Raw genomic sequence first — 54727 nt, 5'->3', positions numbered from 1 at the left:
TGAAAACTAATTTTTTCTGTCAAAGAAGACTTCTCTTCTATCATTATTATTATTAGTGTTATTATTTTGTAATTTTGTTTTTCATGATTTTTTAAGGTGATATCTATTGCAAAATAAAATAACTATTTTCTAAAATTAATTATTTTAAATGATTAACTTTCATTGGATCTATAGGATATCGAGTTTTCTTACAGCCTTGATTGGCTATGGGATATGCAGCTCTCTTCCTTTTTTTTTATTTTTTTTTTTCTTGTTGTTGTTGTTGTTGTTGTTGTTGTTTTTGGGTAAATATGCAACTCTCTTCCTTGCAGAGTCTTTCAATTATGTGGTGTGAACTCAGAGAAGTTGACGAAGCTGGGTTTGTATGTCTCGTCCTTTTGCAAAAAGCTATAGCAGTGTACTTCATTGTTACGTATATCTATTAAAAATGTCTAATGTCATCAAAAATATCTTCTCCAAGAAAATAAATAAATAAAAATATGGTTTTTTTTTTTTTTTTGGCTAAAGTAAATAAACATATGGTTATTTATATATTTTGTTGGATCGAACATAAAATGAAAGGTTATAATAAAAATCAGTCCAGTATTTTGGATTAGGTGGAGAAGTACCATTAAACCAATATACTTTTAGCTTTGGTCTCCGGAAGGATGTCTTCAAAAGACAGTATTTTGATAAAATTGTAAAGGTGACAACCTAATCAATCTGTAATTTATAATTTATTAAAATTTATTCATTTAATTAAACGTGTAAAATAGTGATTAATGAATGATTTAATGGCCGGCTGCTACATGGTAAGATGGGACCCCACAAAAGTTTGGAAAGAAATAAATATTCACCAGAAATGTAAATTGTAATAGTTAAAAGTGTTTTGACTGTTTTACAATTATCAACTTGAAAATCAAGTTGTCTCATGATTTGTTACATGTGTTTCATAATTTATGATTAGCTGGTTTTCAAGCTGCTTCCAGTTGGAAAACTCTTTTCTGTGGATGTTCCCAGTTGTGAATGTAAGTCACCTTTGCTGTCAATGAAGACTTTTTTTTTTTATTATTATTATTATTTTGTTTTTTTTGGTCTTCATAAAACTTTTTTAGATCAGATTAGAAATAGAATATCTATTTTATAGAATCAATTATTTCAAATGATTCCCTTTGATTGAATATTTAGAATATCCACCTTTTCTACTGCCTCAATTGGCTATGGGATATCCAACTCTCTTCTCTATTCTAACACAAAGCCAAGTATGCGCCAGTTCCAGTACACCGATAGACCGCTTTCACCTAGCTATTGATCATTGTATTGGAGACAAGTTAAGATGAAAATCTTTTATTCCTATATATTTGATACATTTTCAAATTCAATCATATTTATTCCATATCAGTATATATTCTTCATTTTAAAGAGTAGTCGTTTTTTTAAAAAAAGTTTAGAAATGATATTAAGATAAATTTACTTACAATATTTAAAATATATTTAATTCTAAATTGTTTAAAAATAATCAAATCTAAATTGATTATCTTTAACACATAAATAATTAAAAAGTTAAACTTTTAATTAATTGTTATCAAATTTGATATTTTTGAAAGGTAAAAAAAAAAAATTATTTGTCAGAGCTCAATATTGAATCTAATTCAATATAATATTCAAATACATCAATAAACATAATTATTTTATTTTATTTTTTAATTCCTATATATATATATATATATATTTTATTAGAAATAATGATTTTGTTTATCAAATATACCTTTAATCGAACAGTAATCATGCATAGGTGAATTATATTTTTAATTGTTAAAAACAAAAGTGTCTTCGGCGGAAGAAATGGTCAATGCCGTGTTCTGTGCTTTTTTCTTTTTCTTTTTTTTTTCTGTACAAATTAATTTCAAAAAGAAGTTTTTGTTTACACTAAATTATTTTGTAAAGTAGGATTTGAATCCTTCCACACTAAAATGTTTTTTAAATTGTATGAGAAATATTTATTATTTTTATCGGAATTAAAACAAAATATTTACTTATTTATTTTGTCAGAAAACTTGTTAAGCGATTATATATATATATATATATATATATATCTTCAATAATTTCTAAATCTTAATGGAATTCAATAAATTAACATCGAATTGATTCATATTTCAAACATGAAATGTCTTTTTTTATACTCTTTATTTATTTTTTCAAATTTTCATTTTAAAAGTATTTATAATATGTTTACCATTTCTTTGGACTAGAAAATTTTTTAAAACGTTGAGCATTTTTCGCAAGTTCCATGAAGAGTTTTCAATTTTCAGGTGTGAACTCTGAGAAGTTGACGAAGCTGGGTTTGTATGTCTCGTCCTTTTGCCAAAAGCTATGGCAGTGTACTTCATTGTTACGTATATCTATTAAAAATATCTTCTCCAAGAAAATAAATAAATAAAAATATGGTTATTTATTTATTTATTGGATCGAACATAAATCGAGGTTATAAAAAAAAACCAGTCCTGTATTTTGGGTTAGATGGTGAAGTACTTTTAAACCAAGATACTTTTTGTGAAAATTTATTACATAAAGAGCAAAATACATGAAATAAATTAACTTTTTTGTTTTAACATCATTTACTTTTCTTTTTTTATTATTATTTTAGAAACTTTATTTATACCTTTTTAATTTTATCATTGTATTATCTAAACTTAATATTTTTAAAAAAATATTATTTATTTTTAATTTTTAAAAAAATTAATCTATTAGTTTTTATCAATTTTTACATGTTAATTCTAATAGTTAAAGGCTACAATTATTTCTTTACAATGGTATTTAATTATAAATGTGGATTTTTAGTTTTTAAAAAATTTTTTAACTGTTAAAATTAATTGGTAAAAACTTATAAATAAATTTGTTTTGATATATCTATATATATATATATATATATAAAATACTAAAAAATTATTAATGACAATTTTTAAATAGTAACAAAATTGAAGATATAAATAAAATTTGCTGTTGTTTTTACGTCATTGTTAATTATTCATTTTCTTAATAAATTAAGGAGAGGACTTTAATACTAGATCTTGATTGGATTATCACTACTGATAATTATTGATTATTTATATGATTTTATTATATTATATATAATGATTGTTCACACACAAGAAAAAGAAAAAAAATGTATTACCCATGGATTTTTCAACTACGGTAATTGTCAAGACTCAAATTACTTTTTAGTGACATTTAGCAACAAAGTTCGTTGCGGTTAAAACTTTTAACCATAAAATTATTAATCATAATATAAAGTGACACCATTTATTATGGTTAAAAATAGTAACCACATAATATAGACTTTTAATCACAAAAATTACCATGGCTAATACCTTATTATTTTACAGTGACATGAATGTTTCGTGGATCAATATGTTTATAGTAGTCAAATTTTTGTAAAAAATTATATGTTTCAATGAGTGATATGTATATATATATATATATATATATATATATATATATATATATATATATATATATATATATATATATGTGATATGTATATATATATATATATATATATATATATTTTTAAAAAATTTCTTTTAATGTTTTTATTTATTTATCATTTATATTAATTTTTTTTTCATTTATTTGGATGTTTCAAACTCATAATTTTTTATTTTTTTTATCTATCAGTGAATACTTTATCAATTGAACTAATTAATCTCATTTTAATTTTTTATTTCTAAATTATATGTCCGTACAATAAATACATCTATCATACATTAAAATATATATATATATATATATATATATATATATATATATATATATATATATATATATATATGTTTATATTATTGTTTTATTCAATGAATCAATGCTCAGCTAAAACTTTGAAAGGAGATCTAATCCACCAGTTTATTTCATATATATTTTGTTAATTTAACCGAGAACGTTAAAAACATGTATGATTAAATAAAACAAATTACCAAATGACATCCAAGAAAGGGACAAAATTCTTGAAATAATTGGATTAATCATGGCTCATAAAAAAAACATTCCTAGGCTGTAACTAACCACTTTGGTAAACAACACCCAGTATATGAATTCTTAGATAAATATTTAAAATCAAATGGAAATGATTGATAGAATAAGACATATTTTTTAGAGTGGTTATTGAAAATTAGTCTGACTCATGTATATTTTTAAAGTGGTCATTGAACATTAGTCTCACTCGTGGTTTTTAATTATAGCCATAAAAACAGGAAAGTCCAATTCCAACCGTTTATTACTATGAAACTCATTGCTTTTTGGCCATTCACAAGCAGAAAAAATGTTTGCGTCAATTCTTTCTCATAAGCCAAGAATGGTATTTATATATATATATATATATTTTCCACTAATTCTTTGGTGTAAAATATACTTGTTTAAGTTGTTTTTGTTGTGTATGCATATATATTCCTATGCTTTTGGGCGACGTAATACAAATATCTTTGACATCTTAATGTCTTGTAACATTTGTAGCATGTTAAGTTGGCACGGATAACAACTCAATCCAATAAAAAAAATTTTTTTTATTATATATATATATATGTATGGGATAATTTTATAGTATTTACTGTCTGCATGTGAATTTGAATCAAAATTGATATTTTAAAATAAAAAAATATTAATTTTGTTCTGGATATGCAGTAGTAAAATCGATATTTTTTTTTTTTAAATTATTAGTTTTTATATAAATTCGCATACAGATGTCCACATCATAGTTTCATCTGTGTATAAATATTAGTTTTCCAATGGAATTTTCTATTAATATTTATTTATTTATTTTTTGGTAATAATATTCTGTTTGTTGTATGTAGCTGTAAACATCTTTTTCAAAGTGGCTTTGCCAAGATACGCATGAATCTTAATCTTAATAAATAATGTTTTTGATTATTAGTTTATATATATACTATTATATTCTTATTAATATATATGCTTTTAGTTCTCGATCAGATCTAATGTCGCCATTAACTTACGTGTTTGAGTTTAATACTTTTATTTATTTATTAATTAACAAAAACGTATCGTGGATGTAATTGGTCGAGCTCATGTCAATGCCACAACAGTGTGTACCATGCAAGTATCGCACAAGTTGGGTGGAGTGTCCTACTATTAATTATTTATGTTTTATTATAGAAAATTTTGGCAACAAATGTCAATTTTCAATATGTTCATCGAATTAAGAAAGACTTTTTTTTTTCTTTTTTTTTTCTTTTTGGGTGAATTGAATTAAGAAAGGCTTATGGATTAGTAGAACCTTTCATTTTGATTGTATTGATAATTTGTATTAGTTATTAGATATTTAAGAATAATTTAAGGTTTTTTTAATTTATTTATATTAATTTTTTAAATAGAAGAAAACACTTTATTCTCAAGAGCAATCAGAAAGTAACAAAAAATTCACCCTGGATGAGATAAAGGGTTTTCATTCAAAGGTAATGAATTTGTAAAAGTTCTTTTAATCATCCAATTAACACATCTATTACATGATCTCGTGACTAATGAAGAAGAGCATTCCAAAAATTCAACATCAAAAGCCCATCCACAATCTGACATTCCATATAATAATAATTATTACGATCACAGCATATATTATAATACAGGCCAACCCAATATTGTACTCTAAACTGACTTTTAGAATTTAGTCCAATCCAATAGTGTACTCTAGACTGACTTTTCAAATTTTGAAAGGGTAGTAGTGGTATTTACCCAAAAATAAATAAAAAAAATAAAAAAATAGAAAAAGTAGTAGTGGTGAGATTAATGGATGATGTAGGATAAGACGTATGCAGATATCGGTAATTTTGTCTTACAATTTTGTTACAATTAGTACCAACTTGGACCATATTTGCCAATATAATAAGGGCAAATTTGGCTTCTCTCATTGGGTCCCAATTAACTTGCTTTCCAAGTTAAACCACCTTCAAAATTGATTAATGCTTTGTTTGGGGATGGAAAAAAAATTTGTTTTGGAAACATAATTTAAATATCTAATCACGCATGAAGCTCATCGTCATAGGCTCAACTAATTAGCAAGAAACAGCAGCAAAGAGCTCCTTATTTATTTATTTATTTATTTTCTTTTATCTCCATTATCAAATGTCTAAAACTATAATTAGACATATATGTATCAAATAAACAACTTGTCACATTCTTTGAACCTGATATTTTCTTTGTGATAGGATTTGTACAGCTTAAATAATTATTATTATGATTATTGTTATTATATATTGACAACCAATAAAAACAAACACAAAAGGGTGATATTTTTTCATACCATTAATTACTTTGTAATAAATTAACTTCTAATTATTTTACAATAAAAAAAGAATTACTTTCTGTAAATCGATTTCAACTTCGAATTTGTAGTCTTTTGATGATCTTTTTTTTTTTTTTTTTTTTTTTTTGTTGGCAAACGAATTTTGATAGCTGATTAATGAAAAAAGAATATTAAAAATAAGAACAAAGAAAAACACATGTTAAAGGTTAAGAGCACCTTACTTATAACAGGAGTCCATGTTTCACAGAAAAAAAAAATTCCATTACTTTTAATATTTCTTCTCAAAAAAAAAAAAGAAAGAAATTTTACCATTGGAATTCAAACACCCTCATGGATAAAAGCTGATTCTTTGTCCTAACCAAACCCTTCCCAAGCCCATGTATATATATATATATATATATATATATTAGACAAGTATAATATAATATATAAGTCCGCCTCATTATATGTTATCTCTAAACACAAACACAGTCCACAAAAGCTTTCTCATTTCCCTGAATTTTTAATTTTCCTGATTACCCAAAAAAAAAAAAAAAGAAAAAAAAAAAGGGGTCAAATTCTCTTTCAATTTTGATTTTTCTTTTCCATGTCTAAATAAAATTTAGAACTTTGAAGAACCCAAATCAAATTTTAGAGAGAGAGAGAGAGAGAGAGAGATGCGAAGCCACGGATTAACGATGTCAGGAAGCGATTCCCGCTTCTTCTCCTTCCCAGTGAAACCCGTTAACAAATCGATACCCGACCCGAATCACAACGTCCTTTTCTTTCCGGCCCACCACCACAGACCCATCATCTTCACCACCACCACCACCCGGGATTCAATCGGAACCGTCAGAGTCAAAGCCACAGTCAACGATGGGTTCGTATTCTCCGAGGCTGCCGAGCTGAGCTTCTACGAGCTTCTGGGTATTCCTGAATGGGGATCTTTGGTAGATATCAAGCAGGCCTATAAACAGCTCGCGAGGAAGTACCACCCGGATGTTTCTCCTCCGGGTCGGGTCGAGGAGTATACCCAGAGGTTCATTCGTGTTCAGGAGGCGTATGAGACTCTCTCTGATCCCAGGAGGAGAGCTTTGTATGATAGGGACATGGCTAAGGGTATTCACCTCGCTTTCTCTGCCAGAAAACGATACCAAAAAGATGAGGTATAATTTTTTTTTTAACTTTTAATTAAAAATGTGATTTTTGTTGATTAATGTGTTTGTCTGATTGTTTGTTGTGGATTAATTTATCTGGGTTTTGGGTATTCATCAATTTCTTGGAGGGGATTGATTGTTTGGAAAATCTGAGTATTTTCTTCAAGAAACTATTATTTTTTTGAATTATTATTTTAAATTTAAAAATTGGGTTTGAAAAAATTGTTTCATTTTGTTGTGTTTTTCTTTTGGGCTGTTTTGTTTGAATTTCTTGGTCAGGAAATGGTTGCTTTTTCTTTTTTAAGTTTATGGTTGGTTTGAATACGCAACTAGTTTTTTTACTAGAAAAAGTAAAGGACGATTTAGAAAAAGCAAGAAATTATAACATTCTTTAATTAAAAAATAGGTTGAAAGGAAGCAGATGGGGCAGTAGAGAACCCAGCTTGTATTTTTTGTTTTGGTCGTCCAGGTAGAGAAAGAGAACCCACCTTGACTTGGCAAGGTATTGTAGAAATTCAGCTGGCGGCTTTAGTATTGTCAGTCGTACTGTGGAATATATAAGATTGAATATTATAAACAGTGTTTGAATTCCTTTAACAATTTTCATCATTCTTAAGTCTTTTTTTTTAATTATTTTTGTTTGGTAAAGCCTTAGATCTTGATTATTGTGTATGAATTAAATAATGCCTCAACAACTTTATTTTTGTTTCAACATGTTCTCAAACCTTGTCCCAAGTCCTAACCATTTATTTTAGTTCTTTCAAGTTGTTGTCTAATCTGGTTTTCATATGAATTAAAAATATTCATATGTGACTTAATATCCTTGAATGAGGGATATAAGCTTCCTATTTTTCCATCTACCTATTTATGTTGTTAAGAAAGTTTATCAAAATATATCATGAGGTATAAACCTGCCTTTTGTTTTTAGTCTAGAAGATAGGTTGAAGTAAGTGCTTCCTTTTCTGGGTGATTTTAACACTTTCTGCTTTGGTTTCTTGTGTTATTCTATATTTTGGCTTGTATTTGGAGATTTTATCTCAAGAGTTATAGAACTTTCATATTTTTATTTTTATTGTTCATTATGTTTGAAGTTACTTGCTCTTCAATTCATCAATCTCTCACGTGTTCATGAGTGTTTCAATCTTTTCACTAAAGAAAGCTACTTCCTCCATGCTATTACAACTGGCTGAACATTTCAAGTATGGCTGTGCTTCTGGTTGCTAGAAATTGGGGGGTCATTTGTATAGTTATATAATCATTTGCACTTCGTTTTGTAGATTTGTGTCTTCTCTTTTTTTGTTCTGTATTGACAAAAGAAATTTGTGATTTATTTGGTACAAGACTCTTTTAGTCGTGGTATCAAATGGTGAACCAGCTTATATTCATCTGTGCTGTTCTTTGTACTCAGGGCATGGAGGAGAAGAGTGAATGGAAATATCGTTGGCAATCTCAGCTGTCAGAGCTTAAAAGAAGAAGCACGAACAAGGATATGACGGGAAACATGTCATGGGGAGCTCGAATGCGGCGCCGTAGGGAAGAATCCTACAATGGATTATAGATAGGTCCTCTTTTCATCTTTGTATATACCCATTCAGTCCACGTATCTTCCTACCTCTGCATATATAATCTGCTTTCCATTGGCTCTACCAATAAAGAGAAAAAGTACTTCCATATGCCAAACAGATGGCTTAGTTAAACCAAAAAAAAAGAATGTGAAGTTTAACCTCTAGCCATGTTAAACATAATTATAGGAAAACTATAGTGTACATATATGGTTATGAGAGTACTTTTTTCCCTTTTTTCTTAGAGTCATCAACAATTTTCTGTGTTCCTTTTGTTCATGTGGGGAGTGAATGTTGTGAATATGACTCAATTTTGATGCAATTAATCTGGTTTTTATGGGTTTGATTGGATTGTGGATATTTGAGAAAGGCTAATCCTCCTGCTTGGATGAATTTCTCTTATCGGTAACGAGGTTGCTTACCCAACATTTACCAAAACAAAAAATGGATGTTTGCTTGTAATCTACCCTGTACTGTAAAACATATTTGGTTAAGTAACTTCTAGAATTGGTTAGGATGTCAAAATATCAAAATTTTAGGCTAAACAGATTCTTTTGCAAATCTTGACGAAGTCTTTCTTCCTTCAAACCCTCCAACGCACCATTAGAAAAAACTTCTTTGAGCATTATGTGTGTTATATAACCTCGTTTTTTTGTTAAAAACCCCTTGATTTTGATTGATGAAAAACCAATGTGCATCCACAGAAATTGATAAGCACAAGAGGCAATTCATGATGGCGGGTGATGTGGCAGATGAGTTAAAGTTGAACTGGTGTGAACCACACAACTTTTTTCCTGTCCTTTCAAATTTCTCAATAATATCTAGTCCTTTTCACCGTTTAACCTTTGGCCTTCTTTACCCTTTTTTTTATTTATAAAAACCCGACCTTTTTACTGTATTCTACAGTTCTCTGTCTGACAAAACAATTTTGTCCATGTATACTAAAAGTAATAATCTTAAATTCCCACCGAAGAAAATGACAAATAAAAATATTTATGCCAAATAAAAAAGGATTTCTACTGGTGTTCTACTACTCATTTTGAGCTGTTGACTACCTCTGGGTGCATTTCAAAGTCATTTATGAGTTTCTCAATCCTTTATGAGTGGTTATGACTTTTTATTTCCTTTTCATAATTTCCTTTGTTGAGTGTTTGGTTGTGAGTACAAGGACAAATTTCCTTGGAATTAGTTTATGCACGGTTCTAGAGGTGTTAAGTGGGCCACTAATTGATTGAGAGGATGTGCTTTGTGGTATTAATTTGTTTGAATAGCTTGCCTCATGAATAATGCATTGATATGAAAGGGCGCTTCCATGACTGTCTGTGTTAGAAAAGCTACAGCTTCATGGCTTGATATGGAGTTTGGGACCCTTTCGATTTTGTCTCTTGATGTTATAGTATTATTTTTCAACTTATTATTGAGGCCACAATATATGCAATTTATGAGGAAAAATGAGATCCAAGTGTGGGTGCCAAAGGCTTTTCAAATTAATCTCTACCTTGTGTAGTGACAACAAATGAAAGAGTTAATATTGTAAATAGACTTTTTGAATTATTTTTTGGAAAGTCATCTTTCTCATCTCACATACCATGAATTATCACCCTTTTTTTTTTTTTTTTTAAACAATAAATTTTCCCTCATTTTAGTATTTTGAACCCGTGATTTATGAGCCAGTGTGTAGCTTTATCAACCCAGAAAAACTAATTTCACCAACAACAATTTACCAACATCTACTATCCAAGTTTGTAACTCGAATTCTAAAGTGTTCCAAACAATATGAGGTTAGATTAAGATACTACTAATTTCTTGTTGTTCTTATACTGACTTTTAGACACATAAATACTCATTCATTTGGCCCTATAAAGCTCAAATAAAAAGAAATAAAAATTTGATGAAACTCGATTTTACATTATCTTTTGCTAAGTCAAACGCTGGAAGATTGAAGTAAGTTTGAATCCCCACTTGGATGTGTCCATTGTCTGAAAGCTTTTGTCAAGACCTATAAAACGAGTAGATTAAACTAGTAGATATTTAATTAATATGGTCCCATATAGATTTGAAATCTTTTCTGGAATTGATCAAATTAGTTAGATTCATACAGAGGATTGATTAATGAATTAAGATGAGTGATTTTTCTGTCAAAATAAATAAATAAATACAAGATAAACGATTTTTCTCACGGGCTTTGGTGGTCACAGTCTATTATCAACCAAGATGGGTTGGGTCTCAACATCCCTTCCCAAGGCCCAAAAAGATAAGACGGGTCTCTTTTCCGTAATTCTTTTTCTTATAATTTTAACACAACATCGAATCAAAAATCTTTGATAACTGAATATATATATATATATATATATATATCAAAATTATTTTTACAACCAATTTGAAATTGTTTATTATTCGCTTTCGCATTTTTCGTAATTTCTTGAAATAATAAACATTAGCATCGATATATGCCCTGAACATATATTAAAAAAACACCAACATAAAAGAAAAAACCAGAGCAATTCTTTTGGTCTTCTGGAGCACAGTCTTGAGAGCTGTGAACGAGAGCTTTTCACCTTCAATCTCTGCGGGTCGGTATTCTCTCTCTCCGTTTTCTCTTTTTATGTCTTTATTGAATTTTATTCTTCATTTTCGTTTCGATTTTTTGATTCTACAATTCGCAATATTACTTAGGGTTTTCGTTTCGGGTTGGGGAAAAATTTGGGGGATGGGATGCTTTTTTTATTTTTTAAAATTTTGATAGTTAGGGTTTTAATTTCTTCATTTGGGGGAAAGATTTCGGGTTCATTGGTGGCTTTTCTGTTCCTAATTGTAATGGTGATTACAGCTTTGTAGAACTTCACCACTCAGTCATAATGCCTATCTATAGTTTGTTGGTACAAAATCAATGATTAGTTATTAGCTGATATGGTGAAACCGAGTATGTGTTGCTAATCCACAAATTTTATATATGCCTGACTGCATCATAAAGTAATTAAACTCACCTGGCAATATTTTGTTGTTTTGTTCAAAATCGTGGAGGTTGATAAAGGGTGAGCCTTGTTACTTGGTGGCCATTATTGTTTGTTGTTCTTAATCTGGTGCGCTGTTGTTGTGCTTGCATCATCTAAGGCATGATGGAGGATATGTCAACAAATGATTAATGGGTGCTTTTCTCTGTAACTCTTACGTTTGTTTGATTTGATTTGATTTTTTATTTTTATTTTTTTAAAGAGGAAACATTACTTTATTGATAAGAAATATAAAAGTTTTTGTTATCCATATTGTTGTGTTTAAATTGGTCATGGCTGCAAAAGTCAAATGATTTAAGAGTGCCCAAGTGAGAATGCAAAAGTATTATTTTACTTTTGGCTTGCGCAACAAAGCTAGAAAGCCTGGGATTAGTTAAAAACAATAATTGAGCCTAAAATAAACTACATCAGCGAGAAATTCCTCCCTAACTTGCATGTTTCAGTAATGTCTTCTGTGGAAACACCTAATCCATTCTAGTCTGATTGTCCTGTAACAGAGGCAGACATGGCTATGCGCCTGTTTTCTACTCTTAACCATGGCCGGGTTGAGAAGTTTCTCTCAGAGTCCACCAAGGTAATTTTGCCTTCTTAAATGTATTTTTTGTAAATGTACGTGCTGCCATTATGTGCATCTAAAAGTTTATGGTTTGCGTTCGATACAGCTGAACTCGATAAGGGCATTTTCTGTAGGACGAGGAGGACAGGGAAAAGTGGGTAAAGCTGCTTTACCTGAGTCTGGGGGTGCCCAAGCCAAGCAAGAGTATGTCTTTGTACTGCTATTACCCATTTTTGCTTATATACTTAACTCTTATGGTTGTATATGTTTTTATATATTCATTGGATTTTTAGTACCCAATTTGGGATTTGGTTTTTGTGCAGATCTCATTTTTACTTTGGAGCTTTTGTGGATGCATTCCTGATGAGAATGAAGAAGAACAAAGATCTTCTCAATAACAGGAAGATATGGTCTCGGAGATCTACTATTTTGCCAGAATTCGTTGGTTCTACGGTGCAAATTCACAATGGAAAAAATTTCATTCGTTGTAAGATTACTGAAGAAAAGGTTGGTCATAAATTTGGAGAGTTTGCTCTTACACGAAAACGAAAGCCTCATGCTAAACACACAGGATCAGGAAAAAAGGGTGGTAAATCAAAAAAGTAAAAGTCTATGTACATGCGCATGATGTACGTAGAAAGCATGATTTTACCTGTCCTAGTTACCTGAGGAGCTCAAAGAAGCTCTTAAGGAATCAAAGCTGTGACAAGCTGGCTGAAGATCAGAAAAGCATCTTGGATGAATTGTTAGGTTGGGGTTTCTCTCTGGACAATTTTCTTCAGTTATGGTTATTGGGAATTTTGACTGACAGATGAATTAGCGGTTTTGCTTTTTACCATCGATTTAACTTTTTGAAATGGAATAGGCTTAAAGGAAGCAATCTTTTTTTTCTTGTCAATGTTATGATGGATTTTGTTATTTGGGTTTACAAGGATACAGCAGAGCCATATTACATTAACATGTAATTGTATCCCCATCTTCGTAATAATTTGAGGTAAACATGTTTAGCCATTCATTGTGGAAGCTTATGTTACATTTTTTCCTGGGCAGGTTGAGGGGGCTGGGTGACTGGCTAGGCTTATGTTAAAAATTTGTTTTTTTTGTTTTGTTTGTTTTTTTTGGTGAAATGTAACTTCCTTTAGTTGTAATGGACGACTGGAACTAACTAGATTGGAGGCCCTACTCCAAAATGTGACTTGTCCAAACTTTACTATTCTTTCATTACCGAGGTTGCATTTTCTGAACAACTATAAAGGAGTACACCTATTCCCCTGTGATATTTTTTTAAATATCTTCAGGATTAGAGGTTGAGAGAATTGGTTGGGAGTTCTACCTACTGGTTTCAAAAGCTGTCTCTTCCTATAAATATATGCTATAAATATATACCATATATATGAGCATGTCAGAATTAATACTTGGCCCCACAATGACATGGGATAATCAGTTTCATTTGCTTTCTAGGTCGCGTCCCCATTTTGCCTGATCTTGCTCTATTCTCAAAAATCCTTCCTTCTACTTGTTTTGGTCAAGGAATTATTATTATTATTATTATTATTATTATTATTATACCACTACTACTATTTTAAAAAAGAAACACGATATTTAGTTTTTTATTTTTGGATAGAAACAGGATATTTAGTTTGTTCTCTAAGAACAGGTAGGTGAAAATTTGATGTGTATGGGGTATATGCCAGGGTCAAGTATTTAAGTACCTTGTTGGTCTTGGAACTTGCAAAATAAAAAGCATTGGCTGGCTAGCTCTTTACCCTGAAAATGTTCTCATTCACATGGTAAGGGGCCAGCAGTTTGCAGCCAAAACTTTACTCCCATATTAAATTTCTGCTCCCATTACCGGCCTTTAAAGAATACAGATATGGCAACCGTTTCACCGACTTTTGTATGACATTACATGCTATTAAAAGCCGAATTTGATATTAACTTCTACATGCGATCATTATATCATTAACAAACTATTTATCATCAAATATGCAACATATAGAATCTACATATTTTAATTATGCATTAATTTATGGCCATCCAACGTGTATAAAATTAAAATCATTTACATTTAATATGATAATTAAAAATGACAATGAATGATATGGTGTAATTGATACAGATAATACTTTCTCTTCACTGGAAAATATTTATATGACATTACATGCTACCAAAAGCCTAATTTGACATTGCTGTATTTTACTTGGTCCTGTAGAAATGAAAAGATCTTCTCTGAATCCAGCCCTAGCCGGGATTTGTTGCAACGTTTCAATTTACTTTTAGATGATTTTTTTTGAACCTGGAAGAGTTAAGCAGTATTCAAAGTAGCAGAACAAAGGAACGGTGGATTTCTCCTCAAAGGTTGGTGGAAAGTCAACACTGATGCGGCTTTCTGCAATGATCAAGCTGGGATTGCTTTTGTTGTTAGAGACTGGAGGGGGCAGGTCATGTTTTGTGATTCTAAACGTATCTGCTGAGGTTCCCCTGTGGAGGCTGAGGTGAAAGCGTTATCTTGGGCAGCTGAAGTGGCCGAGAGGAGGAATTGGAAAGATCTTTATTGGTCTTTGGACTGTAGAGAAGCTGTGAATGATATTCTTTAATTTCCTTGGAACATCCTGTGGTGTGGGAAACAAGATATGATATTATTTACCTTAGATCTATTTTTGAGAAGGAGAAATGGTGTTTGTCCTGGAACTGCCAGAAATTCCAATAGGGTGGCTGACTTGCTGGCCAAGAAAGCCCTTCAGACAGGGTATTCTTTTGTTTTGTAAGGATGCCCTTGGAAGTAACCTCTCTTTGTAATCCCCTCCCTTTCTTGGGAGGTGTTTTTGTGCCTTATGCAATGAAGTTTTTATTAACCAAAAAAAAAAAAAAAAAAAGGGAAAAAAGCCTAATTTGACATTGAATTACTACCACACCATGGGGGACCAAGTTTCAAGTCTTCTGTCCGTAACGACCAATTGGCAACATTTATAATTTCTCTCTCCCTGTCATCCTAAGTACAAGCATTGAAAGTAACAGTAGTAGTGAACAAAAAGAGTCGTGGTTTTCAGCTCCATCTCTATTCTCCAAGCCAAAGATCTTCGGTTAAACTCTTTTTTCTTTTTTATAAAAGTAACAAATTTTTATCTTGAAGAATTAATATAAGATTTTTTTTTTCTCCCCCTTTTTTATAAATATCTTTGGGATATTACTCAAAACTTTTGTTGAGGTTGTCGACTATTAGAGACCGATTTCAAGTGCACAGTTTGTAAATCTAAAGAAAATTTGGAAATTTGAACTTTATTAACATAAAATTATTCTTTTTCTTCTTGTTAATTATAATTTCATGGAAGTTTGTCATATATTTCTTTTATAAGGTGACAAATACTTCTCTTTTCATAGAAAATTAAAAGAAACAACAACAAATATAGAGTTGGAACATATATATGCCAGAGCCATAAAGTACATATCAAATGAAGCCTATTCATAGCCTCATCACACTCACACATTTCACCTCATTCAATGGTATTCTCAAGCAGTAAATCATTCTTTCTCAGCTCAGATTTGAGCTCCAAAATTTCACCTTCTGGCAAAATTACTGTCACCAATATTCCATCGCCACCATTTTTGCCAGAACCTATAGGAGGCCCTGGAAGCACAAGAACAACACCTTTATCACCAACACCTTGAATAGTATAACTAGCAAATATTGGTTTATGTCCTTGGAATTCCAATCCATACAGATCAGCTTCTTGGAAGTCCACAAATGTCAGATTTGCTCCATAAACAACGAAATCAGAAACTCCCTGATCTTTCTCTACAGCTTCTTTAATCTGGGTTGTCTCATCTATAGCTTGATCAACAAGAAATTTTGCCAATTTGTTTGGATCTGCATCAGGAACAGAGATATCAGTTTTAACCGTGCTTATTGTCAGACTGTTGCTTAGCTTCCCACTCTTGTGCTTTTTGTGATCATTTTTGCATATTGAAACAGTTTTGGGTTCAGAACCATCTTGTCTGATTGTGGCTATGGATTTCCAAATTATAGCACAGAGAGACTCAAAAATTGGACCCATTACTTTCATTTGGAAGTGGGTTATCTGGCTGGGTGTGATGGTGAATGAAAACAACTCCATCTTTGAGTTATTGGGAGTGATCCAATGGTCACCAACCGGGTCGACCCGTTTCAATGAAAGTGGTAATTCTTTGGCAATTCCTGGTGAGTTTTCAAAATTTTCTAGCTCTGTGTTCGGTGGGGGAGCATTTGGTTGATAAAGAGCCATGATTTGGCCCCATCTGTTGATGAAATCTATGGCCGAGAATGCATCTCCAAGTACATGTGCCCAGCTTAGGCCAAATGCTAAACCTCCACATTTGAAGTATGTTATCTGCAAAGAAATTTTTTTTTATTAAAAAAAAAAAAAAAAAGGCTTAAAAGCTAATATCATATCAGCTAATTACCAAAGCTTAATGCAAATGAAGTAAAATTTTCAAATCTTGTCAACAGTACCTTTATCCAAACAGACTTTTACAGGGCATACATTTCCTGAATATTTTTGGAACATTTGGCATTGGGTAAGAAAATAATTACAAACTTTTAAAACTCTGAATCTGAAGATTTTGTTTACACTTTTTCAAGCTCATAACTTTTCTCAGATTTAATTGCTTAGTCATTAAACTTTCGAGAACTCCTACCTAGCTACCTACCTCAAAAGGCAAAAATATCTAACGATATTTCCATCTTTATAAAAATAAAAAAAATAAAAAAAAAAGAAAAAGAAAAAATTGTTTGAGCTCTTGGTTCTAAATCACATGTAATCTATGAAATATATTACCCCAATTACATGTAACATGTAAAGTACAATCGGGGTATATAGATTGTATTAACTGTATTTGAAAGGGTTGAGATTGAAAGCCGTGAATGAGCATAACATAAAACTTTGATCCTTTTTCCCTTTTAAGGTCTGTCTATACCCTATAGTCCATAGAGGAGTTTGGTTTAACCAACTTTTAATAAGAATAAATAATTAATACCTTCTTTCTATAAATAACAACACTAGCTGGCGACTAAAAGTAGTTGTATAATAATAATAGTAATAAAACAAACGAAGAAACTTAATAACAACTTATACTAAAAAGGTACATACAATTCTTGAAGAAAAATTATTGGTAAACTAGCTACAAGTCAAAGAACATCAAAGACTTACCATTTATTTATATAAAAAAAAAATTAAAAAAAAAATTTCCGTTCCATATTTACAAAAAAGGGTACGCTGTTTGTTTCTAAAGATTTTTACGATTAGCTTCCAACTACATGCATATACATTACCTTTTCTCTCTTTTCAATATAAACATGATATGCTGTTCTTAATTGCTTTATGATTATCTAAAAATCTAGGAAAAACAATCCAGTCTTATAGCTTGTTTGAGATGCTAGACCGCACTAGATTGGATGAGGCTATTTTAAATTTGTTCCAATAAAAAATTTAAGTCTTTTAGTCTAATCCACTATAGTCCAATAATATCTCAAAACAGATTCAAACTTAGTGCAGAAACTTTTCTTACCTGCAAGAGAACTGGGGGAGAGAATGAGAGTTCAGGACCAATAACTTGCTGAGAAACAAGCAAGTTCTGAAGAGAAGACCAATCCTTCATCCCTAGCCATTCATCAATGGTTCTATCACATTGAGCTTCAATGAACCTGGCCCCACAATCGTTACACTTGATATATGGTCTCCCACCATCTGATCTTCTAAACCTCCCGCAGGTGTGATAGTACTCATTGAACCAAGTAAACATGGTTTCCTTAATATGATGAATGGTTAGCCCTTGGACTGCTTGGCTATCAAAGAAGTAAACACCTCTAAGATAGTGAAGCTTCATGGCCAAGTCCATGCTACTTAGCTCATGAACCACATCTGTACCACTTACTTTGCCTGGTCCCACTGAGGAAAGCTTGAAACCATAGACCAAACTTTCTTCCTTAGAGAAAACCATATTGGGGCTTGTGTTTGGGAATGAGGAAAATAAGAGAAAAAATTTGTGAATTGGACAGAGTGGGAATTTTTTTGTTTTTTTTGTTTTTTTTGGGTCCTTCTGGGTGTAGGAAGGGGTGTCAAATTGAAGGGGTTTTATGAAGGAAGAGATTGGGGAAGGGAAGGTCCATGACAGGTAGGGGATTTAATGGGGTTGTATTGTTTGTCAGATTCCGATTGGTTTGTACAGTGAGAACCGTTGGAGAGCCTTAAGCTTGCATTTAAGTTCGCCTGCATGATTAAAATTATATCATTTATATATATATATATTATTTATCAGAATGATCTTGTATTATTATTTACCCAAAAAAAAAAAAAATGAACATGTATATATCAAAGTGATTAATTTAAGCATATCAAATCAGAATTCCAATCATGATTCATATATATGAGGTTGGTGAAACAATTTTGGGTTGAGAAAAATACTAGAAATTTGAACCATATGGTCCATGTATCTTCCTGAGTAATAAAAGGGATTTTAGTTTTTTCAATAAATATGTATTTGTTTTTGTTGCGAATTTAGATTCCATTACGTAAATTGAGAAGATTGCGGCTACATATGCTAACTAACATCAATTTCTTTTACTTTGAAGCTGATCTACCTTTCATTAAATAATATATTGCCGGATAATTATTTCTTGTTAGTTTTGCATTTTATTGCTTATAGGGTCACTTGGCTTTTAATTAAGGACACCTAAAACAATTAATAATAATATATAACAACAACAAAACAGTGGATTCGTATAAGAAATATAATAAGTTGTGTAGTGAAATGAAAGCTTTTTTTTTTGGTGAATTAGTAAAATGAATGCTTGAAATGCTATTAGACAATAGAGCAGGAGATTTTGAGCATGTAGAGAAAATGTTAGTTGAAAAAGATTTATGAAAATATCAAAAGGAATAACTAATTTTTTCTTCTAAGAATGAAGACAAACAAGCTGATCATCTAGTTTAAATTACACGTATGCCTGTTGCCCTCAATTGTTTTCTTTTTAGCTTCCACTAATGATCTTCGAAGTATTATATATATATGGCTCCCTTATTGTTTACATAAAAAAAATAATAATAATAATAAAAAAACGAAATGATTAAGACCTGTCAGAAATTGGCGTGCAAATTAGCTGTGTTAAGAACAATTAGTATAGTTTTCAAAAACATTTTTCTCTATATATATATATATATATGTATGTATATTTATAAATACAAAAATCCGCCATTATTAGGTACTAGTAAGCTATAGGCTGTAATAGATGGTAATATCGATGAAGTAGATGCAAATATAGAGTGGTATAGATATAGAGAAGAATATAGCTTTGTCTGATTCGATCCCAGCAAAATACTAGCTAACTTGTAAGAAAAAATAAAATATTAATTTTTTTACCGTATGAATATCTACATAATTTTTCAATGTGGATATAAAAATGATAATTATTATTATTATTATTATTATTATTTTATGAAACTGTGCGGATATTTGCATTTTAAAAAGATTTTATATTTCTAAAAAGACTTTTATATTCTATATAGATTAATTTTTACGTAGTTTACAAATACCACATCAAACTATTCCACTACTAAAAAGCTTTTCTGTTCAAAAGTAGTTGTGTATATCATGTATTTTTTGGAAATTTTATCCGAGCAAAGAAACCCTGCTATAACAAACTTCAAGGCAGCTGGGTTGATATGTAACAGTTGGTCGATTAATTATTATGTAATTGCCATTTATATTATATAGATGATACAATATTTGATTCACAAGATAAAGCAAAATACTTTTTTATTTATAGTGTTATTAATTAGTCAATGTAATTTTCAACAAATACTATAAACTAATATATTATATATATTTTTTAAATTCCAACACAAAAAAACATAAATAAATATAAAATTGATGGCTAAAAGAAAAAAAGAAAAGCTTAATTAAGTTAGAAATTCACACTTCTTTTTTTTTTTTTTTTCGTTTAAGAATTTTATATTGAGTTAAAGATGATAATCAAAAATTTTCTTTTACAATATTAATCTGTTGACACTCATTGGCATTGAATTTAATTTTTAAGATTTGTATTAACAATATTATATAATTAGGAATATATATGATCAAAATTAAGAAACATTTTTGTTTTAATTTATCAAAAACAAAAATCTTAATTTATCAAAAACAAAAATCTGACTCCAGTCAATAAAATTTTAATAGTAAAATATCAATTTCATGAGAAAATAATGAAGCATATTGCAATACCAAAATTTAGATAAAAAAACGAAATTACAACGTAGTAGTTATACTCTGTGCAAGGGGTGCTACTGGCCTACTGCTGGGAGGGGTCAAATATGGGTGAAGAGAAGAAGAAAATAAGTTATGAAAATAATAATAATTAAAAAAAGGGAAAGAGAGGTAAATGTAAAAGAAGAATGTGCAGCATTGCAAAAAAAAAAAAAATATATATATATATATACACATAAAATGTGCTGATTTTAAACTTTTCCTTTCACCATTGAAAATCAAAATTGAAAAGCTTATTTATGTAATTTTTCGGGGACCTGAAAATTTGAAAGAGCTGTGGCATTTCACTTTTTATATATAGTTATAAATATATAAGATTTTATAGGGATTGGATTAAGTCCAAACCCCAATATAGGGACTGTATAGACCACGAATTCAGTAAAAGGCACTTTCAAAGAGGTGGCTGTTTATTAGGTTTTTTGTATGTATTTTAGTTTTTTCTAGTTTGAGGGTGTTGCATCTTAATTAGACTGTCAAATTTAAAATGTTGCACTTGAAGTTTTTGATTTTAAAATCATTGCATTATTAATGTACGAATGAATTTAGCTATCAGTGGTTAATAGCTTTGTCCTATACCATCGGGTTTTGAAATGTATATTTAAAAATTTTACCCAAAAAAAAAAAAATGTATATTTAACAAAATAGTACCTTCTAGTCTGACAAAAACTAGAGGTAATTAATATACATAATGTAAAATAATATTGATGCATTTAGTACCTTGTCATTTAAAGTTTTGCACATCAGTAGGATCTTATAATTATGATATAAATGTATTTTAGCACCAATCACCTACAATGTCACTAAAACTGTTAATCATCTTTAGCCAAAAGTACAATTTGATCACATGACAGTAATTTCAATTCTCAAATAGTGCTTTAGCCCTACTTGCAATTGTTTTAAGCCATGCAAATTCATGCCCAACATGCTTAAAAAGTGCTTTGCTATTTATTACTCGTAGTTATTGAACTTGAGTTTCCATTTTTCTTTTTTTCTTGTTTTTTTCTTTCTCTTCTCCCTAGCCTTCGTAGTGATGGATTTGACAATGCTTCCTTACTTTTTGTAAAAGAGGTTTGGTATTTCTTAATGTGTATATTAGAAAATTTTAATTTTTTGCCAACAAAAGGAAAAAGATGAATGATAACGATGTCTTACTTTATTAGGTTGTTCCCTCATCCAATATCAATCATTATTAATATGGCATTCAACAGAAAAAAAAAAAAAATCATTGTTAAATGGTACACATTTTTTTTTTTTACTAAAATAAAATTTTACTAAGAAGCAAAAACAGAAGAACAATCCAACTAAATAAATGAGAGGTTGAAGCCAATTCGGAGTTGGACCCTCCCTCATCTATATTTCAGTAAAATCGCTAGGCACTGCATATCTAGCTAATTCATGACCTGCTTTATATATCAATGAACCTATTCAATTTCCCTGTACTATTTTCTACCAAGAAATTCAATCAAGACCAAGATTATCATATCCATAGAGTAAATCAAATCTACAGTGGTCTTTGAATTATTTTATGTTAAGTTGTCATTTATTTCCAAAGCTTAAACGGATGAATATATCAAACTTATTTTCTAATACATTCATTCACATATAATTCTATTAAAAAAGAGAAGAAATTGAACTTTACATGTGCTAAACAATGTAAAAAACAATTTAACCAAACCCAACACAAATACAAATGAAAATAAAGATATCAGATATTAAATACAATATACAAATAGAAATGGAGATACCAAATATCAAATACAAGAACTTTCATCCGCCAAAGCTTTGATACTATATAATGAAGTGGAGAATGTGAAAAAGGTTATTTATCAATACCAGTACATATATACACAGTATCATAATTAAGTGGAGAATGTGAAAAAGGTTATTTATTAATAGCAGTGCATATATATTATTTATTAATAGCAGTGCATATATACACTTGAGTAGCGTAGATTTGAGTAACGTAGATGAGTTTGCTAGATAGACATTATCTACAACTAACAATAGGAAATACAAGGGCACATATGCAGATAAGGCTGATCATAATCAATACAATAGCATATAGCTAAACAGATGACATTGGCTTATCACTCTCAAATCATTAATTCCACCTATAATGCCTGATTACAAAAGCAAATCAATACAATTAACACCCACCAATTTAGTTGTTAAAGGAATTATAAATAACCAACATCCCCTTTAATCATTTCAAACTACAATTCCCACCTAAGTGATCGAGAACTTGTTTATTAATACTACTTACTGTACATATAATTATATTTTGGCCACTTTTAATTGTTTAAGCTTTCAAATTTACAATAAGTCAACATATATTGTGCATCATAGTGATACTATTTTTGTTTTTTTTTTGACATATGAAAACAACAATATAGTTTAGAATCTAGTTTTTTGGCTAGCTATTGCTACATTATTTATCTTTTAAAAAAGAAAGTCGAAAACTATACAATCTCTGTTTTTTTATCTGTCAATTAATTAGTATCCTCCTATGAAATTGATTATTGATGAGCAAAAAACAAAAAAAAATATATATATATATATATATATATTGATGCAAATAAAGGGAAATATTTTAGGTTATACAAATAAATAATTTAAATGGCATAGTAGGATTAGACTTGATCTTATATATTAGTTTTCATTTTAATCTGGTTGGTGATGGTATATACATTACCAACTTGTGTTTGTTTGTTCTTGATCAAACGCTTGCATAGGTTGTGGTCCAACAACTATCTTTCTACAAGAATAACTGCAATCAATTTGGACTTTGCCATGGGAGACAACCTAATTAATAAATAGGTGATACATTGCATTTATTCATTTTTTCCAATAATAATAGAAATATTTGCTCACCTTATACCTAAAACCAAACTACATATATTAAATGTTGTTACTTCAACATCCAAAATTTTTTATTTTTAATAATTTTGTGCAACTGAAATATGATAATTAGTAATTGGACTCATCATATTGACCTTTGGTTTTGTTGATGATAATCACAAATAATATTCATATATATATATATATATATATTATAAATTCTTTAGAGGAATCTCCCATATAATTTAATAAAATATTTTAGTTTTAGGCGTTAGATTGTTCGGATAGTTAAATAAGATGATTTTAGATGAAGTCTTATCATATTAAAATATTATTTGTTTGTATATATAAATATCCTATTTAACTTATATCAGATATGCTTCCCAAAAAAAAAAAAAAAAACTTATGTAAGACATCTCTCCTAATAGAATTTTGTAGATATTTATATAATACGGCCATTCCAGGTAACAATGGATTTAACAAAATATTTTTTACAAATCATAAAGACCGTTGAATAAATTCAATCTAAATATATGGACAATTTATGTCTGGGAACAGATTAATAAATTTCACATAGATTGCATGTAATTAAACACTAATCAGGTAGCAAAAGTTGCTATATGGTCCAATAGAAAGTTGCTGCATAATTATATTTCACTTAAAAAATAATATTATATAATATAAAATTTTATTCTATTCTCCTATATCACCCAATTTATGTTGGATATAGTCAATTTCTCTCCAAATAAATAAATAGATACGGTTTCACAAACATTACATGTAATTAGGCACCGGTACAACAGCATAATTGTTTTAAATTTGATAGTGTTTCGTCATACATATACTGATCCATAATACGTATTTTATGCTGTCGCACCATCAACAAAAATTAAAATAGGTCGTATGGTTTTATCTCAATCCCTTATATCACTATCCAAGACAGCTACTAGCCTACTTTATGTAAACATCAAAGTAACTATATGAATTGGTACCAACACTTTATCATCCAAATTATAACACTCTCAAGCTTAGATATATATATATATATATATATATTTTTTTTTTTTTCATCGAAAATTCTGAAAAAAAAAAAATTATATCAATTTATAATTGCTCATACTTTACTTCCAACGAAGCTTTTTGGTCTGCCATATGTATTTCTATGGCTGAACGTTGAACACAAATTCATGTCATTATTGAGTATGAAACACATTAAAAATACGAGGTACGTGATATTAATAGAGTGATAGAGAAAGAAATTAGGGAAAGACTTGATAATGATGATACGGATTCACGCAGCAAGTTAAGAGTTTTGAGACATAAAGAGATGGGCCTAATTAAAAGATCCTGTCAAAAAAAAAAAAAAAAAAACAATTTTCAATTCGTACAAGATTGACTCATCCACGTATGTCGATCTCAAGAGGAAAAGATAATAAAATATAAAGTTCACTTAATGGATATACATATAAATATACAACTTTGGCAGGAGAGGTCGCCAGTTTCTGGGGAACATACAAACTCTCAATACGAGTTTAGTCAAGTTCATACCATTATGATGATCCGATGATCACAGTTATCTGTGCCCCATTATGTGGATCGGCACCGTGTCGACTATAGATTTTCTATATATATATATATATATATATATATATATATATAGAGAGAGAGAGAGATAGTTAGGTTTATATTAAATTGACTTATGATTTTAACATTAGTTTTTTTTTAAAAAATTTTTAAATCATTTTGAAAGTTGAGATTTAAAAATTAATAAATAATTTTTATATAAATTTAATAATATATTAAATTTTAATCAGAAAAAATAAATTTTATAAAAATTTGATAAATCATAAATAAAATTTTAAATTTTAACATTTAAAGTATCCAAGAGTTGAAAGAAAATTCTGATGATAATACCATCAAGTTAACTTAATAAAAATCTAGTTGTGTATAAATGTGTGTATATATGCATATAACCAAGTTCATATAAGGTATATTTATTAGTTTTATCATCAAGATTTTCTTTATCAATATTTAATCGCTTTCTCTAAATAAAATTTTTAATATATTATAAAATCTATATTATGACATTTATTAATTTTTAAATCTCCGCCTTTAAATCTAAAGCAATTTAAGGGCTTATAAAAAAAGATATGATACTAAAACCATCAAGTTAACGTGAAATGATCAACATAACTTATACATATATATATATATATAGAGAGAGAGAGAGAGAGAGAGAAAGCAATACTAGAAATAAATTCAAGTAGATGATAGCATATGAGTGGTTGAAACATTATTGATGCCTTGCAATCTGCTAGCAAAAATCAATGACATAATGCCAACTCATTGGATATTAGAAATTTGGTTAGCATGTTTGGTAAGTATAGAATTAATGGTATATATATACATATGTATGTATATATGTTTATATAATAGAAATTCATAGGTTAGAATCGTCTTGATGGTTTTGAATCAAGAATTGTCTTGATGGAAAACCATCAAGACCTCTTTTATCAGTTGTTCTGTCGCTTTAAACGCAGAATGTAATGCCCCATCCCCATTGATGCCTCACTCTCTTTGTCAATTGATATTGTCTCCATTTTTTGTCACTGTAAAGGCAAAGTGGAAAGCCCTATTTCCATTGATGTCTCATTCTCTTTGTTTACCAATATCGTTCTTAATTTAGCTATCATATTACAAATTTCAGAAGATCACCTATTCTGTGATTGCTTCCACACGCTTAACCTTAAAGTTTTTTTAAATATTAAAACCAACCATTCTGAAAAAGCCTTAGTTATTAAACAAATGACTACTTTTACATTTGAACCATACTGTTCCACACTTGGACGATATGAGATTGAATATTAGATAACTTGCCAGTGTTTTGTATCCCCACATTAGTCGTCATAATCCACCCCCCTTTGGATTGTCGACCAATTTTTCTCTTTCTGTCCTCAAATCCTTCAGGATTCAAAGGTTCTACATAGAGATTTAAAAATGTATTTGAAATTCATATAAATCCTAATAAGGTTCTCTTTGCGATCCTAAAGTTTTATTATTTTACAAGACTTATATTTATTCAAGATTATATTTTTAAATCTCAACCTTTAAAGTAATTCAATAGCTAATTGTAAAGATTTTGATGGAAAATCCAACATATATCCTAATATGAGATTGACCATATACATAGTTTTATTATAGTGGAAAATCCATTAACATATCTGAATAAGAGACCAACTATATATATATATATATATAGTTTTGATATAATAGACTGCATTATTTATTTATCATTGATAGGTTCTGTAAAAAATGTGATAAAGCTAACAGTAAATTTTTTGCATTTCCTATTTCACCTATTTAATACTGTTTGTGAGCAATATAGCCACTGAAACAAAATCCTATGTCAATAAAAAGTTATGATATATTAGAAATTTTCAACATAAAATGAAAACAGATAAATGTGTTAAAGATATCGCTAAATGTGTTAAAGATATCACGTCAATTAATGATTTAAAAAAAAAAATCTAATTGTAAAAGGCAATCATTAGCATTTGCTACAATAATAGGTTTTTAACAAAAATGTAAACTATATTTCAAACAAATGGAAAAACTTTGTGAAGGACTTAAAAATTAACTATTATATGTCCAGTTACATCATCCAAATACTGTATTGACATATTTATGTATATATATTTATATATATATATATATCCTCCAAATAATGACAAATTATTTAATTTTTTTATGTTTTAAAAAATAAAAGCTAAATAGGATAAAAGCAACTCATAAAATTAATGTGGGTTGCAAGATTGATTATTATTAGTTAGGCAAATATGCATAGAAACTAGACAACCGAAAAAATTGTTTATCCTAGGTTTATGATCAATTTCAACCTAGGTTTATGATCGATTTCAAGAAATTGTTTATCCTGGTTTATTTGTACTAATCCTTGGCTCAATTAGTAAAAAATCTAGAATCACTTTGTATTTCTTTCGATGGTTGAGGGCTAACTAGACTTTAATAGATCTGAGTTTGTGTCCTGTATGATTCTTGAAACTCTTCAACAGGTTTGACTTTGTGGGTTCTGTCTTGAACAATTTGATACAAAAATCATCATACTCAAAACTCAAATCACATTCTCAAAGCAGAGTTTTCATTGTTTTTTCTCTCATTATTTCTCTCGTTGTTCTATTCTTTCATATTACAATACAAAAAATGAACTTGACTGACAATCAATCGGCCAATATTCAATTGGCTTCAGTCGGTTTTTTAAACTTTAAAAATGGTCATCGGCGATTTAACCAACTAACCGATCAAATTTTTTCATCGATCGGAAGTTAGCAATGAACACCCCTATTATTAGCAGTTGATTCAACATTTTCAAACTTGGTTATTTTTGTTTTGTTTTGGCATTTGTGAATGATACGTGGGCATTTATGTATAATTATTCTTACTTATTAAAATTTAGAATTCTGAGAATTATTGTATATAATATATATAGAATCAATTTCATATGGATGTTTGAATCAATGTTGAAATTTAAAAATTAATTAATAATTTAATATAAATTTAGTGATATTAAAATCTCAATTAAGAAAAATAAATCTTACAACACATAATGAATTATAAATAAATTTTCAATCTAACACTTAGTAAACTACAAATACATTTTTAAATCTAATATTTATAAATAAATAAATAAAAACTTATGGTAAAATCATCGTAAACCTTATATGAATATGGTGTGTATATATATATATATATATGCAGGATCAATCTCTTTTTTATTTTCATCATCTACTTCAAGAGGTTCCACACCTATCCTATCTTGGTAATTGTGTCCACATCCAAATCCACGTGCACAGAACATGGCAGTGTCCCTATTCTTGGTATGGATTTGACCTACATTAAGGTTGCGTATTTATCATATAAGAAAAGGAGTCAAAAATAAAAATAAAAATAAAAATGAAACACTGCCAAAATTACAATGCACCAGCTGGGATAGGGCTCCCCTCATCCGGTACATGCACTTATCAAAATCCATCAACCAAACTATTTAACAAGTTCAAAAACCCAATTCAATTTCATGGGTATACATGATAGGACATGTGCCAACTCATTTGGAATATTATTGAAAGATAATTATTATATTTTAGCAAAAAAGAAAAAAGAAAAAGAAAAAGAAAGATAATTATTATATATATATATATATATATCTACACAGTATACATATACACCTTCCCATGCAATATTTTAAGCTCATGCATGGTACTACTACATGCATGATATGGTGGTGCACATATCTACAAATATAGCTATACGATTATGCCCCCACTTGTTTGTGACCAATTTTTCTTTTTTCTTTTTCTTTTTATTTTTTTATTTTACCCAAAAAATTTATTTCTTTTCTTTTATTAATTTCCAACCCAACTTGTTCTGAAAGTTTAAATATTGTTTTCTTGGAGTTTGGTTTGTACGGGATCTCATGTCAAAGGATATATATATATATATATATATATATATATATATATATATATATATATATATATATATATATAACATGCTTGCATATTGTGAGCCAATAATTAAATATTAAAAGAGGTAGAACGGAAGGTTTTCAATATCCAATTTTGTTTTTTTTAAATTTTTATTTTTTTAAGAAGTTGAAATAAAATTTAGATTTTAAATAGAAACGGATAAAATTTCTATAATATCCATCGAAATTTGTAAAATTTCATCAAAATTTCTATGTTATAAAAATTCAAAAATAGTATCGATGTTTAGTACATTATTTTACCAAATTAACTTTAGTGATAGTTTTTTTTATTTTTATTTTTTTAAGTATTTAATGATTTAAATAAAACAAATTGAATTAAATTCAATAACCTTAATAAGTTCTATTCATTGATAATATATATATATATATATATACTTGTTTTAGATTTTGTATAAGATAGATTTATTAGAATCCGATAAGTACAAATTCATAATTGATTATATAAAAATAAAAAATAATAACATAAAATATTAACATGAAAATACAATATTATGCAGAATTAATATTAATAGTATTTAAATTACTAACATTAAGCGAATAAAAATAAAAAAGATGATAGAGTATATTATATGAAACATCAAGAACAATTATATTTAATATAAGATCTTTATAGTTGACATTTTAGTAATTATATAAAAAATTATTAAAGAGATACATATTTTAATAATTACTTTTTATATTTCACATCTTAAAAAAAGAACGAAAAAATTACTAATAATTTTCAATTATCTAAGAGTTCTATGAGTATTGAGATAATATTTATGAAACATAATATAACTGTAATTGTTTTATCTTAATTAATAAACAATTTATCAAATATATACTTTTTTTTTTGCATATTTTCATCAATAATAGTTTATTTATGATAATTACCACTTACTATAAATTAAATTGATTAAGAAAAATATAATATATATTCAATATTTTTGCAAATTTTATAATCAATTTGATAATTGATTATTTTAAATAAGTTAATACTAAAGTTTTAACAAAAATTTTCATTTTTTAAAATAAATTTCCATTATTTTTTGTGAATTTTTATCGATATTCGATATTTTCTAATATTTTTATGAAAATTTCTATATTTTAAACGTTCGATATTTTCACCTATACCGAAATTCTGAACGTTGAACGAATATAACTTTTAATTGAAAAAAACATAAAAAAGAGATTTGTCTAAGATGATCAAGCTAGCAGGGCAAAAAGGGTAAAAGGGTATATAGCATTAACATATATATATATATATACATATATATGGGAGTAGGGTCACATCAGGTTGTTCTAATAATTTTGCTATCAAAATTTTTTTTCGGTTTTTGAATCACATCAAAAACGAAAATTTAAAAATATATTTATTTTTCACTGAATTATAATAAAGTTTATTTTTTCTAAATAGATTTTTAATATGTTACTAAATTTATACTTGACCACTAATTAAATTTTAAATTCTAATTATTGATATAATTTAAAAAATAATAAAAAAAATCTAATATTAAAACTATCAAATTGTTCTTATATAAATCTAACTCTCTCTCTCTCTCTCTCTCTATATATATATATATATATATATATATATATGTATTAGTGAAATTACTCACACGTTATACTTTGGAATTGTTGACCAAATATTTTTTTTTTTTTAAAGGACTACTTTAAAGTAGTTTTGTGATTTAGAAAGCTATAATTATTATTCTAAATTTGGAATTTGGAAAGCTATGTGTTTTGACAGAATGAGAACCACGTTTAGAAGATTCATTTATATTGCCTTTAACCAAATAGGTTGATGTCGGTGTAGTAGAGACTTTTGAATTTTCTCCTTTTTTTTCTTATTTTTTATTTAGAGTCTGTACTAAAATTATGTGGGATCAATATGTTTTACCCTATTTTTTTGACAATAAAAAAACTGCAAAATTGTTCTCTAATCCAAGCCTTCAGTCTCGGGAATGACTCCAAATTATTGAATAATGAAGATGTCCATCACAAATGTAAAAATAAATTACTTAAGATTGAGTACTCTTTTTTTCAAGGAAAACATAAATAAATAAATAAATGAATTTAAAAAAAAAAAAAAGTATCCCCGCACAAGAAAAAGTAAAATTACATTAGCACCCCTATATTTTACAAGTTTTTCACATCTACCTTATTTTCAGAACTTATAGAAACATCCCATTATTTATGTTCCACTTTTGAAAACCTTTTTAAAATTTTCATATATAAATTGACTCATAATATAATGATAAAGCTCAATTTTCAGAAAAGCTTTCTAGCCAATGAACTAAAAATCCATTTATCTACTTCGCAACCCCTATTCCCCCAGCTTATATCTTCTTCCCCTTTTCACAAAATAAGCTCTCCGAGAACAATAACATAAAGAACCGTTTCAGATGTCAGACTCCATTGGATTAGACTAGACTAATTTAAACATTTGTTGTACCAAACTTAAGATAATCCAGTACAAATCAGTATCCCAAACAAGCAGTAAAATGTCCATTAAAGAAAAAGTAGTAGAATGGTAAGCAATAGGCTTAGAGAAAATTGAAGCTTCTTGTAAAAGATCACTCAACACTATAGAGAATATATAATGGAATTATCAACAAAATTACAGATGAGGTGAATAAATGAATGCAACTACTTTTTCTTCTTTTTCCCTCTATCTTACATTTCTTGTAAATAAGAGTTCTATGTTACAAATCAAAATTGTGGTGGAGTTGGAAAGACCACATCTGGTTTCTCTTACATTCTCAATTAGAAAAAGCTTCTCAGCTTTTACGAAAATGAAATATGAAATTGCACAAAGCTTATACATCTCTCTCCTCTTCCTAAAGCAACTTCCACTTGGTCGTCGCCTTTATGAAAATTACCTTGTCCAATGAATTAGTGGTTTTAATGCCACTCCGGGAAACGACCCTCCAACTTTGAGCATCAAGTATGAGCGCCCAGTGATATGCTGAAGCATGCTGTGAGGTGTGTATCAATAATTTACACTCACTGCCACAAAGCACAATAACAATAGGATCCAGCAAGAAAAAAAATCAGAAAATCCATCTCAAGGGCCAGATACCTGTTGTACCTTTAAGTGGTCCTGATGGAGGGTTGGCCGGATTGGATGAATTAGGAGGGTGAAGCATGCCCATTTTAATAATCAATCAATAAGGAATAACATATGGCAGAGCACAAATATCAGCTGATTCCATCTGCAGAGCTTCTGCCCAAACCTGCGGTGCTTCCTCAACTGATGAAGATTCCACCTTGGGCTTCTTCAGCTGGGAGTCATTGCTGCAAATCATCCATTCTTGGTCATCAAAATCAGACCATTCCTCCATTTTCGGTACAGAGTAAATGACATTTAGATATTTGGAATCTGGATGGGGTGGTCTTGAAGATGCTTCAGCAATGGGATCAGCTTGTGCTGTGGCAGAGGTATGCTTCATGGGAGAGACCAATGATGGTCGAGTATCTATTATGCCATTCATCTTGTGTTCCTTATTATCAATCTTAACATTATGGGCTGCTCCCTGCCTATCTGATGGGTGAAGGATGGAATTTTGGGAAGGATCGAGTATCCTTCCATTTTCCACAGAAGGCTGAGAGGAAGATGTAGGTCTTGGCAACTTACTGGGCTTAATGTCATTGGCTGTAACAAAGTTAAAAAAGAAAGCATTATTACTTGGCTAGAAATTAAAACTACAAAGTTCAAACCTGTTGACACATTTGATTTGGGAATGATGCATTAAGAGATCTGGAATAAAAGTAAAACCACCAGAAGTCTTGATAGATAATGAAAACCGCTAAAAGTAAAAAACCATATATAGAAAGATTTGTTTGATCTGTGATGGTCATTCTACTTTTCATACATAAGAACTCACCGTGCAGAACACCATTTGTCTCCAAGTCCTTCCGTTTCTTAAGATTTCCCTCAGCAGCAGCAGCAATTTTGTTGCTGTCCTTGGAAAGTTGGGAGGTTTTGATTGAATTAAAACCAACGAGGTCATCTTTGTTGCTTTCTCTCAAGTTATCTGGCTCTATGTTCTTTGATTGAATTTTCTCAATGTTCTGAAGTGGAATTTTCTGTGTGTTCTGAAGTTGAATTTTCTCCGTGTTCTGAAGTTGAATTTTCTCTGCATTCTTAATTTGAATCTTCTCTTTCGCTTTCTCCTCCTTTTTCTTCTCTTTATCCCTGTTTTTATCCTTCTTTTGGCTTTTCTTTTCTTTCTCTTTGTCCTTCCTTTTATCCCCTCGTTTATCTTCACCTCGTTTATCTTTTGCCTTTTCTTGTCCTTCCATTTTCCTATCAACATTCTTATCCAATAGTTTGGGCATTGCTCCAAAGTTTGCCGGAATATTGCCAGCAGCGTTCTGAACCATTGCATTTCCACTAACTTTTGCTTCATCCCTGATTCTTTGCCCATCCACCATTGTTTTATCTTCGACTCTCCTGTCCTTGTTTTTTTCCTTAACTTCAGCCAAAGAGCCAGTACCCTTGGCCACCAATCTGACCATCCCTTCATCATTTTTTGGGTCTGAACTAGAAAAATTCTCAAACTGGTTTCCAATTCCTTTGGCTTCATCTTTAATCCTCCTACCCAACTCCTGCACCAATTTAGAATCCTTATTCCCCTCATCCAAGTAACTTTTTTGACTGGGCTTCTCTGCCTTATAACCAGCAAATTGCCCAGGAAATCTCTTGTCAACACTATTGCCTTTATCTTTATCTTTTCCCTCTTTCTGTACAAGTTTCTCTCCACCACGAGACTCAGCTTGCCCTGAAAGTATCTTCTCATCCAAGGTACCACTTCTATCTTTTGATTTATCCCTGTCCTTCTCCTTGTCCTTCTCCTTATCCTTCTTTTTATCCTTCTGTTTTTCCTTTTTCTCTTTCTTTTCTCGATGTTTTTCATCACTTCTATCTTTCTCTCTTTTTTCTTTACCTTCTCTCTTCTCTTTATCCTTTTTCTCCTTTTTATGCTTCTTTTCTCTGTGTTTCTCCTGTAAAACATAATGAATTAATAATAAAGTTGAATATAACAAAAAGAATAAAACTAGAGAATGAAAAACTAAAGCTCAAGATATTACAAATTAGAATAACTTTTCTGGAAATAAAACCATGACATTTCCTTATATATATTGAGGGTACAAATATTACACTAAGTTTCATACTACATAGATATCAAGTGCACCTCATACAAATCAAACGTACAAAGAAATAGTAAAGAAGAAATTGCCAAACAAAAGGAGACATATCTAATCGAGGTGGATAAAAACTCCCAATGTCATTAATATTGGAGTAAGCATGTTTTGTATAATTGAAGTCATCACTATTACTTATGCCAAAAAGTTTCTAGAACATAAATTGAAAACCTATAGAGAGAGTGTAGAACAAGGTAAAACTACACTTTGACAGGAATCATGACTACTTTCCATCCCATACAACTAACCTAATCGAGATGTGATTTCACAAATAAACTTTATACGTATAACCTGCTCCAACCTACCTTGTGGAGAAATTGAAATGAAGCATTTCAGACTAACAAAATTCGAAAACAGAAATATAAGAACTTTAATTTGATCTTCAAGCCATGAAAAAAAATAAAATAAAAATAAAATAAAAGGTTAAACTTTTCAAATACATCCAAGAACACATGACACTACTTACAAAACTAAATGCTCAACAATAACATGAAGTAAACATAAGGGCCAAAGGAATCCAAACACAAACAGATAAAGAAAAATCACTTTGTTTCCTAGAGCATAGCTCATAATAAATAAGATATATTAAAGTCTGATTTGCATCTATCTATTTGTTACCAACATTAATTTCAACATAGACCTAAGATACCTTCTAAATCGTATATATGTATATATCAACTTAGGACTGCATCAAAGCTTACTACCCATTATTTATTTGTAAAAGTTGTTTAGAAAGTCAAATGAAAAGAGTAAACAGGAAATAAAGAGACAAAAGGGGTACAACTCAAGTATGCAGGTATGTATACAAAACCCAATAAACAACAACAGATATTTAAACAAAGGTTTCAAAAAGTTTCTGGCAATGAAGAAAAGAGAAATGTTCCCAATGCATTCATCCAGTCAAAGTTACCCTCTAAACAGGTATTTTTAAAATGAAATGTTGAGGCCCATAAGACCCTTCAGAGCAAGATGGAATAGCTTTCAAATAGCTAATATGAACAATTCCAGGTCTTTCTTTGCCTTCAGACAAGAAAGTACAATGAAATACTATGGACCCAAAAATTCAGCACCATCTACTTTAAGTTGAGAAATAAGTACTTCAAATACAACCAAAAAGAAATTATTATTTGATCATCAAGAGATCCTAAGAAGCAGAAGACTAACATCTTAAACAATTTTTTAAAAGATAATTGAATTTTCCTTTTTCAACCTGCCAACCTTCAACAAATTCAAGCTTCCAAATAAGTTAAGGAACCTCTCACAGATAAGCCCATGAGGAACAATATATCACCTATATAGCATTAACAAGTTTACAAAAAGCCATTCAATTCCCAGCCATTTATCTTATTGAGCTCTACATAATTATAATTACAAAGGACCTCTAGAAATGTTTTCTTGAAATAAAGATGATACAGCCATTTATCTTATTGAGCTGTACATAATTATAATTACAAAGGACCTCTAGAAATGTTTTCTTGAAATAAAGATAAGAATAACTAGATAGTTAAATCACTTTTGAGTAATATACTGCCTTTCGATTTTCCATAACTAATACAAGGTACATGATTTAATAAAATTCATAAAACAAATGTCTAGCTAATTGAAAGAGTCATCAAATTCTTGTACAATATACAAAAGAATCCAATTATACAAGCTACAATTATCTCACTTCTTTTTCTTAAATTTGGCCATTTCCTTTTGGATATCCACTTTATAGTTCATATCCACTTTTATATATCTCCTGTATCAACAAGACAGCCCTCTGTTCCTCCCTAAGCCTCCTCAATATCATGGTGCCATTGTCAAAATCACAATAACAGAACTTCACATGAAATCAACCACCAATTTTTCAGGATATATTCTTTGGAGGGAAAAAAATTAAACAAGGCTTTTGTGATTAATTTGTTAGAACATAAAATAAAATTCGTTCAAGCTTGTCAAACCTTGATGATCAAATAATAATTTCTTTGGAATCAGACCATTTCACATAGATTCCACCTCCTAAATATCTCAAATCATAATATATATTTTCTTGGGTAGCATGGCAAAACCTGGTTTCTAATAAAGTTACTCCTTAATTGATTAAGGAAACCTCTTCAATATGCCACTTATATTTCAAAAACAAATTCAGCCACTGTATCTCACCTGATTCACATTTACAGCTTACATAAGCATCTAGCAAAAAGAAGCTTATGATTTGGTGAAGAATTTATACCAAAATACTATTTCATTTGTTTTAATTAAGAATCGCTAAACTTTGACAATTTCACTCTTGCCATGTTTAGTTTAGTATACTCTCATCCTCAATCACACAAATCAAGCCATTTGCAAAAGTCAATATTCCAGGGACTCAACATGTTGAGTTTTTTTCACATCATATGCATTGTTCAAGCCTAGAAACAGAACATAAAATGATTGTAAAAGGCAAACAGATAAATGCAAAAAAGTCAAGAATGGGTATTTTTACCAATTAAAAAGACAAAAAAATGTCTTGGGACTTCAAATAGCTAAATTTAACTTTAAACTAACATTTTTTATTATCACACAAACTAATTTAAAATATCAAGAATGATAATAATGGTAACTGTACCAAAAAGAAATTATTGGATGAAGGCAGGAGGTAAACTTTGACAAAATTAGTATCCACAACAACAGGGACAACACTCATCACCACTGTTGCCGAGTATCAAGAATTGACAATCCAACATCAAAAGGAAAGGGATATTTCTGAAGTAACGTGCAGGTCACCTCATTGATATCTAAGGGAAGCAAGAGTAATCAACCAAGTATTTGTATCAGTATTTCTAAGTCACTGCCAAAAGAGGCTTAGTCAAAATATGCAACCAAGTAACAAATTCTTAACATATGGGAAAGCATCTCACTATCCATGATGGCACACAAACGACCATAATACTAGAAAATATAAATGCTAGGTAATAAGCCACTACAAGCACCAAAGTATAGCCAACTCAAAAAAAACATGGCAGCCATCAAACGTGAATTATAAGAAACAACAAATAACATTGAATTTGTTGCCAAATACCAGATGAAGCTTAGAAGCCTTTATAATACCAGTTTCTCCTCTAATGTAAAAAGATGGAATATATACAGTTTAGATTCCTCTATAACAAAATTCCAAAAATATACGCCTCCAAAAAACATATTGGCTACAAATCATGGAATAAAGCAAACAACTAAGGGATTATTTGACATCCAGTTATAATACACCTAAGTGAACACCAAGAATTTCCAAAGAGGAAGCATTATATCATATTCACAACACCTCTTCACAAATTTGAGATAATCTCAAACACTTATTGAGGAATGATTGACTCAACTGCCCGTCAATCTAGTATTCATAAAATAGGCCATTTATAAATAAGGAAAGTAAAAAAGCAACACCCTGCTAGTTCAGTCTTCCATAATTCGATTATCTCCACTAGCACCTATATATCTACTTCAAATCAATTAATTAAATAACAATATTTAACTACAGACAAGGCATCATATTTAAAATATAACACTAACTGAAAGTTTTAATCAAAAAGAAAAACAAAGTAATATTATGGAGAACATGTTGGATGTTCTATGAAAGTTGACAACCAAAATGTATCCTTGAGTCAGCAACTAATGTTGCACCATAATAAAACATCACTCAAGAAAGTAGATTTTTAACCTTTTTAAGTAAGTCCACATCATCAGTCAAGTCCACATCATCAGTCCTAGCCTTCCTTTCATACCCTGGTGGCGGAAATGGAAAGCAGCGCGACATTGCACAAAATCCCACAACACACAAGACAAGTGCCTCCCACAGAAGAAAATGCTAATATTGCTCTCCAGTAGCACTGTTCCGGAAAGGGAACGAACCAAAAACTAAGCTCCTGTCCATACACCATGTCCCTGCATTGATTTCCAGCATCAATATTCCTCCATGAGCTTCTCAGTCACTCCAAGAAATACAAATTCCAGAGTTAGCTAAAACCTAGTCCCCTTAACCAAAACTGTGCAAATGGGTAGCAGATACTACAAAATTCACTTCAAGAATTAAGCCGTGGCAAATCGAAAAGTCAATCAGATGTAACACTAAACTGAATAAATCCAACAAAACTTAACCCAGAAAAAGGAAAATAACTTAAATAACTATTTGTTCAACGAGTTTGCTCAAACTAAGTTAATCCAAACGGTTTAGTCCACCACAATCTGATCCTTTGTGTTGCCTTCTGGTCCAAAACAGTATCATCACCTCCTCCATAAAACCAAAACCAATTACCAAATTCATTCCCTGGTGAAGATCAAATGCACAAAATACAAAAACTCACCAAAAGAACCTCAATTTCTCAAAAATAGAGATTCTTCACAACTTTGATCACTCTTCTAGACAATTTAATACGTGCAATCTTCTTCCATCCTCATACCAACAAATGTTATCCATCAATCTATGCAATCTCAGAGTTTAAAAGCTTAATCACAGCACTGTCAAATCCACAATTCCAACTCCATAAAAGATCGGAGCCCAAGCCCATTCTATGCACAACTCTGTGTCGATCCCAACCACACTCAGTTCCTCAATCTCTGTTCTGATCAAACCCTAATAAGTCCAAAATCGGTAAATTCGAGTAGTACCCAGTTACGATCCGAAGAAACCCTAGACAATCACACAAACGCAAAAAACAAGCTGAGAACATACCCACTTCCCAAAACCCTAATCCCATTTCTCAAAAAAAATAAAAATAATAATAATAGCTAAAAATAATTATAAAAAAATCTTCCAATTTTTTCATTTTTTTTTTAATTTATATTCTCTGATGGGTATGTATGAAACTCATTAAGGTATCGATCAAAAGGGGCAAAAAAAATTTCTTAAAAAAAAAGAAATTTTGGATTCAAAGCGTGAATGGGAAATCTGTGAAATACAAAATTATCGGAAAATTGGTAATAGACAGAAAGAGAGAGATAGTGATGGAATTGTGTAATGGGTTTTAGAGATTACCTTGTCCGCTACAAAGTGGGCATTGTAGAAGGACAAGAGATCTCTCTTTTCTCTTTTCTATCTTCCTCCAGAGAGACAAAGAAAGAACCCAAAAAAAAAAATTTGGGAAAAAAATTTAGCAGGAAAATATGATTTTTATCAGTAAGTCTTCTTGGGTTTTCTAAATTTTTTTTTTTTTTCCTTTGTCTCTCTGCTCTGTTTCTTCTGAGTTTCTATTTTTTTTTTTTTTTTTCTTTCTACTGAGGCTTCTTCGTTTTTGTTGGTGTTCTCTCTCTCTGAGTTCTCTCTCTCTCTCTCTCTCTCTCTCTCTCTCAGTTCGCGTTTTTTTGTTATGGTATTTTGGGAAAAGGAGAGAAGGGCTTGTCTCTTCGCTTTTCTAGTGGGTATTTATATTTTCTCTTCGGAAGTTATACGCTGAAAATATTTAAAAATATATTTAAATTTAAATTGCACTTTACATCCTAAATTATATATGTTTTTCATTTTATAACTAAATTCTAAAAATTTTCACATTATACTCTAAATTATCATATTAAACAATAAGTCACATGTGCATGTTATATGCCTTGTAATGATTCTAAAACTATTTTTATACAAAAGCGTCTAAATTTTGTTGAGAATGAAAATTTTCTCAATAAAACAAAAAAATCATGTAAAAAAAGAATTAAATGTGTTTCATTAAAGTAATGGATAATATGAGTTGCAATAAAAATGTTATAATAGAATGTAGGCTCTTTATGAGATGTAGAATTTGCTTAAACTATTTTTAAATAGTTCAGTTTAATCCTATGGATGTTCATAAATTCTATGGATATACATAATATTGTAATATGAAATGTAAAAAATTTTGAAAAATTGAAGTGTAAAGTGAAAAACACTAAACTTAATGGTCCAAAATATAATTGAGGAAACAAAAAAAAGAAAGGGCAAAAAAAAATTAGAGAAGGGTATTGGGGTCCTTGTAAGGTGGAGAAAACCTCCTCTGTAAAATTGTGAGAGGGAGAGAGATGGAGAGAAAGGGATTTTGAGACAGAGAAACTTCGAGGAGAGAGAGAGAGGTTGTGTGTAAAATCTTCAAGTCGCACGCTCTGAGGAACTGTTTTGTTTGGGTACTCTCTTCTGAGTATGTGGACGCTCCATAAGGAAACGGCTTCTTTTTTTACACATCTCTATTATGGTCTCTTTGAAGGAAAATTATGTTTTGGAAAATAAAAATATAAATATCTGTTTCTTTAAATTATTTGATGTGAACAATCAACCCAAAAAAAAAAAAAAAAAAAAGAAGTGGTGGAAAAAGGTGTTTTTGAAGAATGATAACAAGAGGGTTTTAGAAAAAAGCTAAACTTCAAGCTATGTGATATCTTTGACCATGTCTATTTATAGAGGTACTTGGAAGAGAATCCTTGAGGATGTAAAACTTTTTATTTGGATAAGCTTAGAGGTATCCAACATGTTATTAATCAATTTCTAATTTTGTTATTATGATTTTGAAAAATAGCTGATGATAATTATTATTTGATATTATGGCTCACTAAAATCTCTAATTTTGTAAATCTCATTGGGATATGTTTTTTTATGGTATGATAATATTAATACTAATTAATGATCAAATATGGATTATACAATTTTTGTATTATTTGTTTTGTCTAATAAGTTTTTATGCCCATGATAAGAAAATTTTAAAGAATCAACCAATACCTGACTTTTTGTGTGGATGAATAAACCTAACAAACAATCCCAAAGAGAATATAAGTTTATATTTTTACAACAACTAAATGGTTGTACTAAAATATTTTTATATTTTGTAGATAAAAATAAAATATATTTAGTAGGCCTATGGAGGGAATATGACATTTTTTAAAAATAAAATATAAAAAAAACCTTTCTTAAATGTTTGGATAATTTTTGCTAGGAAACTAATGTAAACAAAAATTTTTCCCCAATTTAAAGTTGGTTTTTGACTACTTTTCTATAACAAATTTTATTTTATTTTTAACACACATAATTTCTAATTACATTGAAATTCTACCAAAAATTATACAAGCTCTAATTAAACAATTTGGAAAAAAAAATTATCTAAAATTATTCTTATAAAATAAATTCCTTAAGAAGAATCTAATTCAGTTATTGGTGTCTAAATTGATTATGAAGAATGAAATTGACTCCTTTTTCATGCAAAAGAATATTTGTCATGGATCACACAAAAAAGGCACACTTTTTTGTTTTTTTGAAGAGTCCAAGGTGTCCAAATTGAACATCACGCGCTACGAATAGCGTGTGAGGTAGGATAAAAATTTGTGGCTGAAAAAAATGGAGTTTCAGTCTCAGAAGCCATTTGCCTAAGAACATGTGGGTTGGTTCCTTTGCCATCCAACTAGTATTGCAATTCCACGTGGCATCACCCTAGCCAGCCACACTTTCAATCTGTCCATACACGTGTCACCTTGTCAATCACCATGAATTATGTTTGACCAATATCCATGTGAGAGACACAATGCTTCCTAGACACATTGCCTTGCTAAAAGGGTCTTGATCTCATGCACTGCCAAAGACGGTGATGATATATTGAACCAAAACACATTTCGCATTGCCAATTTTCTTGGCCCCTATTGGAAACACTTAATCTTTTGGATACCCACATGACTTTCTTACCCACATGCTAAAATTTGCATCCAAATGGAAATTTAACTAAGACAGGATGCTCAAAATGGTCAGACTGTTGTTGCTTTATGAGTGGGTATATAAGATTCTGGTGGGGATTTTGTATTTGGCTGCCTAATTGATTGGGTTTTATGAGGAGGAATTTTGATCCATTTTGGGGCCATGGGTGGTAAATGGCTTACCAAAATACTTATATGAAGTTTTCTCACCATTGTTAACAATTTTCGCCACTAGCTATGGAATTGATGGCTATTTATGAAGGATGCAGATTTCTGATAGATTGTGGTTTTACTGAAGGGGGTGGTGGAGACTGATTTCAATGGTATAATTCTGAAAGCCTGGTACTGAAGTGTTTTGTCATGGATTTGGTTAAATCTCTCTTCCATCGTTGTCTTGTCAGTTCTCTCCTAGAGTCACTTATAATGTGGCGCATACTTTCGCCACTTAGCTATTATTTCTGTTGATTCTTGTGTTTGGTTAGAAGAAGCTCCTTCCTGGCTTCAAACTTTGTTACGAACTGATGTATTTGGTGACCTTTCTTAACAGATGAATCAGTTCTCTTCCATCCCAAAAAAAAAAAAAAAAAGAAAAAAAAAAAAAAAAGAAAAAAAAGGGCTTTGTAATCATTATGTCTAAATAAATGTTAAGCCTTCCAAACATTCTAAGTTTTCCAAAATATTTTGAAAAGTCAATTTTCATAAAAACTAAAATAAATATACAATTAGTTAATAGTCATTAATAATATTTTTATATGGTATCATACAATTTTCATAAAAACTAAAATAATTATACAATTAGTTAATAGTCATTAATAATATTTTTATATGGTATCATATTTTTTTTTGGATGAATTTGCACAGTATCATTAGAGAGACTTACATCTTCTATCCCCTTTTTTTTATTTCCAACTCTATCCCACCATTTAAATTGTGACATTCCATTTAAAATTGTATTTATCTTTCCAGTTAAGTATCTCTGTTACGGGTTATTTAAAAAAAAAAAAAAAAGTCACCATAATTTCCTTTATGTTTTGCCTTTTTACACCCACTTATGTTGTTTGCCTCCTCATTGGTGCTTCAAATTAGAATAACAAAAATCAATAAGAAGAAAAGGAAAATAAAATATATTGTTTCTTTGAAACCTTCTTTCTTTCAAATCCCAAATGAAAAATAAATGTAGCTAGTGCGCTTATGTTACAGTGAAACCCTCTAGTTGTTTAGAAACCTCTCCATCTATTTTGTTTGCTTTCCTCCTTCTATTTAATTTCTTTATTTCTTCATTTTTTTTTTCATGGCTTATCATTTTTTAAAAACCATTTTTTAATTGACTAAAGTTTTATACTAATTAAATATCAATATTGTCAATTTTTATTTTATATAAATAATAATTCACATTTTTTCCATAAGAAATGCTCTAATTCATATATAAATAATTAACAAAGTAATATTGCAAAAAGATAACAATATTAACTAAATGAAAATGGTTATTTTTACTCTTGATGACCCATATCCAATGGATCCCATAACATGCTGATTGGTTGTCATTCTAGGATTACTTTTTCCAGATTAATTATAGTTTTAAATAAAAAGTTATTATAGGATTACTTTTTCCAAATTAATTATAGTTTTAAATAAAACCCATCAATTATTACTATGTAAATTACAGTTTCATTGATGTCAGAAAATTATTGGGGATAAATAGCACAATTATAACTAAATATATAAGTAATTGAATTATAAACTAACAAATAAAGTTATGTTGCATCATTTTACATACACGAAATTGATAAACAAGTTTTATATTATGGTATGAATTTTTATATGTTAGAAGTTATAATCTAATGTTGAGAACATATTAATACAACATATGTTAAGGGTTGTTGTCTAGCTGACTATGTTTTTATTGTTGAAGTGATACCTTTAGTATTTAAATATCAATCATTTTCACTTTTTTTTTTTTTTTTTTGAAAGACAGATAGTTTTAGTTGTATAAAAATTATTTGGCTGATAACAGCTGCTTTAATGTATAAATATTTTTTTGTAATAAATTATAAGGGGGGGATTTTATTAGCAAATCTTGAATTCAGGACCTGATTGTATTTTAGTGGACAAACTTTAAACTACTTTAAAATGCATCATAGGAAAGAGTGAGTGGTTTACCATATTATTATTGGAGGTAGAAGTTAAAAAACAGCATATGTAGAATACATCTGTAAGGACACTCTCATATAGGCATTGAATTGTATAATTGGTTAAAAAATAATGAGATGGGGTAGCTTATGAAGTTTGTTACTTTTTTGTCTTTCTTCTAGATGTGGTGGCTCAAAGCTTAAGGAAGAGAATTCTTTCTCAAAGGAATGTGAATGTGACATTGCATAACTCAACTCTCTTTGGTCAACATTGGAAATATTGTAGTTTTTTATTCAACTGCTTATAACATTCATTAAGGTAAAGGGTTGTTTTATTTGGATCAACTAGCATGACTTCTAGGTACAAATTACTACCACTAACAATGGGAGATTGGTTTCTAAGTGTAGCTACTTCTTAGAAACATTGAATTAATAGGAATCAATACACTAGTTTTCACCCAAAAAAAAAAAAAAAATCAATACAATAGTTAGGAAAACTTAATTTTTTCATTTTTAATATATGTTATAATGGATATGGAGATTTTTTTAGTTACATACAATGTAAAATTTCAAAATTTGAAGGTTTATACAAAATAGAATAGCTCAATGGCAAATCTTTTATTTTTTCTAGTAAAGATTTGGAGTTTAAATCTTCTCACCTCCATATCATTTGAAAAACAACTTAGAAAATTCAAATTGATATCTCCATTGATCTAGATGAGCTGAGCTGGACCTCAAACTAGAGATAGCCTAGTCAACTATTTTCTCTAACAAAGCTTTTAGTTCAAATCCTCATAGTCTAATAATTTGGCCAAAAAAATAAATAAATAATCCTCACGTCCGAATAATATTAATAATTATAAGTTTTACTCGAAAACTCAAATGGATACCCCCACAACTCTTGATGTGGGAAAATATTTAAGAAAAAGTCAACAAAGTAAATAATATATGTTATGGATTATCTTATTAGGATGAGCCTAACTAAGCATGTTTGCTTAGGTAAAATGAAAGTCCATTACATTCAATGAATAGATAATGCTTGAGTCAAAAAGGAAACGTGTTAATTATAAGACTTAGAGTTGTGTTTGACAAAAATACAACCAAATCAATGTTTATCCAAAAAAAAAAAAAAGTAATATGGAAAAACAAAATTGAGTTTAAAATGTAAACGGCTTGATTATATATATATATATATATAAACCAAATTAAAATTTTTAAAATTTGGATAGCAAATGATGTATAATAGTAAAGTGGAACCCATACTTATTTGCATAAATGAGTCATTGCCCTCGAGACATATTATCTAAAATACTTAAATACTTTAATTTTACAAAACTCACCAATTTTTTCAAGAAAAAAAATAGCACTTAAAAATGAAACTATTGTCATATTGGCCCTGATCTCAAGGTATCAATTTATTTAGGAAAAAAGTTTTGGAACCAATCAAAGAGCAAGTGAAAGAGCCTATCTAAAAAAGAAATAAAATATAATATTTTTTGATAAAATTTGAAAGTGAAATTGGAATTTTAATTTGAAATTTGGAAAATGAGAGAAAAATTATTAAAATTTGGAATTTTTGATGATACTTTAAGTTACGGAATTTTTTTGTTATTTATTATTATTATTTTTTTGTATGTGGATTGTCTTATATATCTTTTTGGGCCCAAATGTTGATTGGGCTTTAGACCATGTTTTGTCCCATGGGCATCTTAGGGCTCACAACCTTTCAGGTTTTTTCCCCTTCTCTTCAAAAAATGGAAAAGGTAAAAACAGAAACCAGAAAACAAAAAACAAAAAACAAAAAACAAAAAACAAAAAACAAAAAACAAAAAACAAAAAACAAAAAACAAAAAACAAAAACAAAACAAACGGGCGGGCAGTTTCACAATCAAAATTTAACCGACAAGGGAACGGCGTTGATAAGAAGAAAGTTTAAATCAGCTACAAATATCATTCCCAGCAGCTGAGTCCCTAATCCAATAGAAAAAAGGAAAAAAGAAAAAAAGAAAACAACACTAAAAAGCCATTTCAGTTTTTTTTTTTTTTTTTTTTTAAAATTATTTGTTTGTAAACAGACATTTTTTAAATATAAATATGATATAAATAACGTCATACATGTTATTTTATACAATTAGAAAAAAAATTTATATACAAATTAAGTTTATCAAAATATTATAAATCTACTATGGACAAAGATCTTCTTCATTTGAGTTTGTCGAATTTTGATATATCAACAAAATTAAATCCAGTGGTTATACATGTGTTATGCCATCATTGTTAAATAGGAAAAAAATTATTACTTAGTGTAATTTCCTTTCATGGTTTAGAATTAAAAAATAAAATTAACAAAATAAGACTACTTAAAATAGAATTCCAACTATATTACCTATAAAGAAAAAAAAAAAAATATAGCCAAAATTATATATAAGTATTTAACATTTCCCTATTAGTTATGTTTAAGTAAATATTAAAAATTAAATAATAAAACAAGTTAGGCAAAAATGATGACAATTAAAGAAATCATAAACGAAAAATATCTACCATTAAGAATAAGAGAACTTCTTTACAATATTTATATGTTATATGCAATATTTTATGTATATTTTTATTTTTATATATCGATATATGTTTCTTATCATACGAGAAAAGTTAATAAAATTTAAACTTACATAATTAGAAAGGGGTTTGTTATTAACATTTATGGTTTTTTTTTTAAATGTTGCTTAGCAATTTAATTTTATTTGGTTATTTGATTTTAAATTTTAACCAATAAAAGGATTTAACACTAATAAAAAAATTTCTTATTTAACAATGACAATATGACACAATTCCATCCATTAGATCCAATTTTATTGACATGTTAGAATTTTACAAACTCAAATTGAAATCTTCTCTATTTTTAAGAAAATTGAAAGGATTTTTATCGCATATAATATATACTTTTCCATATTGAAAATGAAAAATTCAAATTTAAGAATCATTATTCCATAATGCCATTGGATTATCTCACATAGATTATTACAAAATAATTCATTTATATACAAATATAACAATTTACATGAAAATTAATATAAATATATATATATATATACATACATACATAATAGACAATGTTATAATAAAAATAAAATATATGGGAGTGTTCATATAATAAAAAATCTTTTAAGGTATTTTTGGAAAACCAAAAAAAACAATAAGAGTGTGTATTTATGTAGTGAAAAATCAAAAGCGAGTGTATGAAAATCCATGTGCACGTTAAAAATCCCCCTCCAACAAGCAGGGTATAAAAGGTGAGAAGATATTTTCAAGATGCATACTGCCTTGTCAGCAACTCACTCATTCACACTCCCGTTTCGTAAACCCTGGCCGCTCCATTTTTGTTCTTCATAAACCCTAAATTCCTCGTCCGAGGTAAAGCCCTTTCTAAACGCTAAGTTACTCCTCTCTCTTACTTGTATTATTTTCAGTGATTGGTGGGTTTTTGAGTTCCTGGGTTTATCATTCATTTTTTATATGATCTATACTGGTTTCCTTATGATATATGTTTCTTTTTTGGCTAAAGTTTATTTATTTATTTTTTGCTTAATTTCTGGGTGTTGGTGATATGGGTTTTGAAAGTTTTGTTGTGTTTCATATGATTTGTAACTCTTTTTTGTGTTTTTGATGTTATTTGTTTTGGTTGCTGATATAACATACTTTTGGACACTGCTCTGGTGGAATGTAGTGGAAGAAATAGAAAAGCGATTTTCTTTTCTTCGCTGGTAAAGAGAAAAGTCTTAGATTTGTGTGAATGTTTGGGAAATACTGAGTTGGAGGAGGAGATGTCTGTGTATTGAGTCAATGTGCTTTGACTATTTGTGTTTTTGGGTCTTCAGTGAAGATGAAAAGTAAAGAGATTTTTTTTTTTTTTGAAAATGGGGTAAGATTTCATATATCACGTTAAACCATTATACATATCAGCACAAAGCAAATTGAGAAGCCACTGTGGGCCCTCTTCAAGCCATGTTTCTAAGATGAAAAGTAAAGAGATTTGTACATATGAAAATGGTTTTCATTACTTAACCAAACTATATTTAAGTTTTTAGGTTTGGTTCTTTTTGAGATTTTGATTTGGTAAATAAGATGTGGAGCTTCTCCTAGTCAGTACTACAGGAAAAAGTATTTAATTTTAGTTATGGACTTGTGGTTAACTTTCTTTATGTTTGTTCGCCAAATAATACTTAGTGTTCATTTTTTTTTTTTTTTCTTCCGTAAGTGTTAACTGTATTGCTTTCTTTTGAGTGCAGACGGTCAACTCTCTAAATGGCTTTCTGTAACAAAATTGGCAGCCTATTGAGGCATGGAGTCTCTCAGAGTGCACAAACACCTGCAACTTTGTTCAATTCAATCCGCTGCATGTCATCATCCAAGCTTTTCGTTGGAGGTAATTTAAATGGCATAAATTTTATTGAAATGGTGAATATATAAAAATGTAGCTTATTATTATCCATGTACATTTGTGAGTCATGAGTTGCTCTCTTGTATGTGTGGATTTTAGGCCTTTCTTATGGGACAGATGATCAATCTCTTCGGGATGCTTTCTCTGGCTTTGGTGATGTTGTTGAGGGTGAGTTCTTATGTTCTCTATTTGTGCTAAGTGAATACAACCCTGTTCAAAAAAGCTACATTACTATTCTAAATGTGTAATAGTAGATTCTTTTTCTGTATTTCTAACTTGTGTGGTGGGATTAATTGTGTACACCACATAATGCATATTCCCTGTAAATTAACCTTTTAAAAGCTGCTAGTTAGGTTTTGCTGTTCTTGGTTCAAATTCACAAATTTTGTCTGAACTTCTGCTAGTTGGGCTGTTTGTACCCTGTTATATCAGGCCCGCTATTGTACTTTAGGAGAAAATGTTGCTGCTGTCAATGTCATGAGATCCAGTTGACTTCTTTTTAGTAGATTCTAGTGTCCTGAGAAATGAGATATAAAATCAACTTTATTTTAAGCCGGAATTTTATGGTTATTAACTTACCACTGGTTTTAATGTTGGGTTTTCCCATTTTCAGGGATATTCTCTTTCTTCCAGAAAATAGTTATTAATTACAGTGAGGGAGCATTGTGCATTTGTTTAGGAGTACAAATGTTGTGCTTTGCAGGATATTTTGTCATCGAGTTGGGTTTTGAGTACTAAATAAAAACTTGGGGTTGATCCTGGTAGTTTTATTCATGCTGATGTTACTTTGTTTTATTCCCCACTAATTGTTGCAATGTGGGATTTGCCATGATTGTAGTGGGTATGGTTCCTTCTTTAGCTGCCTGCCTTTTCCTTTTTCCCTAGTGAAATATCTTTTTGTTTTTACGATGTTTTCCATGTTTTTATTGTTCTAAGTGGATGATTTTGTTCTGCAGCGAGGGTTATTATTGATAGGAATACTGGGAGGTCTAGGGGATTCGGTTTTGTCAACTTCTCCAGCGATGACTGTGCTAGCTCGGCACTATCTGCAATGGATGGCCAGGTTGGAAATAGAGTTTGATGATAATCTAACGTATTTTATTTCTTTAAGAACTATTACCTTAAATTTGAATAAGTATATGGTAATTGTGAAATGCTGATTTTCAGGATTTACAAGGGCGTCATATTCGTGTGAGTTATGCTACTGAGCGGTCCGAATCTAGTGGTAGATCCTTTGGTGGCGGTGGTGGCGGAGATTATCGTGGTGGTGATGGTGGTTTTGGTAGAGGCCGGGGTGGGGATTTTGACTTTTAATTACGCATTCCCTTGCTGTCCATTTAGGCTTCTTGCTTCATTAGTTGTTTAGGATTAAGTTGCATGATTTGTCTCTTTTTAATTTGCTCTTTGTACTACATTTTTCAGTGATTGTACTAATATATGAAGCAATTTGTTATGACTTGTGGCCACCTTTTTTAACCGTCTCAAATTTTCATTAAAATATGTGAATTTGAGCTTTCATTTGTTACTGAAAGTTAACATCAATGCAAATCATATGATTTTATCGAAACCGATATGTACTAATCTACTTAGCGAGATTATTACCAAAAAATAGATCTAGTTAGCCACGTCTATTTCGATTATTAATAAAGATTAATTTGATAAAGTTAGATGAGATTTATTTTGAATGCTTCTATTTATTATTGGTTTGGCATGAAAGAGCGAATAACAAAGAAAATACTGTCTTCGATATGCATTCTAAATTGATTAAAAAGATCATATCCCGAATTGAATGGATGGGCATGTAGAATGGAAGAACTGAAATTGGATTAAAGGATTCTGAAACCGTAGCATACTGTAACTGTCACTTGAAAGAAATTCTTTTGTATGGGCGAAAAAACAGATTGTTTCTTCCCAAACTCTTTATCATCTTCATGTTGTTTCAAATGTTGATTTAGGCGAAACTGCCTCTTAGGCGAAACTGCCTCTTCCGTTATAATTATAATGATTTTAATATTTGATTAAATAGTACTCTCTCTCTCTCTCTCTATATATATATATATATATATGTATAGATTATATATATTTATATATCTGTCCATGGTTCTAATCTTATGGCACCATGTTGCCTTTTATAGTGGAAACTGTACTGTTTGTGAATACTTCAAATTTGCATGATCATCTCAATCAATGATTAAAAATTAAAATCCTAGAAGGGAGTAACATCCATTAGCATCGATTATGAAATAGGCTTGTATTAATATTGGGTGTATACAAATTTAATGAAACATAGTAATGTGATAGATATTAAAGATTGCTATATTTTCTATTACATTTTTAAGTTAGGATTTTTAATTGAAAAGATATTGCTGGTATGACAAAGCACACATCACCATCATGTATCCCAATATAAGTTAAGAGAGGTAAATTCCAAAAAAAACAAACATTTCTATCTGTTGCCAAAATTGCCGCAGTTTCAAGTACAGTTTTCGTTTTTAATCAGTATCATCATAGTATTTGCTATGTCACCAAATAGATACAATGTTGATAGTATGATGCATTTACCACTAAAATATCAGATCAAAATCTAAAATTAAAAATATATAAAATATGAACACATTAGCTATATAAAAATAAGTCTCAACTCGGTATACATGCACACAGTCCATATTAAAGCTAAAATTAATCTCTATAATTAACATGATATGTGACCTACCATCTCAAAGCAAAATTAAAGAGCATTAATTGCTCAACTAGCATTGGACTAATTTATTTGTATATATACACATACATATATATATATATATATATATATATATATATATATACATATACTATTACTCCGTTTATGGTGGGACGGTCTTCATGCGGACCATAGTATTGGTGACGGTTTTTCATAGTATTGGTGACGATTTTCTAAGAAACCGTCATTAATACTATGAAAAACCGTCACTAATACTGCAGTCCTCATGCAGACTGTCCTCACCATAGAATTTCCGCATATACTATTATATTTATAGTTTTCTTGACTCGTCATTATAATATATCATTTGATTCCTCACGATAATATACCATTCTTACAGGGAGAGAAAGATGTCAAATTAGATATATTCTCCTCAAGGTATCGCGTAAAGGGTCAGCATTACTTATTCAGTGCTTTATTCTCTCATGGTGAATGTTGAAGTGTAATAATAATATGCAAAACAAGATTTTTAGTTTGAATCCTTGTTTACAATGGGGGTAGGAATTTTGTTGTTTCTTTTATTTTTTGTAAAGCATACTCTTTAGACTGCTTTAGTATCTCATTCCTTTCCAGCAAATAATCATGGAAATCAAGGAACAAATAAGTGATGTAGTAAAGTCATATATATCCAAAACCCTCTCCAAAGATAAGTGTATATCTTCTTCTATATTTACACATATTTGCTAATCACTTGTAAAGCATACAATTAGCTTTGTTGTCAAAAAAAAAAAAAAAAAAAAAAATGACTGACGTTGTTGTTAGTTTTGCCGTGGAGAGCTTGAAAAATTTGCTCATCCATGAAGCAAATTTTTTTCGTAGAGTGAAGGACGATGTTTGTTTGCTTCAAGATGATTTTGGCATTATGGATGCCTTTCTCAAAGATTCTGAAGGGAAAGGAGATGATCGTTACATGGTGAAGGAGCTAATCAACCAAATCAGAGACACTGCTTTTGAGGCTGAGGATGAGGATGTCATAAACACATACATGGCTCAAGTTATTAAGCAACGGAGGAGGAACCTGCTGCTGAAACTGCTCCATTGCTTTGATCATGCAGCCGTGCTTTACCATGCTACGGAGAAAACCCTTATCATCAAGAGTAGGATTGAGAATATTTATGCCAACAAAACAACATTTGGCATAGAAGCTCAATCTTGTGCAGATGAAAAGGCAGAACGATCACTTCAACAACACCGGAGAAATGTTGAAGAAGAAGATGTGGTGGGCTTTGGCGACGACACAGCAAAATTGGTCGATCAGCAAAATTGGTCGAGGCAGATTACAACGCGAGGTAATTTCAATCATAGGCATGGGCGGTTTGGGAAAGACCACACATGCCAGAAAAATTTATAACAACTTTTGTATCAAGAATTATTTTGATCATTGTGTATGGGTTAATGTATCTCAAGAATACAAAACCAGAATGTTGATTCTTGATATATTGAAGTGTGTTGGGCAAGTATCAGACGAAACAAATAAGTTGTCTGATGAACAACTCAAAGGCGAATTGCATAAAAAGTTGAAAGGAAAGAGGTATTTTGTCGTCACTGATGACGTATGGAAAACTCAATTTTGGGATTAGATAGGAGCATATTTTCCCGACGACTCAAATGGAAGCAGAATTTTAATCCCTAGTTGGGATAAAGAAGTTGCCTCGCATGCTAGCCCAACTCCTCCTTATTTTTTACCATTTCTTGATAAGGAAACGAGTTGGGAATGTTGGATTTATGCTCTTGGAGCAAGCTAATCCATGATCAGGAGCCTTGATTAATAATGGATCATGGGATCCCCAAACTAGCTCATTAAATGACAGAGCCCATTTAACTGATTATTAAGATACAAGAAAGAGCCCATTAAGTGGGCCCAATGTGTTATGAAACCCTAGGAGGATTGGGGTTAGTAGTGTATAAATAAACTGCTTACTAGCCTCCAGAAAATAGGTTTTACATATTATTTTCTAGAGATTGAGAATCTCAGTAGAGAATTAAAAACATCTTGAGAGAAAAATAGAAACTGTGAGTTTCAGGATTTTTTAAGATTAACCTTCTTATTTCTTTTGTGATCAGGTGCGTGCACCCGTAGATATGTCATTAGAGAATAGTTTGGAAGGTCCTGCACATAAAGGTTAGTAAAATTAATGGATAATATCATAATTTATCACATGCTTTATTCAATCTTGATCAGGCTTTCACTGTATATATGATTCCAACAATTGGTATCAGAGCCGTGATTGAATCAGTGTGTGATAAATTGAATCCCATTTTTTTTTTTTTTGTTTTACAAGTTTTATTTTCATGTATATGTGATGTATATTAGATATATGGCACCTAGTATTCTATTATTCATGTTATTTATAATTTTTTGTATTATGAATGAATGATTTGGTTTTGGCCTTAATCCATGGTAGATTTTTGCTTGTATTTTTTTTTTGGGATGTAACAAGGAGGCTAATCATAAGATTACGGTTTCCTACTTGATTGATTGATTTATTTATTTTTCCTGCAATTTTATTTGAATTTTTATATGTAAATTCGAATTTATTGGAAAAATATGTAAAAGTACCCAAAAAAAAACTGCATACTCATTGCTGTTCAATATTTTTTGTGAGGATCGGAGCTGCGCCTTGACAAACCAACACCATAAGCAGTTGAAGGACACGAAGAAGGATCGTTGGGAGGAGAATGGTCACCGGAAACACTGTCACGAGCCCACACGAGCCATCCAAAGTGGCTGAGAGTGGGATTCATGCGCCTGAATTCATCAGGCGCGTGGGGGCATGTGCATGGTTGGATTTTGATGATTTTTGGTGGGATGGTTCTTCAGATGGTTGTCTACCTCCCTGTAAAATTTCATAAGGATCTGAGCTTTGTGTAGAGGCTGGCGACAGTTTTGGTGCTCGGGATCAATAGGGGACATGTTAGGGTTTTGTGTTTTTGGGCCAAAAACCCTAGAAACCAATTCTAACTTGGCCCACATCCCATAGACTTGTAAGATCAAAAGAAAAGAAGAAGCATGGGCCAGATATTAAGTTGGGCTTCTTAGCCCTATTGGGCTTGTAATTTTCTTTTCTAGGAAACCATGAATTATGGCGTATTAATTATTCTATGTTTATAATTGTTTAAATTATATGGATATAACATGTGATATATGCTTAACATGCCATTTAGAATAGGTGGTGCCATATAATTGCATCATTTGATATATACATGTGCATAAAAATATTTGTTTTATCTAGATAATATTATTATGGAAAACCCTAATTAATTAATGAAACATATTGAATGGGTGAAGGTTAAAAATTAATTCAATTAATTTGAAACCTGCGGGCTCCATTA

The 54727-nt window shown here is 29.9% G+C and overlaps 5 protein-coding genes across 13 annotated transcripts; 3 read left to right on the top strand and 2 right to left on the bottom strand.

The window, feature by feature from the left end:
- The first annotated feature begins 6710 nt into the window (after positions 1-6710).
- On the top strand, positions 6711-9330 carry LOC107422310 (chaperone protein dnaJ 20, chloroplastic). Of its 2 annotated transcripts, XR_007241937.2 has the most exons (3): positions 6711-7434; positions 7832-7927; positions 8834-8972. XR_007241937.2 is itself a non-coding variant. In XM_016031745.4 (2 exons), the coding sequence occupies exons 1-2, from the start codon at positions 6946-6948 to the stop codon at positions 8981-8983; spliced, it is 639 nt and encodes a 212-aa protein (XP_015887231.2). In that variant the 5' UTR covers positions 6717-6945; the 3' UTR covers positions 8984-9330. The 2 variants fall into 2 exon arrangements, 1 of the variants encoding a protein (XP_015887231.2); XM_016031745.4 differs by lacking the exon at positions 7832-7927 and having other exon boundaries at positions 6717-7434; positions 8834-9330.
- Positions 9331-11367: 2037 nt separating this feature from the next.
- On the top strand, positions 11368-13572 carry LOC107422276 (small ribosomal subunit protein uS19m-like). Of its 3 annotated transcripts, none has more exons than XM_048477143.2 (5): positions 11368-11560; positions 12102-12136; positions 12499-12575; positions 12664-12761; positions 12881-13572. In XM_048477143.2, exons 2-5 carry the CDS (start codon positions 12133-12135, stop codon positions 13161-13163), a joined length of 462 nt encoding a protein of 153 aa, XP_048333100.2. In that variant the 5' UTR covers positions 11368-11560; positions 12102-12132; the 3' UTR covers positions 13164-13572. The 3 variants fall into 3 exon arrangements, with proteins under 3 accessions (XP_048333100.2, XP_048333099.2, XP_048333101.2); XM_048477142.2 differs by having other exon boundaries at positions 12012-12136; XM_048477144.2 differs by lacking the exon at positions 12102-12136 and having other exon boundaries at positions 11370-11560.
- A 2392-nt stretch (positions 13573-15964) lies between these two features.
- Positions 15965-18654, bottom strand: LOC107422281 (protein ECERIFERUM 26-like). Its single transcript, XM_016031710.4, has 2 exons — positions 18102-18654; positions 15965-16924 (listed from the first exon to the last, which is right to left on the bottom strand). The coding sequence occupies exons 1-2, from the start codon at positions 18531-18533 to the stop codon at positions 16052-16054; spliced, it is 1305 nt and encodes a 434-aa protein (XP_015887196.3). The 5' UTR covers positions 18534-18654; the 3' UTR covers positions 15965-16051.
- A 13121-nt stretch (positions 18655-31775) lies between these two features.
- Positions 31776-39788, bottom strand: LOC107422303 (uncharacterized). 5 transcript variants are annotated; one of them, XR_007241949.2, is made up of 5 exons: positions 39428-39788; positions 38114-39082; positions 33117-34236; positions 32321-32884; positions 31776-32238 (listed from the first exon to the last, which is right to left on the bottom strand). XR_007241949.2 is itself a non-coding variant. In XM_048477177.2 (5 exons), the coding sequence occupies exons 3-5, from the start codon at positions 38207-38209 to the stop codon at positions 32397-32399; spliced, it is 1704 nt and encodes a 567-aa protein (XP_048333134.2). In that variant the 5' UTR covers positions 38210-38337; positions 38757-39082; positions 39428-39788; the 3' UTR covers positions 31776-32396. The 5 variants fall into 5 exon arrangements, 3 of the variants coding, with proteins under 3 accessions (XP_048333134.2, XP_060671590.1, XP_048333135.2); XR_007241951.2 differs by having other exon boundaries at positions 31776-32207; XM_048477177.2 differs by having other exon boundaries at positions 31776-32884; positions 38114-38337; positions 38757-39082.
- Positions 39789-47472: 7684 nt separating this feature from the next.
- On the top strand, positions 47473-50107 carry LOC107422279 (glycine-rich RNA-binding protein 4, mitochondrial). 2 transcript variants are annotated; one of them, XM_016031708.4, is made up of 5 exons: positions 47473-47627; positions 48503-48639; positions 48754-48822; positions 49611-49717; positions 49822-50107. In XM_016031708.4, exons 2-5 carry the CDS (start codon positions 48519-48521, stop codon positions 49966-49968), a joined length of 444 nt encoding a protein of 147 aa, XP_015887194.3. In that variant the 5' UTR covers positions 47473-47627; positions 48503-48518; the 3' UTR covers positions 49969-50107. The 2 variants fall into 2 exon arrangements, with proteins under 2 accessions (XP_015887194.3, XP_015887195.3); XM_016031709.4 differs by having other exon boundaries at positions 47550-47689.
- The last annotated feature ends 4620 nt before the right edge of the window (positions 50108-54727 follow it).

Source organism: Ziziphus jujuba, chromosome 3 (assembly GCF_031755915.1).
Source record: "Ziziphus jujuba cultivar Dongzao chromosome 3, ASM3175591v1".
NCBI lineage: Eukaryota > Viridiplantae > Streptophyta > Magnoliopsida > Rosales > Rhamnaceae > Ziziphus > Ziziphus jujuba.
The sequence above is the reverse complement of the archived record's forward strand: the minus strand, read 5'-3'. Positions and strand labels throughout refer to the sequence as shown.

Bases quoted from the DNA above. Each gene is read 5' to 3' on its own strand.
- LOC107422303 (XM_060815607.1), bottom strand. From the start codon at position 38,209: ATGTCGCGCTGCTTTCCATTTCCGCCACCAGGGTATGAAAGGAAGGCT. The intron at 34,237-38,113 runs GTTAAAAATCTA...TATGTTTTACAG, and splicing joins ATGTGGACTTACTTAAAAAG to GAGAAACACAGAGAAAAGAA. The intron at 32,885-33,116 runs GTGAGTTCTTAT...ACTTTGTTACAG, and splicing joins GACAAATGGTGTTCTGCACG to CCAATGACATTAAGCCCAGT.
- LOC107422310 (XM_016031745.4), top strand. From the start codon at position 6,946: ATGCGAAGCCACGGATTAACGATGTCAGGAAGCGATTCCCGCTTCTTC. The intron at 7,435-8,833 runs GTATAATTTTTT...CTTTGTACTCAG, and splicing joins AACGATACCAAAAAGATGAG to GGCATGGAGGAGAAGAGTGA.
- LOC107422276 (XM_048477143.2), top strand. The intron at 12,576-12,663 runs GTAATTTTGCCT...CGTTCGATACAG, and splicing joins TTCTCTCAGAGTCCACCAAG to CTGAACTCGATAAGGGCATT. The intron at 12,762-12,880 runs GTATGTCTTTGT...GTTTTTGTGCAG, and splicing joins GGTGCCCAAGCCAAGCAAGA to ATCTCATTTTTACTTTGGAG.
- LOC107422281 (XM_016031710.4), bottom strand. From the start codon at position 18,533: ATGGTTTTCTCTAAGGAAGAAAGTTTGGTCTATGGTTTCAAGCTTTCC. The intron at 16,925-18,101 runs GTAAGAAAAGTT...ATTTCTTTGCAG, and splicing joins CTCCCCCAGTTCTCTTGCAG to ATAACATACTTCAAATGTGG.
- LOC107422279 (XM_016031708.4), top strand. From the start codon at position 48,519: ATGGCTTTCTGTAACAAAATTGGCAGCCTATTGAGGCATGGAGTCTCT. The intron at 48,640-48,753 runs GTAATTTAAATG...TGTGGATTTTAG, and splicing joins ATCCAAGCTTTTCGTTGGAG to GCCTTTCTTATGGGACAGAT. The intron at 49,718-49,821 runs GTTGGAAATAGA...GCTGATTTTCAG, and splicing joins TATCTGCAATGGATGGCCAG to GATTTACAAGGGCGTCATAT.